The sequence below is a fragment of the Podarcis melisellensis genome (assembly GCF_964234715.1).
Source record: "Podarcis melisellensis genome assembly, chromosome: 16".
Classification (NCBI taxonomy): domain Eukaryota; kingdom Metazoa; phylum Chordata; class Lepidosauria; order Squamata; family Lacertidae; genus Podarcis; species Podarcis melisellensis.
The window spans coordinates 7,386,826-7,458,730 of record NC_138533.1 but is presented as its reverse complement, the minus strand read 5'-3'; the positions used below and the strand labels follow the sequence as shown (position 1 = coordinate 7,458,730).

The 71,905-nt window shown below is 46.9% G+C and overlaps 4 long non-coding RNA genes across 4 annotated transcripts; 2 read left to right on the top strand and 2 right to left on the bottom strand.

Moving 5' to 3' along the window:
- Positions 1 to 31,070: 31,070 nt before the first annotated feature.
- Positions 31,071 to 32,610, bottom strand: LOC309358350. The gene is made up of 2 exons (XR_014163465.1): positions 32,560 to 32,610; positions 31,071 to 31,961 (listed from the first exon to the last, which is right to left on the bottom strand). It is a non-coding gene; the product is annotated as an uncharacterized lncRNA (long non-coding RNA).
- A 5,964-nt stretch (positions 32,611 to 38,574) lies between these two features.
- Positions 38,575 to 41,111, top strand: LOC309358750. Its single transcript, XR_014163554.1, has 2 exons — positions 38,575 to 38,695; positions 40,249 to 41,111. It is a non-coding gene; the product is annotated as an uncharacterized lncRNA (long non-coding RNA).
- A 5,007-nt stretch (positions 41,112 to 46,118) lies between these two features.
- LOC309359321 lies at positions 46,119 to 48,583 on the bottom strand. Its single transcript, XR_014163813.1, has 2 exons — positions 48,395 to 48,583; positions 46,119 to 46,943 (listed from the first exon to the last, which is right to left on the bottom strand). It is a non-coding gene; the product is annotated as an uncharacterized lncRNA (long non-coding RNA).
- A 9,022-nt stretch (positions 48,584 to 57,605) lies between these two features.
- LOC309359226 lies at positions 57,606 to 60,055 on the top strand. Its single transcript, XR_014163786.1, has 2 exons — positions 57,606 to 57,824; positions 59,219 to 60,055. It is a non-coding gene; the product is annotated as an uncharacterized lncRNA (long non-coding RNA).
- Positions 60,056 to 71,905: the final 11,850 nt, after the last annotated feature.

The following is a 71,905-nucleotide window of genomic DNA, read 5'->3' as shown; positions in this document are numbered from 1 at the left end:
TCCTAAAATGGTCAAAATGGAGGTGCTTGCTTCGTGGTCTTCCTTTCACAACATTTTTGACCTTGCTGTTTTCCAAAGTAACCAGAGGTTGTCACTAGAGAGCCAGAGAAAGAAACTCCAGTCACATAATCTGCAAGTGTCCCGATTTTCAAGGGACAGTCCCAGAATTACAGAAGCCATCCTGGTTTCTGATTTGATCCTGGAATGTCCCGGTTAGAGAATTGCTAAGGTGGGTTTCATCTCAGCAGCGTGTCCATCACTTCTGCATCTTCACTGAGCCCTCAGGCTGAAACTGCAGGAAGCCACTGACAGTCAGCATAGATAAAACTGAGTTAGATGGACCAGTATAAAGCAGCTTTGTGTGCTCCTACTTTGGAAGGACCATAGCTCAGTGGTCTGCTTTACATGTGAAAGGTCCCAGGTTTGATCCCTGGCATCTCCACGTAAGGCTGGTATTCCTTCTGCCTGAAACCCTGGGGAGTCATTATCAGCCTGTATAATACAGATAATACTGAGCTTGAAGGACCAATGGTCTGACTCAGGACAGTGGGGTAGTGTGGGTTTCTGACACCCAGGGCAGGACAAGTGTTGCGCCCCCTGGTGGACTGGGCAGTGGCCAGTCCCTTTGCCGGCCAGCATCCAATCAAGGGAATCCCTGCTTCCAAAGTAGCCCCAACCTGGTGTTAGAATTCCTGCTCCATGATTGCAGTCATGGGGTTTTTGTCTTTCACATGACGGTATATGTTCCACAGAGTAAGAAGTGACGGAAACAGGATGTTTGTGTTACTGTGTTCCGTGAAGTGGGACTATTGTCCTTTGTTCTTTCTCTCTTTGCTGTCTGATGCTAGAGAGAGAAGGAGTCATGTTGCAGAGCTCCATGTGTGTTTATATGTAAATAAAGTAGATTAGCCAAAATGCTGAGTGGCTGGGGTCTGTCACAAAAAGACTCTGTGAATCCCTAAGTGTGCCGGTGTTGGTTGGCATCAGCTGCTGTGATGTTCGGGCAGAAAAAACCTTTTGAAGCTCCTGAATAAACGAACAGGAGGGATGGAACATGCCAGTAAGGCATGCGCCTCTGCCAGGGTCCTACTCAAGTATAGGCTGAACTCCTAACATCTGGGAGCAGAGATAAGACAGAGAAACATAAAGTCAGGGGTGCCGCTGTGTTGCTTTGCCCTGTCACCCTTGCAGGAAGGCACTCTGGGCAACTCACCTGGCTCTGGCAGTGCTTTTCCACGTTCCTCTTCCTCCCTCCTTCTTTGTTGGGCGGCGGCAATGGCAGTGGCACCCTCTCCCCCTCCCTCTCAGCTGGCCTCGGGGCATCCCTTTGCTGGCCACAAGTAGAAAGTGCCACTGCCACCCGAGTCCCAAAGGCTTGGCCTGAGCACAACTTACTTCCCCGCAGCTCCAGCCCCAATGAAGGACCTGTGGTGGGGGTGCCTGGTTGAGCCTGTCAGTTAAATTCATCTCCGATCCTCTGAGCTGATAATGCTCATTTTGGCTTGAGCCCAGCAAAGTATTCCCAGAGTCTGCAACGAAAGGATGAGGCAGGTATGGTGCTACATTGCTATGATTTATTCCTAAGCTATGCAGAGAGCATACAAATATACACCTTGTCTCTGTGAGAAGCAGAGAGCAACTCCAACAAAGAACGACAGAACAAAAGAAACAGGAAACCAGTGTACGTCACATCCCGTCTCCCTTTCCCGTGGGAATCCAACAGTATCTCGACTGTGGAATGAAAACATAGTCTTGTGACTACCAGCAGCTGCTCAGTGAGGGAAACAGAAACCAACATCCTCCCCCTTGAGAGGAGAGTGAGGGCAAACCCCTCACTCAAACCCCTCACTCCCCCTTGAGAGGAGAGTGAGGGATTCACAGAGTCTTTTTGTAACAGACCCCAGCCACTCAGCATTTTGGCTAATCTACTTTATTTACATATAAACACACATGGAGCTCTGCAACATGACTCCTTCTCTCTCTAGCATCAGACAGCAAAGAGAGAAAGAACAAAGGACAATAGTCCCACTTAACGGAACACAGTAACACAAACATCCTGTTTCCGTCACTTCCCACTCTGTGGAACATATACCGTCATGTGAAAGACAAAAATCCCATGACTGCAATCATGGAGCAGGAATTCTAACACCAGGTTGGGGCTAGTTTGGAAGGAGGGATTCCCTTGATTGGATGCTGGCCAGCAAAGGGACTGGCCACTGCCCAGTCCACTAGGGGGCGCAACACTTGTCCTGCCCTGGGTGTCAGAAACCCACCCAACCCCACTGTCCTGAGTCAGACCGTTGGTCCTTCATGCTCAGTATTATCTGTATTATACAGACTGAGTGTCTCCGCCTGGGGCCTCCCCTCTGCCTGTCGCTGCCACTCCTGCTAGGCTGTACTGCGGCTGCATTGCCGAAGGACCCGGATGAGGTGGGCAGCCTGCTGTGGCCTATGAATTGCTGAGGAGCCTTGAGAGGAGAGTGAGGGCAAACATAGAGAAAGCAGTTCAGAGAGAGGAGGCAGAGTCGGAGGCGCAGGCAGGTGTTCCAAGGGCTAACCATAGAGGGGGAAAGCGGAGGAAGGACCGCAAGCACTTCTCCCATAGATTTGTAGTGGTAGACTAACAGAGATGGTCTGATCTGCTGGTTTACTTCGGGAGCTATTCCCCCACTTCCTCCCGCCCCGCCTGATAGAACTGAGAGCTGCAGATGGAGCACGAGAGAAAAGATACAGAACTGCAGCAGCATCTTCATAGCTTGGACTTCATTTTGCGCAAAAAGTGGCTGCTGCTTGTAGTTATTTAATTGCAGTGTTTCTTCAGCTGGTGTCTTGAGCAGCAACCTCTGGAAACGAAGGGCTAAAAACCGGCGCTGCTCTCCCAAATCATCTGGTCCCTTTTAACTTCTCATTTCAGCTGGCTGACTAAAATCCCTTATTTTGGCAGCTGGTCCCTTATTTTCAAATCTGTAAGTTGACAGCTATGCACTAGAAGAAGGGTCTTCTCTGCAATGGCCCCAGTGCTATAGAGAAAGAGTGGGGAACCTCAGGCCAGAGGCTCCGTTTGAACCTCCAGGCTTCTCTGGCTTGCCCTACTCTACACTCCTCACAGGCCCTACTCACCACCCCAAGTGTTCTGGCTCGGCTGGGATGTTTCCTTGAACTCTGACATTGCTTGACTGGGGGGAGGATGAGAGAGGGGTTTGTGAGTGCAGGCAGAAACCAGCCTGCTATACAAAGGTAAAATCTGCATTTATTGCTCCACATGCATTTGCAGCTCTCCTGGACCTCAGGAGGTTGCCAAGAAGGAAGTGTTGCCCCTGAGCTGAAAAGGCTTCCCTGCCCAAGTCACAGAGGATGAAAATATGAGAGGATTAAAAAATGAGAAACAAAATGGTTCTGTGATATGCTGAGCAACTTTAATGAGGAACAATGGAAGGAGACAATGGAAAAAGACTGTTACAGATGCAGATCAATGCAGAACGGAGCACTGAAACCATGAGATATCTTCTCTCCTGACAAAGCTGGTACATCATTGTGGACTGAAGCAAAGGCAGTATGGCTGAATTCAAATTTCCCCTTTGACCTTGTGAGCAAAGTATACTTCAAACAAGTACACCAGCAGTGCCTGTGGTGGAGGGTCCTGGTCTGTCCTTAATAGCCCTAACAGGAGGCGACAGGTTTGATAGGGAAACGGGAGGCTGTTGTAAAAGATAAGCATGCAAAGACGGGGAGCCCAAAGGAATTAAGCCAAAACACCTTGTAAAGCATCAACAAAAGTGCTGAGACCTCATAAAACCCACTAGCTGCACTGTTGGGTCTCTGGGGTGCTCAGCCTTTCCAAACAATGGGTCCATCCATTCATCTGAGGGTCAGAAGATTGCGTCTTCTTTCCTGGATATTCCGTCAAGGTGGGCATCTGGACTTAACATGGATAGCAGTAGCCTCCTGGGGGATAGCAGTAACCTCCTGGGGGATAGCAGTAGCCTCCTGGGGGATAGCAGTAGCCTCCTGGGGGATAGCAGTGGCCTCCTGGCGGATAGCAGTGGCCTGCTGGAGGATAGCAGTGACCTGCTTGGTGGTAGCAGTGGCCTCCTGGAGGATAGCAGTGCACTGCATGAGGATAGCCATAACCTCCATAGGGATAGCAGGGCTCGCAACCTGGGCCATATCCACAATCAGGACCCCAGCCTGACCCACATCCATAGCCCCAGCCTGGACCGTAAGGATAAGAACAAGGATGGTGATGCCAAAGGTGCCCGTGAGATGGGCAACAGTGGAGGGAGTCCACTCCGGGGGCTTTACTGCTCTCTCCAGTTGTATTGTTGGGGCTGTTGAGGAAGGTACTGTAACGGTGATGATTGCCTGGAGTCATCTTGGAGCAGGGAGAGTAGACCTGGAATGAAAGTTGACATTGGGTAGGGCGATTATAAAAGACAAATACTGCAAGCAAACAAGTGTGGGGAACCTGAGACCAGGAGCCACGCAAGGCCCCAGACCTTTCTACCAGGCCTACAGGACTCTCCTGAGGACCTACTGATCTTCCTCGGCCATAGCCCTCAATGAACCTGGCCTTCATATCCTCCAAGAGCATTTTCTGCCTGGCCTTTGAACACCTATAGAGCCCTTTTCAGACTGAACAGAAATCAGTGTGTAAGTTTGTGCTAGAAACTGGTCATTGAACCATGCATCCGAGAATCTTGGAATATATTTAAAAGCCATGTTCATGATTCTATCCCCAAAGTTGAAGATTGGGTTGAAAGAGATATGAGGGATGTTGTGGGCTGGTAAACCAAATCAGCATATTAGTGCAGATTCCATTTCTTTAAGCTAGATGTTGGGATTCTTCAACTACCATTGACCTTCTACATGGTAAGTCAATACAGGAGGGAAGAAATCAATATGAAAAATGTAAACTTATATGAAAAAATAAAAAATAAATAAGATATTTTTGTTACAGGATGCAGGAATTCTGGGAAGATCTATGAGTGCTCTCCTAAATGCTGAGTAAGATCATTGATCCATATAGCTCTGTGTTGTCCACACTGACTCTTCAGGCAGGGAATATTCCCATTCCTATCTGGACCTCTTCAATCTCTTTTTGACATTCCACCAGTATTTCCTCCTGGTTAGTTACCCTTGACATTGCACATAAGGGAAAATTCAGCAAAAAATCTAGTTACTCTTACATTGAAGAACAGACAGACCAGAGGTATCTGAGCCAGCAGAAAGACCATGAATAGAGCAAATATTACCTGAATTGCAGTGGTTTTGTTGAGATGCTTTCAGAGTCTGGGATCCCTTTGGAGTAGTCCATCGAGGGACAACCCTTTTTATACTGTTCTCTGACGCACCTCGAGGAATTGAGTCTTGTTTAGCTCCAGGAAATTGTCATTAATTGTCAAGATCATCTTTCCCAGACTCGTAAAGTTTTAATTGAAACTCTCCAATAATTTCATTTCTGTCTTTGGTATGTTTTATTTTTCGTAAAAACTTAACAGTGATGTGCAAGTTATCACCTTGCAAGGGAATAACATTGGTTTATTCTATATTCTATTTTGTGGGGGCAAAATCCTTTCTTTGCATGATGATGACCATCTTTTGACCAGAATCTCATCCCTGCAACTGGCTCCATTTATGCTACAAACAAAGTATCTTTTGGTTAATTAGAAAACCATTAAAGGTACAATTCATTGAGTTAATTAAAGGGCATACCCAGTGTTTAAGAATCACCCCGTTTCATAGACTCATCATGCCCCGTGTGGCCTATGCCCTACAGCAGAGCAACTTGGGAAGTTGCCTTCTACTGACTCAGACCATTGGACCCTCAAGCTCAGTATTGTTTACATGGATTGCAATGGCTCTACAGTGTTTCAGACAGGGGGCTTTCTCTGAGTCCTGCTTGGAGACACCAGGGATTCAACTCGAGGTCTTCTCCATGCCGTACCACTGAGGTTGGGCTCTTCCAATGGCTCATCACTCAGTTTGGAGAGATCTGTTTGGAGCTGTTTGCAATCCCATTTTCCTTCTGTGACCTTGAACAGTTGGGTCTCATCAGCAAAAATGTCCACCTCATGGCTCACCCCTAACTCCAGGTTATTTGCAAACAGGTTCAAAATTATAGGTTGAAGCACAGATCCCTGGGGGAACCCTACAATTTATTCTGGGCATCTCCCTCTCTGAAACACCGGAAAGCTATTAAGCTACAGCCCTTCCCAAATATTAGTATTCTATTTTTAATAATTCTATATTAAATTTTTTTAAATGTTGTGTTTTAATGTTGTACTCCACCCTGGGACCTAATGATTAAGGATACAATACTATACTATACTATACTATACTATACTATACTATACTATACTATACTATACTATATAATATTGTATAATTAATAATATATATAATATAATACATATTATGTAATGTAATGTAATATAATGTAATGTAATTATTATCTGCCCTTAATTATTCAGTCCCAGGGTGGAGTACAGCATTAAAACACAGTATTAAGAATGATTTAAAACAACTTGCAAAAATAACACGAGCACCTTGAATTTGGGCCTGGAAATGTGCAACCAGTGCAGCTGTTTTAAAGGAGGGGTTATAAATGGAACCCCAACCAGTAACCTGGCTGCTGCATTTTGGACCACAGCAGGTTTCGGAGTTATCTCCAAGGTCAGCCCCACCATATAGTGGAGCTGAGCAGTGGTAGCCGGTCCCCATTGGGACCAACAGGGAAGAAGGCAAGGAGGACCATGATATGTGGAGCCAGAGCCAGTGGTAGTCACAGTCAATGTATTATAGTCCCGTCCACATTTCTTTCTTCCCTGCTGTGTTCTTTTTTTTAAAAAAATAGTTTGTATTAAGTTTTACAATTTTATAGTCCAGAAAATCATTGTTAACACCATCAAAAGAAAATATAAAGCCCAATTCCCACCCTCCTACCCCCCCCCCGAGTTCACTAAACTTACTCTTCTGGTTCTTTGATCATTTGCTTCTCCTGCCTTTCTTGTTCCACCTGAGTTTTATATTATTTTAATGAAGTATTGATATATTCTTGACATTTTGGTACCATATTTTCCAATTACCTCTTTAAAAGTAAAGGTACCCCTGACGGTTAGTTCCAGTCGTGGATGACTCTGGGGTTGCATGCTCATCTCGCTCTATAGGCCGATGGAGCCAGCATTTGTCCGCAGACAGTTTTTCTGGGTCATGTGACCAGCATGACTAAGCCGCTTCTGGCGAACCAGAGCAGCGCACTGAAACACCGTTTACCTTCCTGCCAGAGGTATTTATCTACTTGCACTTTTATGTGCTTTCGAACTGCTAGGTGGGCAGGAGCTGGGACTGAACAAATGGAGCTCACATTGTCGCGGGGTTTCGAACCGCCGACCTTCAGATCAGCAAGCCCTAGGCTCAGTGGTTAGGCGACAGCACCACCCGAGTCCCCAATTACCTCTTACCCTTCGTTATTTTCCCATTATTACATCTTAACTTCCATGTTTGTTTTCTCAATTGTAAGTGTTTTCTCAAACCCTGCTAGTGAGTCCACTTCTTTGCAATATTTCTGTAAGTATAACACAAACGGTTCCCAGTCTTTTTTGAAATCTCTGTTGTCCTTGTCTATTAGTCTTCCAGTTAGTTTTGCCATTTCAGCATATTCCATCAGTTTTTCTTGTCATTCTTCTTTCGCTGGTATCTTTTCATCTTTCCATTGTTGGGCTAGTAACATCCTAGCCGCTGTTGTAGCATACATAAATAGTTTTTTCAGCTCTTTTGGCAAGTCTTGACCTATAATACCTATTCCCTGCTCAGTTCTACAAGGGGCAACACTAAGACTCAGCAGGAGAAGGAAGCTGGCAGCCCAGGTCACCACATTGGTGAAGGCTAGCTGAGGATGGACCAAAGTTGCTGGGTTAGTGCCCCACTCATTCTAGTAGACTGAAGTGGAGTATTGTCCACGCTGCTGGAAATGACTCTCCAGGATTTCACAGAAGGAAACTTTTTCAACCCTATCTAGAAATTCTGGGGATTGAACCTAGGAGGTGCTCTACCATTGAGCTAAGACCAGACATAGGCAAACTCGACCCTCCAGATGTTTTGGGACTACAATTCCCATCATCCCTGACCACTGGTCCTGTTAGCTAGGGGTGATGGGAGTTGTAGTCCCATAACAACTAGACGGCCGAGTTTGCCTATGCCTGGCTAAGACCTTTCCCATGAGACTCCTACTTAGGTTACACCCACACCATTCATTCCAAACATTCCTACACCATCTTCATTCTTCATTCATTCATTCATTCAAAAGAGAATCTTTTCGGTGTGGCTGGATGAGCAACAAAATGCATCTACAAGTGGTTCTTGATGTCTGGGCCATGATGACCAGCCATTCACAAATCTCTCCTTCATCCTTTCCCTAATTCCTTTTTAAAAGCCATCTTAGTTGTTGTCTATCATCACATTTTGGGGCAAAAGATCACCTGAAGAAACAGCTCCTTTTCTGGGTCCTGAATCTGTCAAGTTGGATACGATATTACCCCCCAGAAATGGTTGGCTCCACACGGTCTTCTGCTTCCCAGGGTCAAATGCCTCTTAGAGACCATCTGAAGTCTTCTTGACGACCTTCTTAGCCATCCCACTTAGCTCAGTGTTATAGCATCTGCTTTGCATGCAGAAGGTCACAATTTTGATCCCCAGCATCTCCAGGTATGGCTGGAAAAAGACTCCCTGTCTGCAATCCTAGAGACATCAAAAGCCAAAGGAGGGGCTCCCTATATAAGCAACAAGGAGAAAAGGTTGCAGGAACCAATGTGTGGGTATCCTGGGTGATCAAAGAATAGAAACAAAGCAGACCCAAGCAACTTTATGATAACAAGGAAGGCACAGTCTGGAATTATCCAGACCAGCAGTTCCCAAACATTTCCCCCTATGGACTGCTTGAAAATTGCTGAGAGTCTTGGTCCTAATGTTGTCTGACTCAATGGCCGAGTGGGGATTTCAACCCTGGTCTCCCAGGTCCTAGTCTGACACTATAGTCAGTACACCACACTGGGTCCCACTGACATAAGCATCACAAGGCAACTTATGTAAGATTATAGACACATAAAAAAACTAATAATGGTTTTGCGCAATACTGAAAAACTAGGATGATGATTCTGTCCAATGGGGTGATCCTCAAACACTGACTATGTCCTGCAATTAACACAATGGCTATTATATATTACAATTTTCTAATTGAGCAAATAAATAAATAAAAGTATTTTGCTAGCGGTAGGGTTGGAATAGGGGATCCAGGCCCTAAAACGGTCATATTTGTCTTTCTGTATTTTCTAAGCTCAACACCATGTTATTCCCTTCCCTTCCAAGGTGTTAGTTTGCCCACATTATAGAATGAAGCCTAAAATAAAATGACCCAGGGAGAGAAACAAAATAATTGGAGACTTTCAAGTCTGACAAAGATGCGACAGACAGTCAATGACGAGTTCTTGGAACTAAGCAAGACTCATTTCCTCAAGGTGTGTCACCAACCCGTATAAAAAGGGTTGTCAGGCTCCTGTACTCCACAAACACTTCAACAGTGGAATCCATTTGCAGTATTTGCTTAATTCATGGTCTTCATGTTGACTGAGATATTTCTTTTCTCTGTAGGTATTAAAATGTAAAATTAACTGGATTCTCTGTCTCTTGCTGATTTTTGCCATTTCAGTGAACATTCCAAAGTCCTCCTTAGGCAGAAGGGACACCGAAAAGAGATTCAATGAGAAAAGAGGAGACTGAGAGGAGATATGACAGCCATCTTCAAATATCTAAAGATGTGCTGGTCCCGGGGGTAAGGTACCGTGGGTGTAAGCAGAGTCCACACGAAGAGGGGCGAGGTCCGAGGCAGAGAGCCGGGCGGGGAACAGGAACGCTGGAACAGGAGGCTGAGCAGGGAACAGGAACACCGGATGATCAGGAACAGGAGGCCGAGCAGGGATCAGGAACACAGGAAGGTCCGAAGCCAACAACAACGTTGCTCCCGCAACCTGGGGCCGGGCTGACTGGGCTTTTATCCTCTTCTAAGGCCGGGGGCGGTCCTGGCCCCCAGGAGCCCCGCCTCCTCTGGCCTTAAGGCGAGCACTCCTCCTGGGGGCAACCAGTTCCCTTCGCCTCTCTGCCCTAAGCCTCTGCAGATCAGGAGAGGCCGAAGGGTTACTGGGCCCTGGAGGAGGCTCACCTGTGGCCACTGAGTCGTCAAGCCCCTCTGGGGCCAGAAGGGCTTCACCTGGGGCCAGCTCCTGATGCTCTGCCACAGGTGCAGGCTCTTCAGCATCTAGGCCTTGCCCCAGTTCAGCCGGCCCTGGAGGCGGGGACTCCTGTGCAGGCTGGGATTCCTCTGGTTCATCCTCTGAATCGGAATCCCAGGCCATCACACCATCCCCCCTCCCAGGCCCCCCCCTCAACCGAGGGTCCGGACCCGGCTTGCCGGGGTACGTCGCATGGAACTCTCGGAGGCAGGCAGGTGCGTGGACGTTGGCCGCTGGTTCCCAGGAACGGTCCTCCGGTCCGTACCCCTTCCAGTCAATGAGATACTGCAGCTTTCCCCTGCGGTATCGGGAGTCCAGGATGCGTTCCACCTCGTACTCAGGCTCTCCCTGAACCAACACTGGCTGCGGGCGGGGACGGTTCGGGTGGAACTCGTCGGGTGGGGCCACCGGACTCAAAAGGGACCTGTGGAAGACCGGGTGAACCTTCAGGGTTGCGGGTAACCGGAGACGGAATGCCACAGGAGAGACTTGGTCCACGATAGGGAACGGGCCGGTGAAGCGGGCGTCCAACTTCCGCGAAGGTCGAGAGGGGTGGAGGTGGCACGTGGAGAGCCAAACCAGGTCACCGACGTGAAGTTCCGGCCCCACCTGGCGGTGGCGGTCGGCCTGGGCTTTGTACGCTTCCTTGGCCTGGTGCAGTTGCTCCACCAAAAGCTGTTGCTGGGACTGGAGCTCTTGAAGCCACTCCGTCACCGCCGGGACCGCGGATGCCGGCAGCACATCTGGAAACAGCCGTGGATGATAACCATAACTGGCCTGGAACGGGGTCTGCTGGGTGGACGCATTCACCGCGTTGTTGTAGGCGAACTCCGCCAATGCCAGGTGGTCGACCCAGTCATCCTGTTGGTAGCTGCAGTAACACCGGAGGTACTGCTCCAGCACCGCGTTCGCCCGTTCCGTCTGGCCATCGGTCTGTGGGTGGTAGGCTGACGAGAGGCAGACCTCTGTCCCGAGGGTCTGGTGTAATGCTCGCCAGAACCGGGATGTGAACTGAACGCCCCGGTCGGACACCACGCGCTCAGGTAGGCCATGCAGGCGGAAGACATGCTGAAGGTACAGCTGAGCGGTTTCCTTGGCTGTGGGTACAGATGGACAGGGAGCGCAGTGCACCATCTTGGTGAAATGGTCGGAGAAAACCAGAAGGCAGGTACAGCCACGAGACGGGGGTAAGTCCACTACAAAGTCCAATGAAACCGTGTGCCAAGGGCGCGGTGGAACTGGCAATGGCTGAAGTAGGCCGGGGGGTCGCCCGGTAGGGCCCTTGGCGCGCCGGCAGACATCACAACCAGCAACGTAGCGAGCCACGTCAGCCTTCAGGCGGGGCCACCAAAACTCACGACTGACCAGATGGGTGGTCCGATACCGTCCAAAGTGCCCCGCTGCTGGGGCATCATGGGCCATCCGGAGAACCTCCAGCCGTAGTGGCCCTGGCGGGATGTACAGACGACCATGGTGCAGCAGAAGGCCCTGATGCAGGACCAGCCCCGGATACTGTGGGCTGGACCCTTCAGCCAGCTCCCGGAGTCATTCCTGGGCCCAAGCGTCGACCCGCTGCTGTTCCCGCACCCGAGCCTGCAGTGGCTCCGCCTCCTGGGTGGCCAGAAATGCAGCCGGAGGTAGGATCGTGGTGGGTTCTGCTTGCTGTACCGTGTCTGCGTTGTCTTCAGGTTTCCGGGACAGGGCATCCGCCTTCTGGTTCTGAGAGCTAGGGATGTAGCGGATCCGGAACTGGAACCGGGAAAAGAACAACGCCCACCGGATCTGTCTTTGGTTCAGCTTGCGGGTGGTCTGGAGGTACTCCAGGTTCCGGTGGTCGGTTCTCACCTCCACCGGATGTCGTGCCCCCTCAAGATGGTGGCGCCAGACCTCAAAGGCTACCTTGATGGCCAGTAGTTCCCGCTCCCACACAGTATAGTTACGCTCCGCTGGTAGGAGCTGGCGGGAATAGAAGGCACAGGGTAAGAGTGGCGCTTCAGGACCATTCTGTTGGGACAAGACAGCACCGAGAGCCGTACTGGAGGCGTCGGTCTCCACCACAAAGGGTCGAGAGGGGTCAGGATGTTGTAAGATTGGCGCCCTCTGGAAACAGGCCTTCAACCCCTGAAACGCCTCCTCTGCCTCCTTGTCCCAGGAAAACGGCATCTTTGGGCGCAGTAGCCGGGTCAACGGGGTGGTGCGATGAGCATAATCTGCGATGAAGGTCCGGTAGTAGTTGGCGAACCCCAGGAAACGCTGTAGGTCCTTGCGGTTCCGGGGTGCCGCCCATTCTCGAACCGCTGTCACCTTCCCAGGGTCCATTTGCACCCCATCTGGAGAGAGCCGGTGACCAAGGAAGTCCACAGTCCGCTGATGGAACTCGCACTTGCTGAGCTTTGCGTACAAACGGTGCTCACGCAAGCGCTGCAGCACGGTCCGGACATGTCCCTCATGGCGAGCCGGGTCACGGGAGTAAACCAGTATGTCATCCAAATACACCACCACGTACTTGTCTAACAAGTCCTGAAACACGTGGTTGATGTAGCGTTGGAACACAGCAGGCGCGTTGCACAAACCGAAAGGCATAACCAAGTATTCGAACTGCCCGTACCGGGTCCCAAACGCTGTCTTCCACTCATCCCCGGCTCGGATCCGAATCAAGTTGTAGGCCCCCCGGAGGTCCAGCTTGGTGAACACCTGTGCCCCTTGCACCTGCTCCAGCAACTCCGAGATAAGGGGCAAGGGGTACCGGTCTGGGATGGTAATTTTGTTCAGGGCTCGGTAATCATGGCAAGGGCGGAGTTCCCCACATTTCTTCTTAACAAAAAGCACTGGTGCCGCGGTAGGCGAGGTGGAAGGCCTAATGAACCCACGCTCCAGGTTCTTGCGCAAGAGGTCCTGCAAAGCCTCGCGCTCTGGCTCTGTTAGAGAATATAAGCGACTTACTGGTAAAGGCGCTCCGGGTTGGAGGTCTATGCCGATGCGGCGGCAGCTGGTCTGCCCCCCATTCCTCGAACACGTCCTGGTAGTCCTGGTACACGGCTGGGAGCGTGGGTGCTGCCTCCTCTGAGGGTGCGGCCGCCAGCGTCTCGGATTGAGCATGGGAACATGGGTCTGGGAAGTGCACGGTCCGTTTGACCCAGTCAATCTGAACGTTGTGGGCTTCCAGCCAGTCCATCCCGAGCACCAGGGGGAAGCGGGGCATAGAGGCAATGTCCAAAGTTCGCAACTCCCGGTGCTGCTGGAGACACAGGACCGGGGGCTGAGTCTCCTGAGTAACGGCACCTGAACGCAGAAGTCGTCCGTCAATTGCTTCCACCTGGACCGGTACTGGCTTGTTCCGAAGTGGCACCTGATGATGGGCAGCAAAAGCAGCGTCCATATAGGAGCGGGTTGCCCCTGAATCTACCAAAGCATGGGTGAGGATCCAGGGCCCACCTGGAGGGTATAAACGTACCGAAACCATAAGATATTGCAAGTCCATTGGTGCGGGCCCATTCTGCGCGGTTCGGGACCCCCGGTAGCTAGGGCCATCAGCTACTGGGGTTGGCGGTTTCCCTGCGGCTGGCGTTTCTCAGGGCAGGACCGAGCGAAGTGTCCACTTCCGCCACAGTAGAGAAAGATTTCCCTCCCGACGCCGCGCCTTCTCTGCGGGGGAAAGGCGTGGCCGCACTGCCCCGAGCTGCATAGGCTCCTCCGTTAAATCAGTTGTGACCGTGGGGCTGCCAGAAGAAGCTGGTGCCGCGAACTGGAAGTGTCGGCGACCCCGGGCCTGACGACGATCCTCTAGCCGGTCGTCTATTTGTAGACTCCGTTGAATGAGAGTGTCTAGCGTGGTGGGGCGTTCCATTGTGGCCAGCTGGTCCAGTATCTCGTCCGAAAGCCCTTCGAGATACTGGTCCCGCAGCGCCGAGTCATTCCAGGTCAAGTCCTGTGCCAACAGCCAAAACTCCGTGGTATATGCGGCCACCGTGGACTTGCCCTGTTTCAACCGCCGAATCGCCCGGTTGGCTTGACTCCCTTTCTGGGGGTTGCCGAACGCGGCCTCCAAAAGATTGCAAAACCCCGTATAGTCTGCCAGCAAGGGGGAGTCTTGTCTGAGTAGCGGCAACGCCCACTTGGCCGCCTGGTCCTTTAACAAACTAATCAAGAAGTGCACCTTGGTGCGGTCGTCAGGGAAGTTCCGGGCTCGCCCCTCAATATACAGCTTGGCCTGGGCCAGGAACATGGGAAAGCTGGCCGGGGCCCCATCAAATTTCTCAGGCAAAGCCACTGGGTACTTGCCAGGAGCCGGGGCGTCAGCCCCAGGAGCCGGTAGGGCTTCCAAGCGTTGCTGAAGTGCCGTAACCACGTCACTGAGCTGCTGCACGGTGTGAGTCAAGGCCTGGTTCTCCTGGGCCAAAGCCACCAGTGCAGCTGCCTGGTCAGCCATGGCCTCTGGCTCTTCCCGAACGCACCCCAACGAAGGGGGAGTGCGGGTGTGGCGGGAGCAAACTGTGCTGGTCCCGGGGGTAAGGTACCGTGGGTGTAAGCAGAGTCCACACGAAGAGGGGCGAGGTCCGAGGCAGAGAGCCGGGCGGGGAACAGGAATGCTGGAACAGGAGGCTGAGCAGGGAACAGGAACACCGGATGATCAGGAACAGGAGGCCGAGCAGGGATCAGGAACACAGGAAGGTCCGAAGCCAACAACAACATTGCTCCCGCAACCTGGGGCCGGGCTGACTGGGCTTTTATCCTCTTCTAAGGCCGGGGGCGGTCCTGGCCCCCAGGAGCCCCGCCTCCTCTGGCCTTAAGGCGAGCACTCCTCCTGGGGGCAACCAGTTCCCTTCGCCTCTCTGCCCTAAGCCTCTGCAGATCAGGAGAGGCCGAAGGGTTACTGGGCCCTGGAGGAGGCTCACCTGTGGCCACTGAGTCGTCAAGCCCCTCTGGGGCCAGAAGGGCTTCACCTGGGGCCAGCTCCTGATGCTCTGCCACAGGTGCAGGCTCTTCAGCATCTAGGCCTTGCCCCAGTTCAGCCGGCCCTGGAGGCGGGGACTCCTGTGCAGGCTGGGATTCCTCTGGTTCATCCTCTGAATCGGAATCCCAGGCCATCACAAAAGAGCTGTTACATGAAAAATGGAGCAAGCTTGTTTTCTCCGGATCTGGAGGGTAGGACCTGAACCAATGGCTTCAAGTTACAAGTAAGCAGGTTCCAACTAAACATCTGGAAGAACTTTCTGACAGTAAAATCTATTTGATGGTGGAACACGCACCCTTGCCAGGTGATTGACTCTCCTTCCTTGGAGGTTTTTAAGCAGAGGTTAGATGGTCATCTGTCATGGATGCTTTAGATGCAATTGTTGCATTGCCGGGGGTTAGACTAGATTACTCTTGGGGTCCCTTCCAACTCTACAATTCTATGGTTCTATGATATCTAACGTGGGACGTGGGTGGTGCTGTGGTCTAAACCACAGAGCCTAGGGCTTGCCGATCAGAAGTTCAGCGGTTCGAATCCCTGCGACGGGGTGAGCTCCTGTTGCTCAGTCCCAGCTTCTGCCCACCTAGCAGTTCGAAAGCACGTCAAAGTGCAAGTAGATAAATAGGTACCGCTTTGGCGGGAAGGTAAATGGCATTTCCGTGCGCTGCTCTGGTTCGCCAAAAGCGGCTTAGTCATGCTGGTCACATGACCCGGAAGCTGTCTGCGGACAAACGCCGGCTCCCTCGGCCAGTAAAGTGAGATGAGCGCCGCAATTCCAGAGTCGTCCATGATTGGACCTAACGCTCAGGGGTCCCTTTACCTTTACCTATGATATCTAACAAGCACTTTCAACCTTTTCTTCACTTTAGGGGACAGACTGAAGGCAGTTGCTTCTAAATATATTATAACATTCTCAAGATGCATAATGGAATGAATGGTTTCTAACACCCACACACCTCCCCCCTCTATCTTCTATCCAATCAAGCGAGAGGCTCTATCAGAGTTGAAAGACATATTCCAGCCAGCTAGTGGAGTTTCTGAGGTTTTGGCATTTCTGTTAATCCTTTTAATGGTGTTTGGGCTTGTTCATTTGGCTTCCTGGTCCCTGATTTCCAGTCGCACTTGTCACTTTGTGTTCGGGCTTTTAAGGATGCACCAGTACCATCCACCAGAGTCACTTTGACTGTAGTTGGTTGAAGAATACTAAGCCCACAAGGTCAAAGGGGAGATTGGAGATCAAGCATGCTGTTTCTGCTTCAACCCCAATGATATCTCTTCCCTTTCCCCTACAGTTCTTCAGCATATCATAGAAACAGCAAAAAGAATCTTGGAGGGCTCAGGACGAGTGAGGCTTGTGGTCTGGGAAGATTTCTGAGGTCCATATAGGAGGACATGGGCTCCTGCATTCATGACCTGAGGTTCCCCATCTCCACTCTACAAGATTGGGGCCAGAACAGAGAAGACTTCTTATGCTGCTAGACCTACACTTCTCATAAGTTGCCATTCAGAGCAGAGCTGAACAGAGTTTCTGCCCTTGGGGAATTTGACTTCTTAAATCTACACCTTCCCCTTCCTTGTGTCCCTCGTGAGAAAAGCCAATCATGGCTTTCTTCTTCTGATAATTTAATCAGGCGATGAAACTCTTTGAATGGTATAATGTTGTTGTTGTTGTTTAGTCATTTAGTCGTGTCCAACTCTTCGTGACCCCATGGACCAGAGCACGCCAGGCACTTCTGTCTTCCACTGCCTCCCACAGTTTGGTCAGACTCATGTTTGTAGCTTCGAAGACACTATCCAACCATCTCGTCCTCTGTCATCCCCTTCTCCTTGTGCCCTCCATCTTTCCCAACATCAGGGTCTTTTCCAGGGAGTCTTCTCTTCTCATGAGGTGGCCAAAGTATTGGAGCCTCAGCTTCATGATCTGTCCTTCCAGTGAGCACTCAGGGCTGATTTCCTTAAGAATGGATCGGTTTGTTCTTCTTGCAGTCCATGAGACTCTCAAGAGTCTCCTCCAGCACCAGAATTCAAAAGCATCAATTCTTCGGCGATCTGCCTTCTTTATGGTCCAGCTCTCACTTCCATACATCACTACTGGGAAAACCATAGCTTTTACTATACGGACCTTTGTTGGCAAGGTGATGTCTCAAGATGAATGGTATAATAGATTTGCTGAATCATGAACTCTGTACCTGCATAGAGGCTATGCCCCTTGAACGCAAGACCAAAGCCAAAGTAAAATCCCAAAGATGGACAAGATGGGGCATTTCTCTCCATGGAGGGTCGCCACCTAGCTCCATGGGATATTGCTTATGGTCAATGAAAGCCCAAGCAGGGATTCGTACTGGGGAAATGCTGCTGTGGTATACTGGAGGAGCAGGGCCAGAAGGCTAACTTTGACACCTTGAGAACACAAAAAGGAGAAGCAAAACAACTACATATTTCATTTTAAATGGATCTTCCTGCTGAGTAAACAGGAAAAGCAGGTGATTCCAACAGGAAGCAATCCCAGCCCTATTACAGGAACTATTTCATCAACTGCCAGGGACCAACCATATTCCTATTCATGTATCTCTAACAGACCCATTGAAAACAATGCAACTAAATGAGTCATTTCTGTACATTTCCATAGCCATCTTACTGGGTTGCCGTAGCCACCATGGGTGGCTTCTAACAAATACAAAAAAATAATAAAACATTACATATTAAGAAACTTCCTTATACAGGGCTGCCTTCAGATGTTTTCTAAAGGTTGTATATTTACTTATCTCCTTGGCTCGGAGGTGACATAACTCCACACCCTCCAACATTTCTCTGATGAAAAGAGGGGTGTCCTAAGGAAGACAGGAGTGCCTGGCGTGCTCTGGTCCATGGGGTCAAGAAGAGTTGGACACGACTGAATGACTAAACAAAAGGAAAAGCAGGATATTCCAGGATCAAATCAGAAACTGGGACAGCTTCTGTAAATCTGGGACTGTCCCTGGAAAACAGGGACACTTTGAGGGTCTGGACTCCAGATGGGGTCTGACCATGGGGTCTGTCCAGTCCAAGACCGCATAGGGTGGCACAATCACTTCTGGACACTATACATCTGTTACATGCAGCCCACCAGATGTTGTTGGAGTACAGTTCCCATCATCCCTGTCCATTGGCTATGCTGGCTGGGGCTGATGGGAGCTGGAGTCCAACAACCACTGAGGGGCCCCACAGGCCCCCCATCCCTGAGAGAGAGGCCTTTGGATGAACAACTAGCCTGTCCCACCTTCTTACCACAAACAAGTTTTGAAACGGGTCCTAAACCTTTTCCTTAGTGGCATTCTTGGTGGAATGGCAAGGTGGCTCTGAATTGCTATAATCATCCCCAAATAGATCTGATGCCAAATTTCACCCAGAGCAAAATGTGAGCTGTGTTTGGGCAGAGACTGGGTGTGTGGGGTGTGTGGATGCTCCTCTCAGTCCACACCTCCAAATGGATTTTGAAGGCAATTGGAGGCATTGTGGACTTCTCAGTGATCATATCTATCCCGAGACATCATAAGGTTCTCCCATGAGTCTCCATGAAGGACCCTGAACATGTGTCCTTCATGGGTGAGCACCCGCATCATCTCATCTGAGAAGTTTTGAGAAGCCCAGCCAGCTCCACAAGTATTTTTATCTGCTGTAATTATGGTCATTAAAAATCCTTGTTCTTAGATGTGGTTCCAAACTCTTCCAGTAAAAGGTGTCTGAGGAAGCAGCTGCTTGAACCCGTGACTGCCATAAGACATGTCTCTGGGTAAGGATAATAAACCAAGGGTACCCTTTAGCTGATTTCTCCTTAGGGTTCCTGGAAACTAATAATATCATGTTACTTCCTCAAACAACTGATGAGATGGGTTTTTTTGCTTCCAAGGAACCTGCGGACCGCCTGATGTTGTGGGACTCAATATGGAGCTTATGTTGTGGTTGGTCCAGAAACTGCAGTTGATGCAGAAAGCTGCAGCATGATTTCTGTTAGAAGTGAGATCCCGTCAGCATATTATTCCTGCCCTGCAAGATTGGTGCTGGTTGCAGATTCATTACTCGATCAAGTCCCACATTTTACTGTTGGTATATCTAGAACAGCTTGGGAGCAGGTTACTGAAGGAATCACTTCATCCCCATAACTTGGCCATATGACCACTTTGATCTGCAGAGTTTGCACCCTTTAATGTTCATTGCACATCTGTTAGGAGTCAATCTTTTAGAGAGCAATCCTGACGATAGAAGACCAATGTAATATATATCAGCATGAGCTATGCCTGCATTGAGTTTATATTCCATCTCTGTTTAGGAGGAAGTTGACTATCACCAGCTTTTTTGCAAGCCAAATTCCTCCAGATTTTTAGGTCACATAACTAAACAGAAGTGTTTTTGAATAGGTGTGAGTCTCTCCATCCTTAATCTCACCAACAGAACCCAGGACACTCCGTTTTGGAGGGACACACACCAGTATCAGTGACACTGATTTGCATTCTGTGGACTGAGCAGCGGTGAAGGACTTGCGCCAAATCCAAACTCTCTGATCCCAGCAGAACTTGAGTGTGGCTGCACCAGTCTTTTGGAACTCCTTACCTATTGATTTTAGGGAGGCAACCTCTCTATATTGCATCAACCTTCCGATATGGGTGACTCCCTTACAGATTAATCAGTACCCTTGTTTTTTGAGGTTGGACATTTTTATGGCTCATCTCGAGTCCGTGTTCCAGGACCCACAGCAGACTTCCACTTATACACAGAAACTTATGAAGCTGAAGCAGGGGTCTAACTCAGCAATGGCATTTTTTACTGAGTTCAGTTTGCTGTTGCAGGAGTTAGCGCGGAATAAGGAGGCCTTAATGGATATTTACTGTGCATGGCTGAGTGAAACCCTGCTGGATGAGTTGGCAAGAATGGACCCCCCCCCCCCAGTTCCCTGGAGGCGTTGATGCAGGGGTCAGCAAACTTTTTCAGCAGGGGACCGGTCCCTCAGACCTTGTGGGGTGCCTGACTATATTTTTTGGGGGGAAATGAATGAATTCTTATGCCCCACAAATAACCCAGAGATGCATTTTAAATAAAAGCATACATTCTACTCATGTAAAAACATGCTGATTCCCGGACCATCTGCAGGCTGGATTTAGAAGGCAACTGGGCTGGATCCAGCCCCCAGGCCTTAGGTTGCCTACTCATGTGTTGATGCAAGCAGCCTTGAGAATTGACCAGTGATTGCAGGAAAGAAAGGAGGAGACCTTTTATCAGGCCGCAGACGAGGCCGTTTGAAATCCCATTCATTCCAGAGGGAAGGCCTGGGAGCACAATGAGCACAATGGGAGTACATTTCCGAGCACAATTCAAAGTGTTGGTGCTGACCTTTAAAGCCCTAAACGGCCTCGGTCCAGTATACGTGAAGGAGTGTCTCCACCTCCATCATTCTGCCCGGACACTGAGGTCCAGCGCTGAGGGACTTCTGGCAGTTCCCTCGCTGCGAGAAGCCAAGTTACAGGGAACCAGGCAGAGGGCCTTCTCAGTAGTGGCACCCACCATGTGGAACACCCTCCCACCAGATGTCAAAGAGAAAAATAACTACCAAACTTTTAGAAGACATCTAAAGGCAGCCCTGTTTAGGGAAGCTTTTAATGTTTAATAGGTTATTGTATTTTAGTGTTTTGCTGGAAGCCGCCCAGAGTGGCTGGGGAAACCCAGCCAGATGGGCAGGGTATAAATAATAAATTATTATTTTTATTAATGAGAAATGAGTGGGCGGAAGAGGCTATGCAGATAGGCAATGCAAATGGGCACCATTGTGCACCTCAAGAGGAGAACGATAGGAGAAGCAGATAAAGACTTTGCTTCTATTGTGGGAAGCCGAATCACTTTGCCAGGCATTGTCCAACCAACCCCCCCCCCCCGTTAATTCTCTTTCTGCAGCAAGTGTTGGGGGGGCAGGCCCAGCGAGGCAGCAGGCGGGAAACGCCCACCCCCAGTTCCTGTGAGGGCCCTAGGACTGGGAGAGGGGCAAGTTGCATGGCCTCCACCACCAGCAGCTATTCCCGGTTTCAAAGTGCTTGCGATGCTACAGTTCCCAGATTAGAGCAGGACGCATTTGCGAGCTCTCATCAACTCAGGTTCCTCAGCAGATCTTATTGATGTAGAATTTGGTAAGGGACATGGCGTGCCCATGCAGAAACTGTCGAATCATTTGGAAGTACAGCCCATTGATGGAAGACCCCTGGTGTCTGGGGTGGTTTCTCATACTATTGTGCTGTTGGCCCTGGAACGACCAGCTCATCAAGAGCAAACTACCTTGCACTTGGCAAAGTTGGCCACGTGTCGCCTGAGCTCTGTGAGTGCGGCTTTCTCCCGATTGAAGTGCAGAGTGTTCACAGGGAAACCAAAATGCTTGTTTACAAAGCTATTGTACTACTAACTTTACTGTATGCTTGTGAAACATGAACCACTTATAAATGCCATCTCCAACACATCGAAAGATTCCATCAATGGTGTCTCCAAAATTTTTTACACATGACTTGGGAAGACAGGCAAAATAATGCTAGTGTACTGGAAGAAGCAAAGATCACCAGTGTCAAAGCAATGATTCTTCAACATCAACTTCTTTGGACTGGTCATGTTGTGCGGATGCCTGATTATCGTCTTCCAAAGCAACTACTCTATAATGAACATAAAAATGGAAAGCGTAATGCTGGTGGTCAACAAAAGATGTTTAAAGACTGTCTCAAGGCAATTTTTAAAAAAGATGTAGTATAAACACCAACAATTGGGAAACACGTGCCTGCAAGCGCTCCAATTGGAGAACAGCCTTTACCAAAGGTGTCATGGGCTTTGAAGACACTCGAACTCAGGACGCAAGGGAGAAATGTGCTAAGTGGAAGGCACGGTTGGCAAATCTACACTGTGATCAACTCCCACCCGGAAACCAATGTCCCCACTGTGGAAGGACGTGTAGATCCTGAATTGGCCTCCACAGTCACTTTCGGATTCATTGTTAAAACCGTGTTTGTGGAAGACAATCTTACTCAGCTATGAGTGATCGCCAAAGAAGAAGTCTTGATCTGATTATCCCGGCATGACCCTGTCATTGCTTGGGGGAAGAGATCCCTAGTGATTGCTTCAGCATATTGTAATCTCTACTGTCTGGGCAACAGGCCATCGGTAGTAGCAGCGGTGTTGAGAGCAGGAGTGCTGGTTCCTCTTATCAGCAAGGAGAGCCAGCTGCCCTTGAAATGCCATCCCTTCAGAGACGTCTTCTGTGAGAAGGAAGCAGACAAGTTGTTGCCCCGTAGGCCTCCTGACTAAAATATACCTCCTGCCAGGCACCGAACCTCTGTTCGGTGTCAGAAGTAGAGCTGGCGGCTTTTAGGGAGTTTCTGGAGAAGAACCTGGCAAGAGGTTTCATCAGAACTTCAAAGGGACCCTTGTATTGTTTGTGAAGAAGTGATATATGGCAGAGTTGAGGCTGTGTGTGGACTATAGAAAGTCAATCGCATATTGGTGCCCAACCGCTATCACCTACCGTGGACTGGGGATTTATTGGAAAGAGTGAGGTCAGTGAAGGTCTTCACGAAGTTGGATTTGGGGTGTGTGTGTATAACTTAATCCACATCAGAGAGGGAGATGAGTAGAAAACTACATTTTGCACCAGAAATGTCAGCTTTGAGCATCTGGTCATGTGCTTTGGATTCCAGTAAGGATGGTAACGTTCCAAGCCTTCATCAACTATGTACTCAGAGGCCCGGTGGACTGTTTCGTGATGGTTTACTTCAATGATGCATTGATTTATTCAGAGAACCAAGAACAGCACGTATGTCATGTGACAGATGCTGCAGAGGTTGCGAGAACACCAGATGTATGCCAAGTTGAAGAAATGTTAGTGCCACATCTCAACGGTACCAATGTTTCCTGGGGTACCACATCACGCCTGAGGGGGTACATACGGATCCCGCTAAGGTGCAGAGTGTAGTTGCATGGCAGGTGCCCAAGATGAAGAAAGATCTGCAGAGCTTCTTAGGGTTCGCCAACTGTTACCGCAAGTTTGTGCCGGCGTATTTGAGACTCACTACACCCCTCATGGATTGCTTGAGGGACAAGAAGCCATTCCAATGGACTGCAGAGGCACAACAGGCATTTCAGCATCTCAAAACCTTGTTTTCTTAAGAGGTCTACCTGGCTCATGAGGACCTCTTGTTGGAAACAGACGCTGGCAAAGGCAGCTTGTGCATTAGGGCAATTGTGACACTGCCCCACCAACCTCGGTTTCCTCGTCAGTGAATCCTCACCTACATGCTTGCGTTCTTATGAGGAACATAAGAAAAGTTTCAGGGTGTTTTCTAGAAGCTCCAGACCTTGCCCAGATTGCTACTCATGCCATATCCTGAAAGTTTAGAGTGTGTAGATCAACTGGAATGCAGGAGCATTTGTGAATGCAAGGATGGTCTTGAGAGGAGGAGGAGGAGGAGGAGGAGGAGGAGGAGGAGGAGGAGGAGGAGGAGGAGAAGAAGAAGAAGAAGAAGAGTTTGTATTTGATATCCCGCTTTACCCTACCTGAAGGAGTCTCAAAGCGGCTAACATTCTCCTTTCCCTTCCTCCCCCACAACAAACACTCTGTGAGGTGAGTGGGGCTGAGAGACTTCAAAGAAGTGTGACTGGCCCAAGGTCACCCAGCAGCTGCATGTGGAAGAGCGGGGAATCAAACCTGGTTCACCAGATTACGAGACTGCCACTCTTAACCACTATACCGCACTGGAAACAATCCTGAATGTGTAATGAAAAAGAGGTCTGTAAGGGTTCTAGATCAGAAAATGACACTCCCTCGCCTCTGTTTGCGGTCTTTTGGGGAAGTAACATCCTTTGTTTAGTTGCAAGAAACAAAAGCAGAGATCTATAACAGGTGGTTTTGTTTGATTATGCTGTTACACTGAAACGTTCTGCAGCCGTCTCATTAGGTGAATCAGCTTCTTCACACACCTTTTACTGGAAAGGAAAAAGAAAATAATAATTGTGGAGACGATTGAGCTTATTAAAGGTGTTTCTTTGATGAAATGAGGCTAGTGATGTACTGTACTACAGGGCATCCCTTTATGGGTCCTAAATGAAGACTCAGTTGTGTCATGGAAACACCTCCACCTGAAAAGTCTGCAAATAATTATTGAGAAATTTCACTCATTATCAGGGTTGTGCAGAGTCCCCTTGACTGTATCTAATTGGAGTGGAACACATTCCAGATCTGGGTCCCAAACTGAATTTGTCTAGGGGCATGCACATTTTAAGTAGCATGTAAAACAGCCTCTCCATCCTGGGCTAGTGCCACACTTTTAACATTTTTTTTTGGGGGGGGGGAAGGTTGTGGTAGTGAGTACTCTTGAATACCACCAGAACAAAAAGCACTGAATATCTTAATTGCATGCTGCCTGGCAAATCACCAAGTGATCTGTTCTGAAAACCTTAGCATGTTACTGCTAGTTAGCAGAAAGTTGGCTTTTTATAATTCGTCATGTCACCCAGCCAGCAGTTTTGGAGATAGTGAAGATGAGCCCATAGAGATTGTTTTTTCCACCTCATATGCTACCCTTCCATTGTAAAAGCAACTTCTGCGGGGAAGTTGGAGGTCCTGCGATTTTGTGCCTCAGGCGATTGTTGTAGCTGCTCTTCCAGAAGCCTGCCAGGAATTACCCTTCAGCTGCAAAAAAAGTAACTTTTCCTGCTGCTCTAAAATTAGATAAGCTTAGTCTTCCAACCAACCTCAAATCAGCAATCAGGGAACAGTGTGCCTTTCAGTTTTGTGAAAAGACTTTATATATAAATATTATGATACAGTGGTACCTTGGGTTAAGAACTTAATTTGTTATGGAGGTCTGTTTTTCATAGAATCATAGAGTTGGAAGAGTTGGAAGAGACCACAAGCGCCATCGAGTCCAACCCCCTGCCAAGCAGGAAACACCATCAGAGCACTCCTGACATATGGTTGTCAAGCCTCTGCTTAAAGACCTTCAAAGAAGGAGACTCCACCACACTCCTTGGCAGCAATTTCCACCGTCGAACAGCTCTTACTGTCAGGAAGTTCTTCCTAATGTTTAGGTGGAATCTTCTTTCTTGTAGTTTGGATCCATTGCTCCGTGTCCGCTTCTCTGGAGCAGCAGAAAACAGCATTTCTCCCTCCTCTATGTGACATCCTTTAATATATTTGAACATGGCTATCATATCACCCCTTAACCTCCTCTTCTCCAGGCTAAACATGCCCAGCTCCCTTAGCCGTTCTTCATAAGGCATCGTTTCCAGGCCTTTGACCATTTTGGTTGCCCTCCTCTGGACACATTCCAGTTTGTCAGTGTCCTTCTTGAACTGTGGTGCCCAGAAGTGGACACAGTACTCCAGGTGAGGTCTGACCAGAGCAGAATACAGTGGCACTATTACTTCCCTTGATCTAGATGCTATACTCCTATTGATGCAGCCCAGAATTGCATTGGCTTTTTTAGCTGCCGCGTCACACTGTTGGCTCATGTCAAGTTTGTGGTCAACCAAGACTCCTAGATCCTTTTCACATGTACTGCTCTCAAGCCAGGTGTCACCCATCTTGTATTTGTGCCTCTCATTTTTTTTGCCCAAGTGCAATACTTTACATTTCTCCCTGTTAAAATTCATCTTGTTTGTTTTGGCCCAGTTCTCTAATCTGTCAAGGTCGTTTTGAAGTGTGATCCTGTCCTCTGGGGTGTTAGCCACCCCTCCCAGTTTGGTGTCATCTGCAAATTTGATCAGGATGCCCTTGAGTCCATCATCCAAGTCGTTGATAAAGATCTTGAATAAGACCGGGCCCAAGACAGAACCCTGTGGCACCCCACTAGTCACTCTTCTCCAGGATGAAGAGGAACCATTGATGAGCACCCTTTGGGTTTGGTCAGTCAGCCAGTTACAAATCCACTGAGTGGTAGCATAGTCAAGACCGCATTTTACCAGCTTTACAAGAATATCATGGGGCGCCTTGTCAAATGCCTTGCTGAAATCAAGGTAGGCCACATCCACTGCGTTCCCTTCATCTACCAGGCTTGTAATTCTGTCAAAAAACGAGATCAGGTTAGTCTGACATGACTTATTTTTCAGAAATCCATGCTGACTATTGGTGATCGAAGCATTCCTTTCTAGGTGCTCACAGACTGTTTGCTTAATGATCTGCTCCAGAATCTTCCCTGGTATTGATGTCAGACTGACTGGGCGGTAATTATTTGGGTCCTCTCTTTTCCCCTTTTTGAAAATAGGGACAACATTTGCCCTCCTCCAGTCTGCCGGGACTTCGCCTGTTCTCCAGGAATTCTCAAAGATGACTGCCAGTGGTTCTGAGATCACATCTGCCAGTTCTTTTAATACTCTTGGATGCAGTTCATCTGGTCCTGGAGACTTGAATACATCTAGACTAGCCAAGTATTCTTGTACTATCTCCTTAGTTATTCTGGGCTGTGTTTCCTCTGCTGAATCATTTGCTCCAAATTCTTCAGGTCGGGCATTGTTTTCTTTATCGGAGAAGACTGAGGCAAAGAAGGCATTGAGGAGTTCAGCCCTTTCTGTGTCCCCTGTTTGCATTTCACCATCTTCTCCTCTGAGTGACCCCACTGTTTCTTTGTTCTTCCTTTTGCTACGAACATACCCATAAAAGCCTTTTTTGTTGCTTTTAACCTCTCTAGCAAGCCTGAGTTCATTCTGTGCTTTAGCTTTTCTGACTTTGTGTCTACACCTGCTGGCTATTTGTTTGAATTCCTCTTTGGTGGTTTCCCCCCTTTTCCATTTTTTGTACACATCCTTTTTTAATCTTAACTCAGTTAAAAGTTCTTTAGATAGCCACCCTGGCTTCTTTAGGCACCTTCCATGTTTCCGTCTCATTGGTATTGCCTGAAGTTGTGCTTTTACTATCTCCCTCTTAACAAACTCCCAGCCATCATGAACTCCCTTTCCTTTTAGTATTACTGTCCATGGGATCTCACCCAGCACTTCCCTAAGTTTTATGAAGTCGGCTTTCTTAAAGTCAAGAAATTGAGTCTAGTATGCTTGGCTGCTCCTTTCCGCTGTATAGTAAACTTCAGAAGAGCATGATCACTCGCGCCTAATGATCCTTCCACTTCTACCCCACTACCAGGTCATCAACATTGGTTAGGACCAGATCTAAAATGGCTGTTCCTCTTGTTGCTTCTCCCACTTTCTGGACAATGAAGTTGTCTGCAAGGCCAGTGAGGAATCTGTTTGACCTTATGCTCTTGGCTGAGTTAGACATCCAACAAATATCTGGGTAATTGAAGTCCCCCATTACTACTATCTCCCTTCCTTTTGCATGCTTGGCCATCTGTTCCAGGAAGGCATCATCTATGTCCTCCGTTTGGCTTGGAGATCTATAGTAAACTCCTACAATGAGGTCACTGTTATTCTTCTCTCCCTTAATTTTGACCCAAATGCTCTCACTTTGGCTTTGAGGTTCTAAATCTTGGATCTCTTCACAGGTATACACATCCCTGACATATAACGCCACTCCTCCTCCTTTCTTGTCTGGTCTATTTCTCTGAAATAGATTGTATCCCTCCATTATTACATTCCAATCGTAGGACTTATCCCACCAGGTTTCAGTGATGCCTATTATGTCATATTTAGTTTGCTGTCTGGTCTGTTAGTTTAGTTTCTTGTCTGGTCTGTTTCTCTGAAATAGATTGTATCCCTCCATTATTACATTCCAATCGTGGGACTTATCCCACCAGGTTTCAGTGATGCCTATTATGTCATATTTAGTTTGCTGTACCAAGAGCTCAAGCTCATCTTGTTTATTTCCCATGCTTTGCGCATTAGTGTACAGACATTGAAGTCCATTAATCATTCCCCCGTGTCTCTTATTTAAGGATTTTTTTCCTCCCACCACTAGGTCTGCATGCTGTTTGCTCCATTTGATCTATGACATTTGGATGATCATCTTCATCAATTGATAGACTCCTACCTTCAGGAGCACTGTCTCCCTCCCCCACATTAGTCAGTTTAAAGCCCTCCTGATGAGGTTTCTGAGATTTTTTTGCAAAAACATTCCTCCCAACCGTTGTGAGGTGCAGCCCATCGCTTGCCAGAAGTCCATCTTCAAGAAACTGCAGTCCGTGATCTAAGAATCCAAACCATTCCTGTTTACACCATTTGCGAAGCCAGTTGTTCACTTCCACTATTTTTCCCTCTCTCCCTGGTCCACGTTGTTCAACTGGGAGGACAGATGAGATGACAATTTGTGCATTTAATTGCTTCAATTTCCTGCCCAGAGCCTCATAATCTCTTTTGATCTTCTGGAAGCTATTGCTTGCAGTGTCATTGGTTCCCACATGAACCAAGAGGAAGGGGTATTTGTCAGTGGGTTTTATGATTCCTTGCAGTCATTCAGTTACATCTTGGATCTTAGCCCCGGGGAGACAGCACACTTCCCGAGACATCTTGTCAGGCCCACAGATCACTGCTTCTGTTCCCCTCAGTAGGGAATCCCCTATCACCACTACACGCCTCCTCTTAGGTCTGGTCGGGGTTCTTCCGTGTATTCTTTTGTTGTCAGTATCAGAACCAAGTAGGTTGGCAAAAGAGCCCTTAACCCAAAACTGCATCATCCTATTCCCCCACAACGCCTCCTGTGAACCCAACCATCAAATATTTGTCTTTCTGTATTTTCTAAACTCAACACTATGTTTTTCCATTCCCTTAAAAGGGCTTAGCTTGCACCCATTATGGAATGACGCCTGGATGAAAATAAAATAGCCCAGGGAGAGAAGCAAGATTCGTAATAGGAGACTCTCCTTAACAGAGGAGACTCTCTCATTCAGAGCAGGTACTTTGGTTTGCAACATCACTGGGCCTTTTTACCCGCATGTTGTGCTGGGATGGAGTTAATCTATGTAACCCCGCTGGAAAACTACAGGCCAGTGTGCAGATCCATCCTATCATGGAGGAAGAAATTTACCTGCCCATGTTCCACATACCCAGTAGGTTCCTGCTGACAAGTCACAAGTACCTGAGGTTCTTATTTGGACTATCTGGAATATATTATAGTCCATTAAAAGCATGAGTAGGATTTGAAATAGGTGCAGAGAATGTAAACTTATCATTTTACAGGATTAATGATAAAAAATTCTTCTAAATTGTTATTATTATTATACACAGCCTTATTTGTTTATGTAACCCGTTACATAATTTTCCACATTTCTACATTAACCAATGCAAAAATGCATTAATCATCAACTTCCCTTTCCCCCTTCCATGGTTCCTTTTAGTTGTCCATTGCTGCTGCATATTCTAATTACTCCATATTCCCCCCACTCTTATTTTACCTCTGTTTCATTTATACTGCTGGATTTACTCTAATCCTGCTAATGTTTTAAACTGTTTACAATAATTCTTCCTATATTCTACAAACATTTTCCAGTCCTCCTTGTATACTCCATCTTCTTGTTCTCTTATTGTGCTGGTCCGATATGCTCACTCAGCATATTCCATCATCTTTAGCCCCTGTTCCTCCTTCGTTGAGATCTCTTCTACTCTTCGTTTTAGAGCAAACAAAATTCGAGTGGCGGTAGTTGCCTAAAGAAGTAAATTCTTTTGGCCCTTGGGGACTTTCCTCGGAGAAATGGAGTTGGTACACAGACTTCTGCAGGGCCGCTACAGGTCAGGTAGCACCTGGATACCCCGAGATTGTCAAAAGGGACAGATTTGCATTTTGTCCTTCTATACTATTTCCCAACATAATGCCACTATGACTCCAGTATACCCAGGGGTCACTAAAATTAAGGAAGCTTGACACATTAACTAGTGGTATAACAAATGTGCACTTCTGGGTACAGGCTATCAGGCTTTGGGGAACTGGCTTCCTCTCCCGTGGCCGTAAATGAGCCATAGCTGTCAACCTTCCCTTTTTTTTGTGGGAAATTCCCTTATTCCAGCACTGTTTCCCACTGTTTCCCGCTGCTATCCCGGATTGTTAGATATCCTGCAGACTGTCCCCGGGACAGGTGAGGCTGCTGATCCCTTACTTTCAAGGCTGCTAATCCCTTATTTTCAAATCTGAAAGTTGACAGCTATGAAATGAGCAGATCAAATGAAAGGGAATTCTTACCAGTTAGTTTCCTTAACAAACACAGTGGAGGACAAAAGAAAGCATCTATCCAGAATAGCAGTGCTCCCAATTAAGGGTTACACCCCTCCATCCCTATTAATCTACGTCCCTCCTATGTTTTATAATGTGAGCTTGTACCCTCTGCACTTTCTGTTCCAAGACTTTCTGAGCTCTTCTTGACCTTGGGCTGAGCGAAGGAATGCTGTCCAGAGACTGTGAATCTGTTAACCCTCTCTCTCCCAGTGTTTCTTCCCCTAGCTGTTTCCCATCAAGTATTTCCCAGCTTCTGCCTTCTGAACTATGTCCCTCTGCAAACCACTGTTCCAAATCTATACTGTCCTCCTGCTCCTGGGAAGGTTCAGAGCAGGAGCAGGGTCAGGGGTGGTTCCCACCATTCCTTCTCAGTGCAGCCCTCCCTGACACTGGCCAAGATCCTGATTTTTCCAGGATTGAGTGTGATTATCCAACACAGGTTTGCCTAGTTCAGTGTTGTCCATAATGACGGGAAGCATCTCTCCAGGGATTCCGAGATGAAGCAACCCCAGGCCTGTTTCAGCAACTATTTCATCAACTGCCAAGGACCAACCATATTCCTATTCATTTATCTCTAACAGACCTACTGAAAGCAATGCAACTAAATTAGCCACTTGCATACATTTCAATGGGTCTACTCTGAGTATGAGGACAGCGGGAGGAAGAAAACAACACAAAATTGTTCTATGATCTTCAAAAGACTTTAATGCGGAAATAAATAAAGGAGCCAGTGGAAATGGCCCATTTGCAAAAGAAGATCAATGCAATATGGACCACAGAAAGAGCAATAATCAGACATCCTGTTTTCTGAGCTGGAAATTGCAAAGACAATTAAGGCAAAGACAGCAGGGGGGACCTCCAGTCTTCCCTTCAGTCTTGTGGAGAGAGCAACCTTCAGCCAAACACAGCTGAAATACTTCCAGGGGATGGAATACAAGGTGACAGGTGGGGCCAGGAAACAAGGGCCTGTTGAAATTAACCACTCAGAGATAGGGAAAAGCCAAAGGAGTGAAGTCAAAGCATGATAGGAATTGATAACAGAAGTGCTCAGCTCTCACAAATCCCATTGGTGGAACAATGGGCACTCAAGCGCCAAGAATTTCTGAATATTGTGTCTATTAATTCAGCCAAGGGTCGGAATCTTGCATCTTCTTTCCTGGGTGTTCCATCAATGTTGTGTCTGGGCTTAGCATGGATAGCATGGACCAGGGAACTGGTTGCGGACACATGCCCGGATGGGTTGGAACCCTGGAGGACACGGCGCACCTGGATGGATAGGGAGACAGCCCCGAATGCGCCGGTACGGAATTGGACATGGCCCAACACTAGCACAGATGGGTACATGCACTTCAACTGGGGCATAGCCTTGAGGACAACGCTGGCCAAAGCGAGGGATAAACACTATTCTGAGGCTGCACCCTGGAGAACATGGAAAATTCTGTGGGTAGTAGCACGGAGAATCACAACAGAAGGAGTCGAGGCTGGAGAGGCTGTCAGCTTCTGGCTTGGAGAAGTCCTCCAACTGGATACCATTATTCAACAGAGACATCTTGGAGCAGGAAGGATGGAACTGAAATGAGATTTTGGTAGAGTTGCTATAATTGACAAATACTGGATTAAAAGTGTGATGGGAAACATCCGATTCAGAGAGCAAATGCAGCCTTCTAAGCCCCACAACCTGGCACTCAGAACCACAGGTGCCACATTGCCTGCAAGATTGAGGGGCCCCAGAGGCAGTGGTTGTGTTGGGAGCGGGCACCACTTTCTGGTTTGCCTGAAGTGGCAATATGTCTAGGGCTAGCCCCGTCTCTCAACATTTCATTTTAGGCAATATTGAGCACGAAAAATGAAGTTAGCCTGATATCAACAACCATGCATAGGAAAGAGATATTTCAGTCCTTGTAAAACCCCATGAACAGGAAAGAAGTTATCTGTTTTCCTACTGGATCGGATCGGAGTTGTTAGAAGTCTCAGGTGCTTCTAGACGCAGCCATCACAAGACAGCTCAACCTGGCACTCAGAACCAGAGGCAAATTGTCTTGGGCTAGCCCTATCCCTCAACATTTCATTTTAGGCAATATTCAGCAAGTTAGCCTGATAATTACCAAAGTGCAGAAGAAAGAGATATTTCAGTCCTTGTAAAACCCCATGAACAGCAAAGAAGTTACCTGGTTTCCTACTGGATCTGATCAGATGTGTTAGAAGTCTCAGGTGTTTCTGGAGTAAGCTATCACATATATATAGTCCATCAGCTCTCTATATATAGTCCATCAGTGTGCCCAGAGGAAATGAGTCTCCCTCAGTTCCCGGAACAAAAAAACCTAGTCTTCAGATCTTTAATGGCCAGATGTTTAACTGAAATGTTCTAATTAGTCTTCCTTCCTTGTCCAAAATGGTGTTTTTCATCTCACCATCACTTCATGAGCAAGGCACCCAAGGGTGCTGATGGAAATTAAATTTCATATCCACATACCTGTAACTGCTGCTAAATGCAAATTTGCATTTCTGAGTAGCCTTGTGCTGCAAATTCATTTTAGAATATATGCAAGAAGTAATGTCTTTGTGGACTCAGCTACATTAGTGTCAGGGACTAGACTGAAGAGGAGGAGGGTTGGGGGAGGTCGCCCCCCCTTCTCCTGTAGTTTCCAAAGAAGAGAAAAGCCATCTCGAATTACAGCAGGGCTTTGGGGAAGAGAACAGCTCAGAGACAGGCGAACAGAAGAGTTAGGAGGTGTTAGGAGAAGGAGGAGGGGAGGGGAGGCAGAGCAGCGAGGTGACATGTCACTGGACAGCATAACCAACCCCCCTTCTCCCAAAACACAACGTTTTCTATGGGCGCAAGGAAAAGGGTACTGGGGCAGTTGACCACGGATGGCTGCTGTAGAAGCACGCACTGCTGTTAGAAAGGAAGGGGAGGAGCTCAGTGCGAGCAACTCCATCAGGGAGCACTGACTGGATTTTGTTGTCTTTCACTGTGATGACTGAAATAAATCACAAGTAAGAAATTTCTTGTTTCCTCCCTGCTCCTTGGTGCCATCAGAGAAGGGATTTCTAAAGCCTGACAATTAATAATACAGTCATAGGTAAAGGTAAAGGTACCCCTGCCCGTACGGGCCAGTTGTGTCCGACTCTGGGGTTGCACGCCAATCTCGTTTAAGAGGCCGGGGGCCAGCGCTGTCTGAAGTCCGGGTCATGTGGCCAGCGTGACAAGCTGCATCTGGCGAGACAGCGCAGCACACGGAAACACCGTTTACCTCCCCGCTAGTAAGTGGTCTCTATTTATCTACTTGCACCTGGGCTGCTTTCGAACTGCTAGGTTGGCAGGCACTGGGACCGAGCAACGGGAGCGCACCCTGCCGCTGGGATTCGAACCGCCGACCTGACGATCGGCAAGTCCTAGGCACTGAGGTTTTACCCACAGCGCCACCCGCATCCCAATACAGTCATACCTTGGATTAAATATGCTTCAGGTTGAGCGTTTTTAGGTTACGCTCCGTGACGACCTGGAAGTAACGGAATGCATTACTTCCGGGTTTCGCCACTGGAGCATGCACAGATGCTCAAAATGACATCATGCACATGCGCAAAAGCGGCGAAACACGACCTGTGCATGTGCAGATGCGCAGTCGCGTGTTGCGTTCTACTCAGGATACGAACGGGGCTCCGGAAAGGATCCCGTTTGCATCCAGAGGTACCACTGTATATACAGTCCAGTCTATTATAAGTCTGTTTTGGACTAAGTCCAATTGCAACCCAGAAATGAGTGCTCCGGGTTGAGTCATTTTTTTGATATAAGTCGGGCCTGGCTGCTGTTTTAGGGGTCTCGTTTCATCATTTGGTTCCTATTGAGTGTGTTTCATTTGTTAATTGAGTCCCTCGCTGCTAATCAGAGGCTTCCTGTTGAGTCTGCCAGCTGTTGAGTCCCGAGAACCCACGCAACACAGAGGTGATATTTGGAGGTTTATTTTTGCTATTTTTTTGCATTTTGGTATGTGAGGTTTTTTTGGTTTTTTGACTGTGACTTTGTTTTATGGGACTGACCTGTGACTGTGGGTTGTGACTTTGTTTTTGTGACTTGTTTTTCTGACTGTGTGGAACCCAGCTACTGGTTGATTGTGTGACTGCAGAAATGGATAAAAGCCCCCCCCCCAACAATGACTATCATCAGTGCAGATAAGAATTCTATTTTTTATCATCTACAATACTGTCTTACTTATTTTATAGTACAGTACATTGATTTTTGCCTTCATGTTATGGATCAATGGTCTCATTAGACAGTAAAATTTGTGTTAAATTGCTGTTTTAGGAGGTGTTTTTCATTGTCTAGAATGGATCAATCCATTTTCAATTACTTTCTATGGGAAAGCATGCCTTGTTTTAAGTACGCTCTGTTTTAAGACTGGATTATGGTCTTAAATCAAGGTACCACTGTATATGCATTATAACACTATAACACTAGATGGAGCTATGAATTTTTCCATTGTGAGCTTTAAAATGCCCCCCCCCCCGAGCATTTCCAGAGCGATTTTTAGATAGGTGTGTAGATGCAGCCTAAGTAACTCCATACCCTTCAACATTTCTCTGATGAAATCGGGATGTCCTAAGGAAAAGTCTAGGGTTTGCTGATCAGAAGGTCAGTGGTTCGAATCCCTGCAACGGGATGAGCTCCTGTTGCTCAGTCCCAGCTCCTGCCAACCTAGCTGTTTGAAAGCATGTCAAGTGCAAGTAGATAAATAGGTACCACTCTGGTGGGAAGGTAAACGGTGTTTCAGTGCGCTGCTCTGGTTTTGCCAGAAGCGGCTTAGTCATGCTGGCCACATGACCCGGAAGCTGTACGCCAGCTGCCTCGGCCAGTAAAGCGAGATGAGCACCGCAACCCCAGAGTCAGCCACGACTGGACCTAATGGTCAGGGGTCCCTTTACCTTTAAGGAAAAGTGGGATATTCCGGGATCAAATCAGAAACCAGGACAGGTTCTGTAAATCTGGGACTGTCCCTGGAAAATAGAGACACTTTGAGGGTCTGGACTCCACTTGGGGTCTGACCATGGGATCTGTCCAGTCCAAGGCTGCATAGGGTGGCACAATCACTTCTGGACACTATACATCTGTTACATGTGGCCCACCAGATGTTTGTTGGACTACATTTCCCATCATCCCTGTCCATTGGCTATGCTGGCAGAGGCTGATGGGAGCTGGAGTCCAACAACTTCTTAGGGCTCCCACAGGTCCTCCATCCCTGAGAGAGAGGCCTTTGGATGAACAACTAGCCTGTCCCACCTTCTTACCACAAACAAGTTTTGAAACGGGTCCTAAACCTTTTCCTTAGTGGCATTCTTGGTGGAATGGCAAGGGGGCTCTGAATTGCTATAATCTTCCCCAAATTGATCTGATGCCAAATTTCACCCAGAGCAAAATGTGAGTTGTGTTTGGGCAGAGACTGGGTGTGTGGGGTGTGTGGATGCTCCTCTCAGTCCACACCTCCAAATGGATTTTGAAGGCAATTGGAGGCATTGTGGACTTCTCAGTGATCATATCTATCCTGAGACATCATAAGACATAGGCTTTCCCATGAGTCTGCATGAAAGACCATGAACATGTGTCCTTCATGAGTGAGACCTGCATCATCTCATCTGAAAAGGTTTGGGAAGCCCAGCCAGCTCCACAATTATTTCTAACTGCTGTAATTATGTTTATAAAGAATCCTTGTTCTTAGATGTGGTTCCGTACTCTTCCAGTAAAAGGTGTATGAGGAAGCAACTGCTTGAACCCATGACTGCCCTAGTACATGTCTCTGTGTAAGCATAATAAACCAATGGTACGTGTTTGCAGATTTCTGCTTAGGAATGACATTATTTCCTCAAACAACTGGAAAGAGAACTGATGAGATGGACTTTTCTGCCACAAATGGAGAACCTCTGGACCTCCTGATGTTGTGGGACTCCATATGGAGTCACCAGCTCTCCAGCTCTGGTTCTAGAGTATAGGTTCTGTGCCTTCTTAAACACACAGGTTTTGCTATAGGAAAGCTAGTTATACCAAAATTCACTTATCCAAACATGAAGAATTAGCCTCACTAGTACACACACTAGGGTGGTGCTGTGGGTTAAACCACAGAGCCTAGGACTTGCCGATCAGAAGGTTGGTGGTTCGAATCCCTGGGACGGGGTGAGCTCCCGTTGCTCGGTCCCTGCTCCTGCCCACCTAGCAGTTCACAAGCACGTCAAAGTGCAAGTAGATAAATAGGTACCACTCCAGCGGGAAGGTAAACGGCGTTTCCATGTGGTGCTCTGGTTCGCCAGAAGTGGCTTAGTCATGCTGGCCACATGACCCAGAAGCTGTACACCGGCTCCCTCGGCCAATAAAGCAAGATGAGTGCTGCAACCCCAGAGTTGGCCACGACTGGACCTAATGGTCAGGGGTCCCTTTACCTTTACCTTTAGTACACACACTGCAGATTCAGATATCCGGACAGCCAGACCTAGTACTGTAACCAAATTAGCAGCCTTAAGCAAGTCAGATTTTTTGTGTTTTGCTGGTCAGAGGCAGTTGTTTAAACAGAAACCGTGGTGGAAGGAAGGGGGGAGGAGGGAGGGGGAGATCAGACAAATAAGAGAGCATTTTTCCTGTCTTTTGCAAGGTTTCAAAGGGTTTCCCCAGCTTTTTCATCACTTTGGGCTCAAAATTCTGTGGTTGGACACGGATTAAAAAACTTCCCATAAGAATCAGTGGAAATCGTTAACTGCTTATGCTCACCTAACAAACAATTTCCTGGAAACACATTGGGTTTGGACAGCAGGTCTTAACAGCCTTTGGGATGCCATTATAAGGGCCAAATGATAACAGGACAGTGCTGGGAGGAGCAGAGAGAGAAGAAACCCCATGGTGCACCTGTAGCAGAAAAACTGCACACCTTCACCAGCCCCACCTGCTCTAAAATATGTCTCTGCTGTATTGGTCTCTACAATGGTAGCAGGCTCTGTAACTCTCCAACAGTTTTACCCCTGATGGAACACTTTCCATTGTCTCTCTAGACAGACGGATGTCAATAGTGCTATACAGTCGTACCTCGGGTTAAGAACATAATTTGTTCTGGAGGTCCATTCTTAACCTGAAACTGTTCTTAACCTGAAGCACCACTTTACCTAATGGGGCCTCCTGCTGCCGCCACACAGTTTCTGTTCTCATCCTGAAGCAAAGTTCTTAACCCGAGGTACTATTTCTGGGTTAGTGGAGTTTGTAACCTGAAGCGTCTGTAACCTGAAGCATCTGTAACCCGAGGTACCACTGTATAGGGTGATTGTAACACAAATTAAATTGGTGATTCTAATGAGTATGGTGATGCAAACAGCTAAACCTTGCTGTTATTTTTGGGTCACTGTGCAATATGGAAGAACTAGGAGTATTTCCAATTGTGTAAAACATGAGTTGTGTGCTGCAATTAAATGTTTGAATACAACTTCTCATGGTTTTCGGACTGAGCAAAAATATGTTGCATAGAGGTGGGAGATCCTCCTCCCAAAAAGGATAGGGTTAGACGAAAGACATTCCTTCTTCCTTCTTCTGTATACAGTGGTACCTCAGGTTAAGTCCTTAATTCGTTCCTGAGGTCCGTTCTTAACCTGAAACTGTTCTTAACCTGAAGCACCACTTTAGCTAATGGGGCCTCCTGCTGCCGCTGCACCGCTGGAGCCCAATTTCTGTTCTTATCCTGAAGCAAAGTTCTTAACTTGAAGCACTATTTCCGTTCTTAACCTGAAACTGTTCTTAACCTGAGGTACCACTTTAGTTAATGGGGCCTCCCACTGCTGCCACACGATTTCTGTTCTCATCCTGAAGCAAAGTTCTTAACCCGAGGTACTTTTTCTGGGTTAGCTGAGTCTGTAACCTGAAGCGTATATAACCTGAAGCGTATGTAACCTGAGGTACCACTGTATTCTAAACTAAGTTTGCAAAAGGGTGCTACAATGTCTTCTCAGAAGGAGGCCTCACTGAGATCAGTTGCATTTGCAGGAATGTGGAGAAGGCATTTCAACCTAAATAGGGCATTTCCCCAAACAAGCTCAGGGGTTAACATGATGATGCAGCATGTTGAACAAGGAAGGAGAAATTAATTAGATTATTTCAATTGAACATGTGACAATTAAAGGTCTGAAGATTACTTCTTACTGTAATTCTTGGAAGTGAGAGGAGTGTTTTCCTCTAGGCACAATGACGGACCATATAAAAGGAGCTGCCGCACAATGGGTTACTTCAGAAACATCTGAAACTCCGAAAGCATCCCATCGGATCCAGTAGGAAACCAGGTAATTCCTTGCATGCTCACAGGCTTGACGGGGACTGAAATATCTCTTTTCTCTGAGGGCTTCTAAATATCAGGCCAGCTTCATTTATCTTGCTGCATATTACAAGGAATGAAATGTTGAAGGGAAATGGCAAGTTCCTCCACGGAGAAAAATCTAGATGAGTGTTTCAGCTGAGCTCTGGTGTCCAAATGCACCTGATGGCTTCTGAGTGTCCTGTTGGGGTTCTAAACTTGTTGAAGAAAGTGTCTGTAGAGTGCACACAGCTTGAAATTTTTAGATAATGGAGTTCCCATCAAATGTTGCCTAAAGAATTTTGGAGGGTCACAGGAACCAGGGGGCAAAAGCAGGCAGAGCAATAAATGCACATTTTCCCTTTGTACTGTAGCTCCACTTTGGGCAAAAGATTCTTGCGTTGCAGGGAGTTAGACTAGACTTGGGTCTCCAGCTGTTTTTGGACTAGACGTGGGTCTCCAGCTGTTTTGGGAACTGTACTGGGAACAGATGGAGGCCCAAGTTTGGGGAACACTGGACTAGATCATGGGTAGGCAAACTAAGGCCCGGGGGCCAGATCCGGCCCAATCACCTTTTCAATCTGGCCCGCGGATGGTCTGGGAATCAGCATGTTTTTACATGAGTAGAATGTGTCCTTTTATTTAAAATGCATCTCTGGGTTATTTGTGGGGCATAGGAATTCATTCATTTTCCCCCTGCCCCAAAATAATCTGGCCCACCACCAGGTCTGAGGGACAGTGGATCGCCCTCCTGCTGACCTTCTGGACTAGATGATCCTCATGGTCCCTTCCAACTTTACAATTCTATGATTCTAGTATCTACACAAACTCACAGGTCCCTCTCTAATCTTCCATCCAGACAATTGTGTGATGTTAAAATGAGTGGATAGGACTGGAAATGCAAATTTTAGCTTGGTGCAGGAGGAAAGTTTCTACAACCATTCAACCACTCATCTCTATCCTCTATCCAGGGAGTCAAGAGGCATTATCAGAGCTCAAATTAACCCTCTAGTCAAGCCAAAACATAGGAAAGCATGCAAAGCATGGTCTGTTAGGGGCATAGTCTGGGGAGAATAGGTATGGTTGGTGGGAGAGAGACCTGGAGACTTCGCTGTCCTCCATCTAGGCAAATAAGAGGCAGCATGAGATTTCAAGGACACATTTCAGAGGTGAGCCAGTAGAGAATAGCAGTGGTTTGTCTTGGGAAGAGTTTTGAGTGCCAGGAAGAAAGAAGAAGAAGAAGGAGGAGGAGGAGGAGTTTGGACTTGATATCCCGCTTTATCACTTCCCTTAAGAAGTCTCAAAGCAGCTCACAATCTCCTTTCCCTTCTTCCCCCACAACAAACACTCTGTGAGGTGAGTGAGGCTGAGAGACTTCAGAGAGAAGTGTGGTTAGCCCAAGGTCACCCAGCAGCTGCATGTGGAGGATCGGGGAATCGAACCCGGTTCACCAGATTACCAGTCCTTGTGCCTCAGGTTTCCCATCTCTCTTTTAACCCAGTTTTTTCAACCTATAACCTCTCTGCCACAATGTTATTTCAGATCTACCCCAACTGTTCCAAGATGTCTCTGCTGAATAATGGAATCCTGTTGGAGGACTTCTCTAACCCAGAAGATGACTCCTTCTGTCAGTACCCTGGCTGCTATCCACCCTATCAGCGTCCTGGTTGCTACTATCCTTGTGGTTCCAAGTTGGGCCCTGGCTTCGGTTTCCCATGCCCCCCAGGGTACCGCCCCATCAAGGCCTGTGTCCCCTTCTATCCCCGACCTTCTTGGCCATGTCCTCCAGGAACCTACCCCAGGAAGGTGTGCGTCCCCTACCGACGATATTACCCTGGCCAGGGCTGGCCATGTTAAGCTCAGACGCAACACTGATGGAACATCCAGGAAAGAAGACGTGAGATTCTAACCCTTGGCTGAATGGATGGATACAGTATTCAGAAATGCTTAGTGCTCCAGAGATCCCACTGTTTGACCAGTGGGGTTTGTGAGGGCTCCAAACCTCTGCTAACAATCAATATGGCATTTTGACTGTGTTCCTTTGCTGGCCCAACTCTGCATGCTTATTTTCAACAATAGGCTCCTGTTTCCCGATTACATCTGCTGCCTTACATTCCGACCACTAATGATGCACCAGGACCTCCTAAATAAGGTATTACAGCTGTGATTTGCTAAAGGATGCTCATCCTACAAGGCCAAAGGGAAGATTGGAGGTCAGCTCTGTTGTCGTTGCCTTAGTCCACAATGATGTGTCAACTTTGTTTTTGCAATTTCCAGCTCCAAAGAGATGATATCTGATAATTGCCTTTTCAGTGGTCCATGTTGCATTGATATTTGATGGGCTATTTCCACCATCTCCTTTCCTGCTTTTTCCTCATTAAAACCTTCTATGAATCATAGAACAATGTTGTATTGTTTTCTTCAACCTCCTTTCCCATACACATTGAAAAAAATTGAAATGGCTAACATAGTTGTACAGTCGTACCTTGGTTTTTGAACAGCTTAGTTCTCAAACTTTTTGGCTCCCGAACGCTGCAAGCCTGGAAGTGACTCTTCCAGTTTATGAACTATTTTTGGAAGCTGAAAGTCCAAGAGGACTTCCACGGCTTCCAATTGGCTGCAGCCAATCAGAAGCTGCTCTTTGGTTCCCAAATGTTTTGGAAGTCGAACGGACTTCCAGAATGGATTCCATTTGACTTCCAAGGTACGACTGTATTCTTTTCAATAGATCTCCTCTGAGCACAACTTGGTTTGGTACAACATCTTGCATTTCAGGAGATAATGAAGGCACAGATACGTCTATAATGGATTTGTGGATTCCTATAATGTCTATAATGGATTCCTAAGCACTAGTCTTGCTAGCTAAGGATGGTGGGAGTTGTATTTCAAAAACAGCTGCAGTCCCAAAGTTGGGAAACACTGTTGTAAAGGTTGTATAGTTACTTATCTCATTGACGTGGGGGTTGCATTACTCCATACCCTCCCAACATTTGTCTGATGCAAATAGGGATGTCCTAAGAAAAAGCAGGACATTTTGGGATCAAATCAGAAACTGGGATGGCTTCTGTAAATCCAGGACTGTCCCTGGAAAATAGGGACACTTGGAGGATCTGAAATTGAAGGGTCCGAAATCCGCCACTGGTTGAAGATAGTTGCAGATGGACTAGATAGGGAAAGCTTTGTAGCTGGACTGAAGCAGAGTGAAGGAGGTATCCAGTTGAGCGATGGATAAGTCCTTGCTCCTGGTGAAGGAAGCTGACCTCACTTCCATTTAAGATGGAGCAAGCTCTTAGCAGAAGATCTCATATGCTAGGAGAGGGGGGGGAGATGCTGATACGAGATCATATGTCCTCTTTTCCCAGGACACCTCCTCTTTTTCATGGGTATGTAAAATGAGAGTCATCATAGCGATCCATAGTTAAAAGTAAGGTAAAAGGACCCCTGACCATTAGGTCCAGTCGTGACCAACTCTGGAGTTGCAGCGCTCATCTTGCTTTATTGGCCGAGGAAGCCGGCGTACAACATTCCGGGTCATGTGGCCAGCATGACTAAGCCGCTTCTGGTGAACCAGAGCAGTGCACGGAAATGCCGTTTATCTTCCTGCCAGAGTGGTACCTATTTATCTACTTGCACTTTGACGTGCTTTCGAACTGCTAGGTTGGCAGGAGCAGGAACCGAGCAATGGGAGCTCACCCCGTCGCGGGGATTCGAACAGCCGACCTTCTGATCGGCAAGCCCTAGGCTCTGTGGTTTAACCCATAGCGCCACCCGCATCCATAGTTAAAAGTAGAAGTTGGTAAACGTGTCCTCTTTTTTGCTCTTCAAAATATGGCAACTATAGCAGTAATCAGGACTCCGGGGCTTTAAATTTGGGGTGGGGAACATGAGGCTTGAGGGGTGAATGTGGCCCCTCACTCTTTCTCTCAAGAATCCTCAGACTACCCCCCTCACTAGCCCTGCTTTGCACCCATCTTGGATGATTTTCTCAAACTATAATGAATGCTTGGACTCTGATGTTTCCTCTTGCTAGTCTGGATGGAGGACAGAGAAGGATGTGTGAGCATGGGTAAATATTAGGCTTTGGCACAAAAAGAAAATTCACATGCTCCATCTTTTCACTACAAAAAAAATTCCTTCCAGTAGCACCTTAAAGACCAACTAAGTTAGTTCTTGGTATGAGCTTTCGTGTGCATGCACACTTCTTCAGATACACATCTTTTCACTGGCACTGCCCACCGCTGACATATGCCCCCACCTCCACCCTGGAAGGTTGCCTAGGAATAGACATAGCCCTTGAAAAAATAACCAACATTTCAAATCAGGTCCAGTGCAGTTGCTCAAAAACAGGTGAGCTGTGTACTTATCTGCCCACACCTGCCAAAAACTGAACAGCAGGAGCGGTAGTTTTCAAAGTTGCCTCTAGATGCAGCTCCGTTCAGAGTATATGATAGCTATCAAACCCGGAGGCTACTGAAGCATGGATGACAGCAGGCAAGTCTTTCAACAGAGGAGTAATGATGATGATAACATATAGTTGTGATTCTTTGTTAATGCTTCATGCATTCTCCCTTGCTGCTGACTCTGCCTGCCACACCCTCCCTCTGTCAGAGATAGAGAACTTTTGCCCCTCCAGATATTGCTGGACCGTAACTCATATCATCTCCCACTGTTGACCATGCTTGCCACCTGGGTTGTATGAGTTCAAGAACTTCTGGAGAGTGACAGGTTCATTTGTTTGAGTCTTTATGGACAGAATACTAGAGGGGAAAGGGTTGGGAAATGGAGTGAGTGGGGACAGAGCCCCTAGTACCATGTTTCCCAATTTTGCATCTCCAGCTCTTTTTGGACTACAACTCCCACCATTCCATCATCATCATCATCATCATCATCATCATCATCATCATCATCATCATTTATTATTTATACCCCGCCCATCTGGCTGGGCTTCCCCAGCCACTCTGGGTGGCTTTCAACAAAATATTAAAATATAGTAATGCATCAAACATTAAAAGCTTCCCTAAACAGGGCTGCCTTCAGATGTCTTCTGAAAGTCTGGTAGTTGTTGTTCTCTTTGACCCTCCTGGTGGGAGGGTGTTCCACAGGGAGGGCGCCACTACCGAGAAGGCCCTCTGCCTCGTTCCCTGTAACTTGGCTTCTCACAGTGAGGGAATAGTCAATAGGCCCTCGGAGCTGGACCTCAGTGTCTGGGTGGAGATGCTCCTTCAGATATACTGGACCGAGGGTGTTTAGGGCTTTAAAGATCAGCACCAAAACTTTGAATTGTGCTCGGAAACGTACTGGGAGCCAATGTAGGTCTTTCAAGACCGGTGTTATGTGGTCTCGGCGGCTGCTGCCAGTCACCAGTCTAGCTGCCGCATTCTGGATTAGTTGTAGTTTCTGGGTCACCTTCAAAGGTAGCCCCATGTAGAGCGCATTGCAGTAGTCCAAGCGAGAGATAACTAGAGCATGCACCACTCTGGCGAGACAGTCCATGGCAGGTAGGGTCTCAGCCTGCGTACCAGATGGAGCTGGTTAACAACTGCCCTGGACACAGAATTGACCTGCGCCTCCATGGACATCTGTGAGTCTAAAATGACCATCCCTAGCTAGCAGGACCAGTGGTCAGGGGTGATGAGAACAGTAGTCCCAACTGGAGTCAAAATAGTGACCTGGTAAGATGCATTAGGCGCTGCCTTCAAAGCCCCACCTACCCATGTCACAAAACCTCAACCCTCTGCCCCTTATTTGCCTTTTAGTCTCACTACTGTTCCTTTTGGAGGAGGAGGAGGAGGAGGAGGAGGAGGAGGAGGAGGAGGAGGAAGAAGAAGAAGAAGAAGAGTTTGGATTTGATATCCCTCTTTATCACTACCCGAAGGAGTCACAAAGCGGCTAACATTCTCCTTTCCCTTCCTCCCCCACAACAAACACTCTGTGAGGTGAGTGGGGCTGAGAGACTTCAGAGAAGTGTGACTGGCCCAAGGTCACCCAGCAGCTGCATGTGGAGGAGAGGAGATGCGAACCCGGTTCACCAGATTACTAGTCCACCGCTCTTAACCACTACACCACTGGCTCCCTAGATGCCTGCTACCCAGCCAATCCCCACCTACATGCTTGCCTTCTTACCAGGAACCATTCCAGGTGGTGGTAGTGCCTGCCAACCTTCCTTCTCCTTAGTCTCAGTCAGGAGGGTGGGGACTAAACTAGAGTTAGCTGGTTCTGCTTGTTCTTATTTAAGGCTTCCACTCCTGTAATGCCAGTTTCAGTGGATACCAGTCACCACTGATAAGCCACCACCTTATCAGAAAAATCCATTTTTTTCCAAGTCTGATGTGGGCAGGAGTGCCAACTTGATGTCGCGACCGTGGGTGCCCAGGGCTGTGGGTGTCATGCAGTGTGCATGGCCCTGTTGCTGAAATTTGTGGGGCTCATCTACTTCATGAGGAAATTTGGGGGTGCTTGGGCACCCAGGGCCCCAGGGAGTTGACACCTATGGTTGTGGGAGAGCACCAAACCAACCTTAATTGAACTGCTCACATCAACTGTGATGTGATTGAATCCTGTCTAACTAGGGACCCTCTGTTTGTTCAACCTGACTTGGCCAAAGATAGAGATATAGTAGGCATGAGCTAGGGACGCGGGTGGCGCCTTGGTCTAAACCACTGAGCCTCTTGGGCTTGCTGATCAGAAGGTCGGCTGTTCGAATCCCCATGACAGGGTGAGCTCCCATTGCTCAGTCCCAGCTCCTGCTGACCTAGCAGTTTGAAAGCACGCCAAAAAAAGTGCAAGTAGATAAATAGGTACCGCTCTGGCAGGAAGGTAAAGGGCGTTTCTGTGCACTGCTCTGGTTTCGGTGTTCTGTTGCACCAGAAGTGGCTTAGTCATGCTGGCCACATGACCCAGAAAAACTGTCTGTGGACCAACGCTGGCTTCCTTGGCCTGTAAAGTGAGATGAGCGCCGCAACCCCAGAGTTATCTGCAACTGGACTTAACTGTCAGGGGTTCTTTACCTTTTTACCTTTTTAGGCATGTGCTAGAACTTATTCCCTCTCTCAAAGGAAGGGATTGGCATTGAGGCTATCAGAAGTGAGTGAGCAGAAGGGTTAGTTCTGTGGTCTGGTATCTTGCCCATCTTAGCAGATTTAGGAACCACAAAAGGAGCTAGTTCTTCAATGAATAAACTTGGGAATCTGCTGCCAGAATATGTGATGACAATGGCTGCCAGCATAAGGGGGTTAGTTGTGCTTGTCATAGAGCAGGGGTAGGCAATGTGTTGCCCCCCCTCCCAGATGATGTGGGGCTCCAAACCCCTTCATCCCTGACCTTTGGACCAGCAACCTTTGGAAGATGCCGCACTGGTTACCTTGTGACAGAAGATGAAGTGAAAGGAAGGAAAAGAAAACTCCGACAGAAACTTTCTATGATATGCTGAAAACTTTAATGTGAAAATGAAGGAAGGAGTCAGTGGAAATGACTCAGGGCAGATGGAGATAAATGCAACAGGGAACACTGAAAAAACAATAATCAGACATGTTGACATGTAGACATCACAAAGACAAAGCTGATAAATGATTGTAGGCTAAGCCAACAGGGTTGACCACCAGTCTTCACTTTGGTCATGTTGACTTTCATAGTTGACGTAGTTGTGGTAGAGGGTCCTGGTTCATCAGTAATGGGTGGAATAGAAGGTGATAGGTGTGGCTGGGAAACAGGAGCCCACTCTTAAGATAAGCATGCCAAGATAGGGAAAACTCAAAGGAATAAAGTAAAAGCAACATCTGGATTGGTAAGAGAAGTGCTGAGGCCTCACAAATCCCACAGGTTCCACAGTGGGGTTTCTGGAGCACTCAGCATTTCTGAATACCACGTTCATTCATTCAGTCGAGGATCAGAATCTTGAGTCTTCTTCCTTGGATGTTCCGTCAATGTTGTGTCTCAGATTTACATGGCCAGCCTTTTCCTTGGTAGGAAGCTCGGCCATACGGGACACAAACCCTTATGACACGGTACCCTGGAGGACACGGCAGACCAGGATAGCAGGGGATGCACCCTGTGATGGGGCGATACCCCCGTGGACATGGCCAAACCCGGCCAGGAAACTGTGGACGTTGTGGGTAGCAGCCTGGATACTGATAAGAGAAGGAGTCAAGGCTGGAGAAAGCATCCACTTCTGGCTCATAGAAGTCTTCCAACAGCATACTGTCATTCAGGAAAGACATGTTGGAGCAGAGAGGGTAGATCTGAAATGACATTTGGATGCAGCAATTATGATCCACAAATACTGCATTAAAACAGAGATGCAGAACCTCAGACCCAGGTGCCAACTCCAGGCCCCTCTACCTAGCTCCCAGAACTCCTCCCAAGTCACACATCCTTCTTGACAGCCACACCCCTTCTTCTCCACAGTTCACAACCTGACCCTGCTTCAAGTCCCATTTATTTTTTGCCTGCCTGGAAGGTGCTCTTGAAATCTGTCAATTCCTCTCGCTTGTCTGAAAGGAAGAGACAGAGGAGTGTGCAATTGCATGTAGAGATTTGCCCACTGCAGAAAAGGTGTCATTTACATTAATAACTCCTCCCTCTTTTGTCTCTGGCATCTCCCACCATTGGCTATATGTCCATGAGAGAGAGGGGTGGGAAGAGAGAAAATTGGCCCAAGTTCCTGATCTTAGTTGTACATCTGACCAAAGGCTCATCCAGTCTAGCATCCTGTTCTCACCGTGGCCAGTGAGAGGACCCAATGGGAAGCTAATAAGGAGTCCTTTTTGAAACAGCACTCTATACATTGCTGTTTCCCAGCACTGGCATTCAGAGGCTCCCCTGCTTCTGAAACTGGAGGTCTATCATAGGCAACCTGATATAGCAAGGACACTGTTGCCTAAATCTGCAACTGATCTCCCTTGTGGTGGGATTCCATAGCAAGAATGAATGCCTCTGCAATACATTGCATTCATCTTCTCAAAGTTTGTTGCTTTCCTTCTATTGCATCTCTTCCATTCTATAACGAGAATGTGCCCACTTGAGGAAGGGGCCATAGCTCAGTGGCTGAGCATCTGCTTTGCATGTCGAAACTCCTAGTTTCAATCCCCAGGATCTCCAGGTAGGGCAGGAAGAATTATTGAATTCCCATAACTCAAGTGGCTCATCATATTATTTTTTTCCATGCAGAAGATTTCACGTTCAACCACCAGCATGTGATGAAAGGACTGGGAAGGGCCCGGTTTGAAATCCTGGAGAACACTTATTGGTGAATGTAGACAGTACTGAGCTAGGTTGACCAGCAATCTGACTCTGTAGGGGAGAGCTCCCTCTGTTTCATTTGAACCCCCCAAATTCCCCAAAATTTTCTCTGTAGGAAATATTTTTGGGGACATTGTGTCTCCAAACAATTTCAGCTATGCCAAATTCAGAGACTCTTTTCTTATGTGTCTCCAAACAATTTCAGCTATGCCAAAGAGACCTTGTGTCTCCAAACAATTTCAGCTATGCCAAATTCAGAGACTCTTTTCTTAAGAAGACTAGAACACCTATGAAATGGTGACCATTCATGAGAGGCATTTATCTCAACATTTCAGTCTGGGTAAGATTCAGTGGTGAGAAAAAAAATATCAAGTTAGTCTGATATTTAACAACCTACAGAGAAGAGAAGTATATCTATTAGCAAGAAACCCATGAACAGGGAACAATTTACCTGGCTTCCTGCTGGATCCGAAGAGATACTTTCAGAGTATCAGACGCTTCTGGAGCAATCTGTTGGGAGACAGCCCTTTTTATATGGTTTGTTGGCGTACATAGAGGAAATAACTCTTTCTCAATTCCAGGAAATAAAAATTAATCATTAGATCTTTAATTGTCAGCTGTTTCACTGAAGCTCCCTAATTATTTTGACTTCCCTGTTTAACGTTGTGTTTTTCACCCATCCTTCCCTTCGCAAAGGCAGCAGGTAAACAGTGTGGGCTGGTGGTGTGGGAAGGGCGTCTGAGATTACTCAATAAAGCTGGAATCCCATATCAGCTGAACACAACAGAGCTTACTTCCAAGTAGATACATGATGATTGTGCTGAAAGTTTGTTTTGGAATACAGCGGTACCTCGGGTTAAGTACCTAATTCGTTCTGGAGGTCCGTTCTTAACCTGAAACTATTATTAAACTGAAGCACCACTTTAGCTAATGGGGCCTCCTGCTGCCGCCACGCCGCCACCGCACAATTTCTGTTCTCATCCAGAAGCAAAGTTCTTAATCTGAAGCACTGTTTCTGGGTTAGCAGAATCTGTAACCTGAAGCATCTGTATCCCGAGGTACCACTGTACATTGAAGATTTTCAGGGATGGGGAACTAGAGGTTGCTAGATTCTAAACCCTCTCACCCTTGACCTTTGGTCCTGCTGGCTGGTGGTGATGTGACATTTATTTAGCAAAATTGATAAATTGTTTAATCAAAAAGTCCTGTAAGTAGCATAGAAATAAAACAGTAAATCAAAACTCTGCTGAAATCCATAAACTACTGAGAAAAGAAATGCAAACAATGTTATTATCATTAACATGCAAATGCAATAAGTAAAAAATTCAAAAAAGAAGAAATATAGATAACTTACACGACTTGGTAGGCTTGCTGAAATTAAAATGTATTCTTCTTGTAAACTACTGAGTTTTTTTTAAATAAAACAAACAACGAATGCTTCTTTAAAACACATGTTTTTACAGTGTCGTATATATACCAATTGTGGGGAGAAATATGGCCGTGTAAAAAAGTTCCAATTTTCAGAGGATAATATTCTATTGAACTATATACCTACAATAGGGAATTTGACAACTGGAGAACATAAATGGTTGTTGCTATGGCCAAAAGACTGGAAAGATTTTAGTGTGGCAGCACAGTGCTATGGAACTCTTGCCTATTACTATCAGGAAGGCACCTTGCTGTTGCTTTAGACACCTGCTGAAAACATTTTATTCATCGATCATCTATCTATCTATCTATCTAATCCATCCTCCCCTTTTCATTTAATCTGTGGGGTTTGCACGTGCCTGTTCGCTCAGTTGGCCAACCCCCTCCCATTCTCTCTACAAATCTTCCAATGCAGGCTGCATGATGACAACCTTACATTTCTATGTATATCAGAAGATAAGTAATTTGCACTGTGACATCATACTGTTACTTTTACAGTTTGACTGTTCAGGCATTGACTGCTGTGCTTAACCTGCCCTGGTCCGGAAGAAGAAGCTTCAACTTGAAACATTGGCAGGGCTCCATGGAATCATAGAGCATCAGGGACAGTTTTTTTAATGGAACATTTGTGGTAGGAAAAGTTTCGGGGTGTTTTCTAGAAGCTCCAGACCTTGCCCAGATGGCTACTCATGCCATATGATCATCCTGAAAGTTTAGAGTGTGCAGATCAACTGGAATGCAGGAGAATGTGTGATTTCAAGGGTGCTCTTGAGAGTGGAAACCACCCTGAATGTGCAAGGAAAAAGACATGTGTAAGGGCCCCAGATCAGAAAATGACACTCCATCGCCTCTGTTTGAGGTCTTTGGGGAAAGTAGCAACCTTTGTTTAGCTGCAAGAAACAAAAGCAGAGATCTACAACAGGTGGTTTTGTTTGATTATGCTGCTACACTGACACGTTCTGCAGCCGTCTCATTAGGTGAATCAGCTTCTTCACACACCTTTTACGGGAAAGGGGAAAGAAAACAATAATTGTGGAGATGATTGAGCTTATTAAAGGTGTTTCTTAGATGAAACGCGGCTAGTAAAACATCACTAGCCTCATTTCATCTAAGAAACAGTGCATACCTATATGGGTCTTAAATGAAGACTCAGTGTGTCGTGGAAACAACTCCACTTAATAAGTCTGCAAGTCTGAAACCACAGGCAATTGTTGAGAAATTTCACTCATTATCAGGGTTGTGCAGAGTCCCCTTGATTGTATCTAATTGGAGTGGAACACATCCTTTGATCTGGGTCCCAAACTGAATTTGTCTAGGGGCATGCACATTTTAAGTAGCATGTAAAACAATCTCTCCATCCTGGACTAGTGCCACACTTTTAACATTTGGGAGGAAAACGGTTTCAGTACTGCGTACCCTTGAATGCCACCAGAACAAAAAGCACTGGATATGTTAATTGCATGCTACCTGGCAAATCACCAAGTGATCTGTTCTGAAAACCTTATCATGTTACTGCTAGTTAGCAGAAAGTTGGCTTTTCATAAATTAACCCCAGTTTTGGAGATAGTGCAGATGAGCCCAAAGGTGGTGTTTTTCCACCTCATATGCTACGCTTCCAATGTAAAAGCAACTTCTGCGGGGAATCTGGAGGTCCTGCAATTTCATGCTTCAGGCTATTGTTGTAGCTTGCTGTTCCAAAAGGCTGCCAGGAATTACCTTCAGCTGCAAAAAAACTAACTTTTCCTGCTGCTCTAAAATTAGATAAGCTTAGTCTTCCAACCAACCCCAAATCGGCATTCAGGGAATAGTGTCTCTATTAGTTTTGTGAGAAGGCTGTATATATAAATATTTTTATACTGTGTGTGTGTGTTTGTTTGTTTTATGTAAATTCACATTATTCTGAGTTATAGTACGTGTTGCATTGAGATATTTAGTGTGCAATATACTCATATTTTGTATACAGAGTTGAACTTGATTAGGTTCTACTCTCTGTATTCTTTCGTTGCCAGTATCAGAACCAAGTAGGTTGGCAAGGAGAGCCCTTAACGCAAGACTGCATCATCTGATTACACCACAACTCCTCACCTGAACTCAACCACCTGAGTCTCTTTAAGAGGGCAGTTGGGTGTGGCAAATCGACAAAACAAGGCCCATCAATCCTGGTCCATTCCCAATCAAATGCACGGTGAATCAAAAAATTCCCTTGTCCCTCAGGAAATCCAGGAAGTTACCTAGTGTAAACGAGCTTCTTTCTCAAAATGCCTTGCTTGTTAAGCCTCTGAATGAAGTATCTAGAGATCACTATTGGGAATGTCCCATTGCACTCGTGATGTTGCGTTTCCAGATTTTTCAGATGAGAGTCAGTGTGGTGCAGTGGTTAAGAGCGGTGGACTCGTAATCTGGTGAACCAGGTTTGTATCCCCGCTCCTCCACCTGCAGCTGTTGGGTGACCTTGGGCCAGTCACACTTCTCTGAAGTCTCTCAGCCCCACTCACCTCACAGAGTGCTTGTTGTGGGGGAGGAAGGGAAAGGAGAATGTTAGCTGCTCTGAGACTCCTTCGGGTAGTGATAAAGCGGGATATCAAATCCAAACTCTTCTTCTTCTTCAGATTTCCCAGACTGCATCTCATTGGCCACTGTGAGAACACAATGCTGGACTACACAGGCCAGGAAGAGAGGAAACTGTGTTTCTGGACTCCAGCTCCCATCATCCCTGCCTTTGGCCATGATGCCTGTGGCTGATAGGCCATGGAGTTCAATGACATATGGTGTGGCCTTGGTTCTCCATGATCCCCCTGAGATAGATTTTTTCTGCATGAATAGTGTGACCTATATATAAACCACATAAAAGCTTTGGAAGAAGTTGCAAACCTGGGTGGTGCCACTGATTCAAGGTTGTAGTGGTTCACAATTCCAGTAAGGATCACTGATTAGATCTCATGCCGCTCTTAATCCCTTGCAAAATATGAGATGTGCTTGGGTAACGATGGGTTTTTTTCTTTGAGTGGGTGGGTGGTTCTAGTCTGGCAACACCTCTAAAAGGAGTCCAGGGGGATTCTGGAAAATGAATACGGCTGTGCATTGAATTCAGCCGATGCCCAGATCCCTGAATTATGTCCACCTACAGGTGTACCACTTTGCCTTCATGATTGAGGGGCCACGCAATGTCACTACGTCATGTGTGCATGCCTTGCACCATGTGTGCATGACGTCAGCACATTGTGTGTGTGCACCACAGTAGAACTTTATGGGGGACCGGCCCCTTCATTGAATTTTTTTTGGGTGGGGCTCAGCCCCCATGGTTCCACATAGATGTCACCCCTATCCACCTGGATAGTGTTGAGGTTGAGCCTTATTACTCCATATCAGAATGGATCCACCATGAGCAAGCAGCCTTGGTCCAGTATACCTGAAGGAGCGTCTCCACCCCCATCGTTCTGCCCGGACACTGAGGTCCATTGCCAAGGGACTTCTGGTGGTTCCCTCACTGCGAGAAGCCGAATTACAGGGAACCAGTCAGAGGGCCTTCTTGGTAGTGGCACCTGCTCTGTGGAACGCCCTCCCACCAGATGTCAAAGAGAAAAACAACTACCAGACTTTTAGAAGACATCTGTAGGCAGCCCTGTTTAGGGAAGCTTTTAAAGTTTAATAGACTATTGTATTTTAATATTCTGTTGGGAGCCACCCAGAGTGGCTGGGGTATAAATAAATTATTATTATTATCATCATCATCATCATCATCATCATCATCTGATGCTATCAAAGAGTAGTGGTGGTGGGGATCTTGCAGTGAGAATGGAAGGGAGAAGGAGATGTCTGCATTTCCTTCTCTCCAGCAGTGGCCAATATGGTGGCATTGCTCCCCTTCATTCCAACCCATCAGGTTCCCTGCTACCTCGCCACTTCTCCTGTTGGTTAGGTGCAGTGATGTGTGGCATTGGGAAGTCAAGTAAGCCATCCTACCACACCCTTCCAGCCACCACTGCCTCTCTCTCCCCCCAAAATGGGTGTCTAATTCTGGTTCAACATGTGGTGGTGGGGAGAGAAGGTTGGTTAGCATCTGCATGTCTCAGGAGTTTGCTTTTGGGGGTGGTGTGAAACTGCTGGAAGGTTATAGCTACTGCTGTGGCCACAGAGACCCATGTGAGTAAAACAAGTTTTGCTCCAGCTGGGGCAGATGAAGGTATCGGGTTGTCCTGCTGAAGATGCACCATGGCATTTCTTCTTTCTGTGCAACTCCTAGTGGTCATTCCTCTTCTGGTCACTGCTGTGGATACATGACCTGTTGATCTCCAGGCACTGCAATCATCTTCAAGGGATTCCCACACAGCGGGCTGTGGTTGCCAGCCTTCATGTCACACTTGCAGACATCTTTGTAAAGAAGAGTTGGTCAGCCAACTGGTGCCTGGTGCCAGAATCCAGCTCCCGAAAGAGCATGTCCTTGGGGAACCTGCCATCTTCCATTCTGTGGACATGACTGAACTAGAGTAGACGTCAGTGCAAACATGCTGGAAATGTGGGCTTGGGAGAACACATCTTTGTTTGGGACTCAGTCCTGCTACGTGATGCCCAAAACCATTGCCTGCATGTGGACGGCATTGAGGCATTGCTTTGGGGCAGCTGTAAGTTGCCCAAGACTCACTTCCATAAAACAGCATGCTCAACATGCAAGCCTAGTAGACCTTCATCTTGCTAGTGGATGTTAGCATCACATTCCCCCATACCCTGGCTTGCCAATATGATTGGCCTTGCCAATATGCTTGTCCAGCTCATTGTCGGTGGAAAGGTTGCTGGCTATGATGGAACCCAGGTAGACAAAATCATCTACTACCTCAAGCATGTGGTCACCAATGTGGATGCGTGGAGTGCTGACAATGTCCTATCCCCATTATGGAGAAACTGTTTTAAACACTAATTAAAATGTGCATGCTCCCTGTCAAATTCAGCTGAGGCCCCAGATCTGGGATGTGTCAGCACAGCATCATCCTGAGTCAGATGAGATGCTCTCTGATTAGGACTCAGATACTGTTTAGTGTGCACTGTTTAGAGTGAATTTTCTCAACCATTTCATGTGCCTTCAGGCTTGCAGACATTTTGGATGGAGGTGTTTTTATGACTCAGCTGAGTCTTCGTTTTAGGACCTATAGACGGTGTGCTCTGTAGATGATCGCTGTCCTCATCTCATCTAAGAAATGCCTTTCATAAGCTCAGCCATACACCCAATTATTTCTGGTTTCTTCATTCCTTTCCAGTAAAAGGTGTGTGAAGAAGAAACGGCTTCGCCCACTGACGCTATAGCAGAGCATGTCTGTGTGCCAAACTAATAAAACTAAAACACCTGTTGAGGATGCCAGTTTTCATTGCTTGCCAAATAATCAAATGATGAGACTCCTCAAAAGACTGGAAAGAGTAGTGATAGGGTGTCATTTTCTGATCTAGGCCAGTGTTTCCCAACCTTTTTTGGGCAAAGGCACACTTGTTTCATGAAAAAAATCTTGAGGCACACCACCATTAGAAAATGTTTAAAAAATTAACTGTGTGCCTATATTGACTATATATAAAGTAACTCTCTTTAATAGGCATCAAATAAACACAAAGAAAGTATTTTATAATTACTTTATTATGAAATAGGACGCACCTACTATTTTTTTGGGGGGAAATAAAGGAAAATTTTTTTTCCTTTATTTCCCCCCCCCCCAAACCAGGTCGGGGAACAGTGGGATGTGCTGCGCCTCCCCGCTGTCCCCCGAGCTTGTGGGGCTGGCCCATGTCTGCCTGGCGCGAGGGGCGCTCTGCTTCAGGGCGCCCCGCGCGTCGGGCGGCAGGCTACAGTCCGCAGCATGGGGAACCCTCTGTTTCAGGGTGCCCCACGCGCCCCCCGGGTGCGCAAGGCTTGCCAACACGAGTGCGGAGCACGGGGCGTCCTCCGAAGGGCGCCCCGTGCTCCGCGCTGCCGGCTGCCGCCCGCAAGCCTTGCGCTCTCGGGGGGAGATCCCCCGGGTGCGCAAGGCTGGCCAACACCAGCGCGGAGCACGGGGCGTCCTCCGAAGGGCGCCCCGTGCTCCGCGCTGCCGGCTGCCGCCCGCAAGCCTTGCGCTCTCGGGGGGAGATCCCCCGGGTGCGCAAGGCTGGCCAACACCAGCGCGGAGCACGGGGCGTCCTCCGAAGGGCGCCCCGTGCTCCGCGCTGCCAGCTGCCGCCCGCAAGCCTTGCGCTCTCGGGGGGAGATCCCCTGGGTGCGCAAGGCTTGCCGACACCAGCGCGGAGCACGGGGCGTCCTCCGAAGGGCACGCCGTGCTCCGCGCTGCCGGCTGCCGTCCGCAAGCCTTGCTCCCACCGCCCGACTCGCCCGCCTCCCTCCCACGGCACACCAGGCAACGTCTCGCGGCACACTAGTGTGCCGCGGAACACCGGTTGGGAAACACTGATCTAGGCCCACTACAGTCCTCTTTTTTCATTGCACATTCAGGATGGTTTGCACTCTCAAGTGTATTCTGCATTCCAGTTGATCTGCACAGTCAAAGCTTTCAGGCACGAGTAGCAATCTGTGCAAGGTCTGAAGCTTCCAGAAAACACTTCAAAACTTTTCCTACCACAAACGTTCCATTAAAAAAAAACAACCACTACTGTCTGTGATGTGCTGTGATGTCATGGCACCATGCCAATGTTTCAAACAGAAGCCATATATTTGGGAGCAGAGCAGGTTTAGCACAGCAGTCAATGCCTGAACAGTCAAACTGTAAAAGCAACAGTATGATGTCACAGTGCAAATAACTTATCTTCTGATATACATAGAAATGTAAGGCTGTCATCATGCAGCCTGCATTGGCAGATCTGTAGTTGCATGGAGTGGGAAGGGGGAGCTTTAGGTGTTAGGGAAGGATGATGAGGAATGGTGGGAGACTCTGTTCGTAGAACCCATAAGGAAGCTTCAGAAGAGGAAGGCTCAGAGCCAGGGGAGTGGTGGTGGGATAATGAAGACAAGTCAGAGGATGAAAGGGTGGAGTGGGGCAAAATCCTTGTATGCTGAAAAAGCAACAGGCTTGAGTGAGAGAGACGAAGAACAGGCAGAAAGCTCTGCCGATGTAGGACAGGCAGCTGAGGAGGTGAGAGCTGAGGCTGCTACAGATTCTCAGGAGCCTGCCATTCCTACTGTAATCAACTCCCCTCCTCTCTTGTCTCCAAGGGCATGGAGGGCTTTGCATTTTGCAGAACAAGGAACCCAGAGGTCGCAGGGCAACCCCTCGCTGATGGAGTTTAAGATTGCAGAGTAAACAACTGGAGAGAGGAAGACTTAGGGGGAACTGGGAGGCTTAGCTCAACAGTTATGGCAACTGTTTTATTAGGGGTCAGTCTTGCCAGTGGTTCCTTTCTTTGTATTCTGTTTCCTCGAATAAAGAATGAACATTATTGCTCTGAGTCTCCATTCTGACCTGCAGCTGAACCAGCCCTGACACTAGGGGGTTAATGAAGAGAGAGCAGGAGGGGGGTTGGCCAGCAGAGCCAGCAGGGGTGCAACCCCACTTGTGAATGCAAGCATACTCCTGAGATCACAAACCATCCAGGCAAAGTTGAGCGTTGTTAAAATAAATAAATAAGATCTGTGCTACACATTCTTCCTTCTGCAACTGCAATGATTTGGTCTTTCAGTGTGGTAGCGCAGTGCTGTGGAACTCCTTGCCTATTCCTATCAGGAAGGCTGAAAACATTTTATTTGTTTATTTCGTGACATTTATATGCCACTTCATATATATATAGCAATGTTTACTTATTGTATTTGCATGTTAAGGATAATGCATTTCTCTTCTCCCTAGTTTTATAGCTTTTAGCAGTGTTTTTAATCTACTCTTTTATTTCTTACAGAAGGTTTTGATTAAATGATTCAGCAATTTGGCTAAATAAATAAATAAATAAAAGTCACACCCGTGCCTGCCAGCAGGGCTGATTGTCAAGGATGATGGGATCTGGAGTCTAGCAACATCTAGAGGGCCACAGGTTCCCCACCCCCTGATAATATTCTTATAGAACAGGGAGGGGGAATATGCAGCTGAAAATCTTCAATGTATTCTAAAAAAAAACTTTCAGCACAATCCTCATGTGTCTACTTGGAAGTAAGCTCCATTGCGTACACCTGATATGGAATTCTAGCTTTATCGATTAATCTCAAAAACCCTTCCCACACCACCAGCCCACACTGTTTACCTGCTTCCTTTGCGAAGGGAAGGATGGGTGAAAAACACAACATTAAACAGGGAAGTCAAAATAATTAGGGTGCTTCAGTGAAACAGCTGACAATTAAAGATCTAACGATTAATTTTTATTTCCTGGAATTGAGCAAGAGTTATTTCCTCTATGCATGGCACAAACCGTATAAAAAGGGCTGTCTCCCAACAGATTGCTCCAGAAGCATCTGATATTCTGAAAGTATCTCTTCGGATCCAGCAGGAAGCCAGGTAAGTTGTTCCCTGTTTGTGGGTTTCTTGCTGATAGAAATACTTCTCTTTGTAGGTTGTTAAATATCAGACTAACTTGATTTATTCCCCACCACTGAATTTTACCCAGAGCAAAATGTTGAGATAAATGTTCAACTTTTCCCCTGCCCAAAATGCAGGAGGAATATTCAAAACGAGTGTTTCAGTCGAACTGTGGTTTGTGTTCAGATGCCTCTCATGAATGGTCACCATTTCATAGGTGTTCTAGTCTTCATAAGAAAAGAGTCTCTGAATTTGGCGTAGCTGAAATTGTTTGGAGACACAAGGTCTCTTTGGCATAGCTGAAATTGTTTGGAGACACATAAGAAAAGAGTCTCTGAATTTGGCATAGCTGAAATTGTTTGGAGACACAACGTCCCCAAAAATATTTCCTAGAGAGAAAATTTTGGGGAATTTGGAGGGCTCATATGGAACAGAGGGAGCTCTCCCCTACAGAGTCAGATCGCTGCTCAAACTAGCTCAGTACTGTCTACACTCACCGACAAGTGTTCTCCAGGATTTCAATCCAGGCCCTTCCCAGTCCTATCATCACATGCTGGTGGCTGAGCCTGGAACCTTCTGCATGGAAAAAAAATATATGATCAGCCACTTGAGTTATGGGAATTCGATAACTCTTCTTGCCCTACTTGGAGATCCTGGGGATTGAAACTAGGAGTTTCTGCATGGAAGACAGATGCTCAGCCACTGAGCTATGGCCCCTTCCTCAAGTGGGCAAATTCTCCTTATGCAATGGAAGAGATGCAGTAGAAGGAAAGCAACAAGCTTTGAGAAGATGGATGCAATGTATTGCAGAGGCATCCATTCTTGCCATGGAATCCCACCACAAGGGAGATCAGTTGCAATTTTAAGCAACAGTGTCCTTGCTCCCAGCCGGGGTGCCTATGATAGACCTCCAGTGTCAGAGCAGGGGAGCCTCTGAATGCCAGGGCTGGGAAACAGCAATGTAGAGAGTGCTGTTTCAACAAGGTCCTCTTTATGGGCTTCCCATTGGGTCCTCTCGCTGGCCACTGTGAGAACAGGATGCTAGACTGGATGAGCCTTTGGTCAGATGTACAACTAAGATCAGGAGCTTGGGCCAATTTTCTCTCTTCCCACTCTTCTCTCTGATAGACTTAAAGCCAATAGTGGGAGACACCAGAGACAAAGCGGGAGGATTTGAAGCGGGGTCAGTGTCAGTGTCAGTTGTGAACTGTGGAGAAAAGGGGGTGTGGCTGTCATGAAGGATGTGTGACTTGGGAAGAGTTTTGGGAGCTAGGTAGAGGGGCCTGTAGTTGGCACCTGAATCTGAGGTTCTGCACCGCTCTTTTAATCCAATAATAGTAGATCATAATTGCTGCATCCAAATGTCATTTCAGATCTACCCTCCCTGCTCCACCATGTCTTTCCTGAATGACAGTATGCTGTTGGAAGACTTCTATGAGCCAGAAGTGGATGCTTTCTCCAGCCTTGACTCCTTGTCTTATCAGTATCCAGGCTGCTACCCACAACGTCCACAGTTTCCTGGCCGGGTTTGGCCATGTCCACGGGGGTATCGCCCCATCACAGGGTGCATCCCCTGCTATCCTGGTCTGCCGTGTCCTCCAGGGTACCGTGTCATAAGGGTTTGCGTCCCATATGGCCGAGCTTCCTACCAAGGAAAAGGCTGGCCATGTTAATCTCAGAAACAACACTGACGGAACATCCAAAGAAGAAGATTCTGATCTCAAGATTCTGATCCTCGGCTTAATGAATGAACATGGTAATCAGAAATTCTGAGTGCTCCAGAATCCCCACTGTGGAACGTGTAGGATTTGTGAGGCCTCAGCACTTCTCTTACCAATCCAGATGCTGCTTTTACTTTATTCCTTTGAGTTTTTCCTATCTTGGCATGCTTATCTTAAGAGTGGGCTCCTGTTTCCCAGCCACACCTATCACCTTCTATTCCACCCATTACTGATGAACCAGGACCTTCTACCACAGCTACTTCAACTATGAAAGATACTAAGTCAACATGGCCAAAGTGAAGACTTTTGGTCAACCCTGTTGGCTCAGCCTACAATGATTTATCAGCTTTGTCTTTGTGATGTCTAGCTCAGTAGGCAACATGTCTGATCATTGTATTTTCAGTGTTGCATTTATCTCCATCTACCCTGAGTCATTTCCACTGACTCCTTCCTTCATTTTCACATTAAAATGTTCAGCATATCATAGAATGTTTCTGTTGAGTTTTCTTCTCCTTCCTTTCACTTCACCCTCTGTCACAAGGTAACCAGTGTGGCATCTTCCAGAATTTGTTGGTCTCCGCGTCAAATTCGTCTCACCTATGGCTAGGGATAATGGGACTTGCAGCTCCAGAACATATGGAGGGGACTTCATTGACTACTCCTGCTCTATGACACACGTGCGGGAGCCTTTGGCCAACAAAGATATTTTTGGACAACAAACCCCATCTTCCCTGAGCATTGGCCAAGTTGGGGAATTGGCTGGGGAATTATTGGCGCTGTAGTCCAACAATGTTTAGAGGGCCAGAGGTTTTTGAAATCTAATTTTCATTTAAAAATATTCCCCATCACAAGGAGAAAGAGAGAGACAAATGTATGCTCTGTGGAAAGCTTTTCATCAAGCCCAAGGGCTATCTAGTTCAGCATCTTATATCGCATACAGTAGTACCTCTGGTTAAGAACTTAATTCGTTCTGGAGGTCCATTCTTAACTCGAAACTGTTCTTAACCTGAGGTACCACTTTAGCTAATGGGGCATCCTGCTGCCGGCACGCGATTTCTGTTCTAATCCTGAAGCAAAGTTCTTAACCCGAGGTACTATTTCTTGGTTAGCGGAGTCTGTAACCTGAAGCGTATGTAACCCGAGGTACCACTGTAGTGGCAGAGCAGATTCATCTGGGGAGCCCATAAGCAGCATATAATATATTTCTTTCTTTCTTGCATCTGTGCACCATCTTTCATTTGAGGAGTTCAAGGTGATACATGTGATGTGCCCTCTCTCAAAACAAACTTGTGAGATCGCTTAGGATGAGAAATGGTGACTGGCTTAAGGTCATCCAGTGAAAGTCATGGCTGAGTGGGGATTTGAGCCCCTGTTTTTCCATTGAAGCTGAAACTGTAGGTTGCATCAGAGCCAATGACAGGGAGAGCCAGCTAAAGCTTGTTTTCTCCCCATCCCCCTTTCTGCTGAGTTATACAAGGGCAACACTGAGGTTAAGGAGGCGGAGGGTGACAGGCAGTTCCCCAGATCTGGAATGTCTGCCAGTAAGAAGGGCAGACTATGGTTAGGGGGATAGTTCCACATTTGTCCTAATGGACAAGCCTCAAGCAAGAACATAAGACTGATTGATCAGGTTGTCCATGAGCTAGTATCCACTTTCTGCCCTACATAATTTTATAAGAACCTCCTTGATCATTCTGACTGCTCTTTTCTGCCCTGTTTCTAACACCTGACCTACCAGATGCCTCCATGAAGATCACAGGCAGGACATGATAATGACACTCCTCAATCATGTGTGTTTGGGTTGGTAGAGCATGAGATTCTTAACCTCAGGGTCATGGGTTTGAGTCCCACATTGGACAAAAGGTTTCTGGATTGCAGGAGGTTGGACTGTATGACCCTCATGGTCCCTCCCAACTCTACAATTTTATGATTCTACAGTGGTACCTTGGCTGTTGAATGGCTTGACTCCCAAAAAAATCAGCTGCCGAACACCGCAAACCCAGAAGTGTGTGTTCTGATTTGCGAATGTTTTTTGGAAGCTAAACGGACTCGATGGCCCTTGTGGTCTCTTCCAACTCTATGATTCTATGATTCTACATCCTACACGGCTTCCGATTGAGGGCAGGAAGCTCCTGCAGCCAATCGGAAGCCAGGCCTTGGTTTTCAAACAGTTCTGGGAGTCGAACGGACTCCTGGAATGGATTAAGTTCAACCACCAAGGTGCCACTGTAATTGGGCCAGCTATTTGTTATATGTGTAGCCAGCATTACTACTCAGGTGTAGAATGCTCTAGTGGATGAGCAGAAAAACCATTAATGTAGAATTGCTTTGCCAGACCACAACCCAGTTCATCCAGTATCCTCCTTCCAACTGTGACCAGTCAGATCCTCCTATGAGAGGTCCACAGGCACCCTGTTGTTTGGCCTTAGCACCTGTGCTTTAGAGGTAGACTGCTGTCATCCACAGAGGCTCCACTTTGAATGCAGCCGATAAAACTCTCTCTCTCCCTCCCTCGTGCTACTCTCTAATCTTAAGAGGAACATCTCCCTCTGCTGTCAAGCTAGAAGCCATGCAATTTTGTGGCTTACTATTTTGACTCCACTCCATTCCTTCGAGATTTTTATGCCAGATTGCTGCAGGGTATTGTTGTAGCCTGTTCTTCCAGACAGTTGTTAGGAATTACACCTGAGGTGCAAAAGGAGTAATTACCATACTTCAATGACACATTGACAGTGCTCTCCTAGTCACTCCCTGCTGTAAAATTAGGTGAGCTCAGTTTTTCAGCCTGGCTGAAATCCACCATCAGGAATCAGTGTTTCACTCAGTTCTGTGAGAAGAAAGGAGGAAAGCACAGAAGGTGGAACTTGTAATGAATCGGAGCTTCCTAAGGATGGGTAGTGATTGACAGACACACATTGCTCCACTCCCCCCCCCCCCCCGCGAGTATTTCAGACCCTCCAAGTGTCCGTGTTTTCCAGGGACATACCTGATTTAGAGAAGCCATCCCGGTTTCTGATTTGATCCTGGAATATTCCCACTTTTCTTTAGGATGTTCCTAGTTTCACTGGAGAAATGTTGGAGGGTATGGAGTGCCAAGGAGGGAGTCACTTTCCTGAATCTTCCCTCCAAGCTACTAATCATTCACATGCAGGCAACAAATGGGTTACCAGACTTTATTGCCTTCTTCTCCAGCACCAGCTACAGAACATCAAACAGCAATATTTATACATACATACATACATACATACGGACGCGGGTGGTGCTGTGGGTTAAACCAGAGAGCCTAGGACTTGCCGATCAGAAGGTTGGCAGTTCAAATCCCCACAACAGGGTGAGCTCCCGTTGCTCGGTCCCTGCTCCTGCCAACCTAGCAGTTCGAAAGCACGTCAAAGTGCAAGTAGATAATTAGGTGCCGCTCCGGTGGGAAGGTAAACGGTGTTTCCGTGCGCTTCTCTGGTTCTCCAGAAGCGGCTTAGTCATGCTGGCCACATGACCCAGAAGCTGTACGCTGGCTCCCTTGGCCAATAAAGCGAGATGAGCGCCGCAACCCCAGAGTCAGCCACGACTGGACCTAATGGTCAGGGGTCCCTTTACCTTTTAGCTTTACATACATACATACATACATACATACATACATACATACATACCCCACTCTGGGTGGCTCCCAACAGAATATTAAAACATTATATTAAAAATTAAAAACATAATAAAACATCAAACATTAAAAACTTCCCTAAAAAGGGCTGCCTTCAGATGTCTTCTAAAAGTCAGGTCATTGTTTATTTCCTTGACATCTGATGGGAAGGTGTTCCACAGGGCAGGTGCCACTACCAAGAAGGCCCTCAGTAATACATGGCATGTTCTCTGCCTCCTCATGCAGGTTAACTTGAAGATTTATAGGGGCTGGTTAATGCTGGCAATCAATCAGCCCCATCACATGCTCCCGCTGTTGGAACTAATTGTTCCCACATGCCTGAGGGGCCCCACCCAGCGATACTTGCTCACAGGTTCACTACTTCATGGCATCGTGTTATCTGACCCATGAGCAGGTTGAAGGCAACATCCCCACATGCTCCTATGTATCCATAGCAGCAAACTTAGAGCCATGTGCAAATTTATGTGCCCTCCAGACCTTCCATGGCAATAAAGCATAATAAGCTTCTACAAAGAATTATCACATTTTATGCCCCAGAGGTGTGGGAAGTTGTGGTGCCAATTTTCATCTCAAATACAAATTTCCTTGGATTTCTGTAATAAAGATTTACTGTTATTGAAGTGGGCCAAAGAGAATAATACCTCAGGAGCTGAGCAAACTCATTTTCAAAATGGTCATTCTGCAAAATGCCTGCATTTTTAGGGATGGGGGAGATGTTCAATTCAGGAAGAAGGAGGATGGGGACAAAAGTAGAATGAGCTGCCTCTGTATTCCATTGATTCTGGTCTCACCCATTTTGTGGCTTCATGAATATGTCAGCAGACTTATTTTGTTCCTAGAGTATGAGTGGAGGATTTTCCCCCCTTTTAAATACAATTTCAAAGTGAACGGAGGCAGACTTCCTTGCGCGTGAAGCTTCCACAAGTTTTCAAGGTAATCCCGCTTCCTCCCATTTCCTTTTCTCTGCCTCTGTCTCTGAGATTTGGGAGTGAGAATACTATATATACCCAGATATAAGAGGCTTGGTCACAAGTGATGTATTCTGCCTGCAGATGAGCAAAGGCGATTAATTCACATTTTCATGAGCTAGCTATGTTGATCAAGGAGATGAATAAATCCACTTTGTCTCAATTTTGGAATACCTGTTTCTTTTCCCCCAGCTAGAGCTAAAAATATTTTCCGATTATGAAGTTCTTCTTCTTTAAAAAGCCATGGGTTGTTGTCTACTTTCCAAAGAAGAGACATGCTTATGGTATATAGTATGGAGTTTATTCCCCCACAGTCTCTGCATTGGTGCTGTCCAATTCCCAGTTCCATTATGCGGCTTTAAATCTACTTTATGTAGGTTTATGAATGTCCTCATGGACTGGGACATGGAAGAAGAAAACATTTATATATATGAGGAAAACACACATGCTTGTTCTCTGCTGTCATTTGTGTGACAGGTCTAAATTTCCATTTTCATAGAGCCTGCAGTAAACAGGGTGGCAGCTCATGGGATCTCCTGAGAAGGGGTTGAGACATTTGAAGAATTATCCCTTATGGGGATAGGGCTGTTTCCCCCTACAAATTTCCCACCCAACTCTGAGGTATTTTTTTTCCTCCAAACTCAATTAGCTCTTGGTTGTTGCTTGTGTGTCAAGACCCCGAGGCCTCCATCTTTTTCTTCAATCTTTTTCTTCAACCTCAATCTTTTTCTTTCCCAACCTCCCACATTTTGTGGTGCAATTTAGCTTTCAGAGTAAAATACCCCACCCCACCACCCACCCACAAAAAGTATCATGTTTCTCAGGGATAGGATCAAAGCTGGGTGTTAGCTCAGGAGTGAGGGGCAAGTATTAATGAAACCCACAGAGAACAGATGCTATGCTGAAGCTAAGTTTAATGCATAAGAGGAAGAGGAACATTTTCATTCCAGAAACCAAGGAAGAATTGCTTTCCAGATATTTTGCAGAAAGGTAAATCAAACATTGATCTTGATGAGAGAGATGGTACATAAACATTCAGAGTTGTATTATGTTTCTATCGCATTCAAGCACAATACAAGTTGGAGGCATTAAAAAAATTGCCCCTTAGCTGGAGATAAATTCCATACATAGCAAAAGCCCAGAAGAAGAAGAAGAGGTTGGGATCAACACATCCTAGGAAGCAGTTGCATGTTTGTAAGACAAACATGGATGAGCCAAGCATCTGGGAATCCTGCAGACTTGGTGGGCACCAAGGCCCATGAGATAATCAGTCGTGAAGCCATGCTGATTTCGTCAATTGCTGGTGAGGGCATTCTGCTGCTCTGTGTGCTCCCTTTAATAGCATGAATAGCGTCCAGAGCAGCCGTATCCCAGGCCAGTTCCACAGGAGGATGTGCCCACACAGGCGGTGTGTCCTCCCACACAAGCTGGCTCACCCGAGGCACAGAGCATTGCTCCTGGGATAGTCACACAACATGGAGGTGGCTGGATGCATACTTGCGATGGTGGTAACTGTGTCATGCAACCAACACTGGCAGAAGGATGTATAGCGAGGCTACTTGATGACACTCCACCACCACTTGAACCACAAAAGCCCCCACTTCCCCCCAAACCCCCAAAGCCACAACTTGATTTCAGCGAGCCCAGACAGCCAAATGGGTAACAGCAGGAGGAATTGTAGCCATAGGTCATTTTGGAGTGATGGGTACTGGATCTGAAATGATGATGAGCAAACATTCATCCAATTTATTCATGATTCACACATCCAATTTATAACAAAACAACAACCATAACAACAAGCCCTACCACCAGCAGTGAAGAAGGAGGAGAGGAAGAAGGGGAGATTATAACACAATCTGCAAGTACGTTAAAAACATCCCCTATCATAAAAAATCCCAAGCCAGCTATAGTGCAGCAGTCCAGCAATGTAGGCCTCTTGGTGGTGTCCAATTTCCTGTAATATTAACTTTTTGCTTCAGCTCCCAGGCCCTTGGCCAAATTGGCTGAGCTTGATGCTGCCTGGAATGCAACAAGTTCATGGCAGCCACAGGTTCACCACCCTTTCTCCAGCAACAGAAAGCAGATATGTTCCATCATCCATGCCACATTCCCTATGATATTTGGCAATGGAAGGTATATGGCTTCATAATCACCTCTTCCTTCCTCACCCCCTTTCCTTTTTATGCTGTGCTTTTTCAGTTGCAAAGCTAAACTTGCACCAAGAAGCTACGCTCTTCATGTTTCATTTTGTTTTCATTTCTGATTTTTTGCAACATGTTCTAGGAGTCCTGCCAAATACACTTTGGAGAAAGAAATGCCTGGCATCTCAAGGTAAGGCAGGAAAGGGGCCCTGCGGAAAATTAGGAGAGCCCCCAGCACCAGTCCGTGTGGACCAGGAATAGGGTGGCGGTATCTGTGAGCCTCCAGGTGTTGCTGGACTCCAACACCTATCAGCCCAGCTGGCATAGCCAATTGCCAGGAATGATGGGAGTTGTAGTCCAGCAACTCTGGGTGGACCATCGATATTCCCCGTCCCTCCTGTAGACAGGACTGAACTAGATGGAGGATAGCTCTGACTCCAAACGAAAGGAGTCTTCCTTCATAGCCAAAGCGCCCGTAGGAAATGAGAAAGAAGATGAGCAAGGAGAGGCAGGTCTGGGTTCAAAGAAGGAGACAGAGAGAGTGAAGTTTGGAAAGGAATAGGCAGCAAAAGGCATGGAGTTCTCTCACTTACCAAGGTCTCAGGAGAAGTACTCAGGTGAAGGTGAGAGGAGCTGTTGTTAGAATCGTGGACAGCAAGTCCTTTTATACGATTCCAAGACTGCAAGTCCCTCCCTTGTAGACGAAAACTGCCTTCAGGTGTCCTACCCTCAAAGGCCCTGACTAATTATTGGAAGCGGACTTCATCCTGAACCACCTTGTATTCATTAGCATGTGTTTTATCCTATTCCATTCCCCTTTCATTATCCTCCTATTCACTCCTTTTGATGATTAATTATGATACTTTTTACAATTGGTGTTGCCCCCTGCTTCATAAAGTATGTGTGCCTGTCAAGGTTACAAGCCCCCAGTCCACTCAATTCTAGAGACTGGTGTAAAGCCCATCTTCCCAGGCATGGGTGGTTCCATCTGGTTCATAGAAGACCTTTTAAAGTTCCCTTTAAAAAGTCTTGCCATGCCAGAGGCCTTCCTCCTGGGCATTGTCGACCAGAAGGTGTTAAAGAAGGATAGAACATTTTTCATGTATGCGACAACAGCAGCAAGGATACTACTTGCCAAGAATTGGAAAACTCAAGATCTACCCACACTGGAAGAATGGCAGATGCAACTGATGGACTATATGCAACTGGCGGAGATGACTGGCAGAATCCGATACCTGGGAGAAGAAAGGATGGAAGAGGACTGGAAGAAATTTAAGACTTATTTACAAAAATATTGTGATTTAATGGAATGTTAAAAAAGATGCTTGGTTATAAATAATTGGCCATCACTAAAATAGACCAGGAAATGATGATAAGAGAGATTAAGAGAAACAAATTTGAAGGAGAATTATTTTATTGTATTTTATTGTTACACAAGCTGGAAATAAGATGATAATTTGCTTGACAAAAATTTATTAATGATGTAAATGGGAGCGGGAGGCGTGAGGAAGTTCAAAGATGACATGAAATTTTGTTAAAACAAAACAATACTGTTTATTATTAATGTACTTTTTTTCCTTTAAAAATCTTAATAAATATTTATAAAAAAAAAAAAGTCTTGCCATGGGTCCATCTGGCTAATAGTATCCTCCACTTTCCAGCTGAGGAGTGGAGAGTTCAATCCTGCTTGGGGGTCCGCTTGCAGAGTGCCTCCCCTGTGTCTTCCTGCCTGATGGCTTCCCAAGGGTGCTCCAGGGCTATGTCCTCCTGATGGAAGGCACTCTGTGCTACTGAGGTCACCTGAGCCTCAAGATACAGAAATGGATCCAGAAGTGCCCCCAAACTACATACCCACTCCTTCAGAGGGAGTATAAGACTATCAAGTACAGGAATCCATCCATCCAGTCTATGAAGCCACCCATTAAATGTTCCTCAGTATTATCTGCATTGACCTCCATTTGCATTCAAACCATCTCCCAGCTTGTTTCATTGTCCTATGTTCTGGTCAGTGGGCAGCAAACTTTTTCAGCAGGGGGCCAGTCCATTGTCCCTCAGACCTTGTGGGGGGGCAGACTATATTTTTTGGGGGAAATGAACAAATTCCTATGCCCCACAAATAACCCAGAGATGTGTATTAAATAAAACACGGATTCTACTCATGTAAAAACACACTGATTCCCAGACTGTTCATGGGCCGCATTTAGAAGGCGATTGGGCTGGATCTGTCCCCTGTGCCTTAGTTTGCCTACCCATGCTCTGGAGTATAACAGAGACCCAAGCAGGCTTCACCAAGCAGGAGAGGGTGCTCAGGAGTGAATGTGTCAATGGCCTGGACCATTCAAATGTTCCACAAGTTGGCCAGGACTTGAGAGGAGCACCAGTCAAGGCTTGACCAATGAAAGGACTTCCGGGTTGGCGCCATCGCCGAATGGCGGACTCCCTCCGAGCTCCGGAGGGAGCCTGCTCGGCAGGGGCTGGGTCCTACCGCCCCGGCGATGCGGGGACCCTTAAAAACCATGGGCGCTGAAACCCATGGACATGGTGACTCGGCTGGCACCTTTTAAGCCCCCCCGACCCGCGAAGGAGCCTTTTTAAAGGCTACGGAACGGGTGACGGAGGGGGTGGTGGTGCTTTGAGTCCTCCGCTTCCCCTGCCGAGTGAAGCCGCATGCCATTCGACGGAGAGCGCTGACTTCTTCTATTGGAAATTCGGACTTAAAGTACAACCCGTGAGTAATTGGAACTTGGATTAAAAAAGGCGATAAATTTATAAAAAATTCGGAACGAGTGGGGGAGGCGTAAAAAGGAAGTCAGCCCCCCCCCTGTTGTAGAGGAGCTAAAGTAATGGATTTAATATCTAAGATCGAGCGCAACCCTATTTTGATAAAGTCACTAAATTTCGCGATGGAAAGTTATAAGACTGAGCTGGAGGAGAATAGTGGAATTGGATCAAAAAAGTAACCCCCCCCCCCGGAACCTGGGAGCGTTTTCGTTAGAGCGCCGGGAGAAGACAAGGAGAGGTTTTGACAGCTGTCAAAGAGCTGTCAAAGCAGAAGAACAAAAATGAGAGCTTTGTTACGAGGACTTTGCCGGTTACATTTGTTACAATTTGGTTTTAAAATGTTTAAAACAAGGAATAAGAAGTTACTTTGACTGGTGGACGTGATCTGGAAGGGAACTGAGTTATTGCAATCCACCTAGAGGAACTGAGGGATATTACAAGTTGTTGGCATTGAATTTGAACAGAACTTTTTATCTCCTGGGAAACTGCAGAAATGGAATACTATTTTGGCTACAGAGGCTTACATACTTAAAGCAGACAATAGACTTATCTATTGAAGAATGGAAGGGACTTGGCATTATGTTTTGTTCCTGAATAACAGAGCCATTGCAGAGGAATTCAGAGGCTTTTGGAATTAGAACATTTGTGCAGGAAAACAGGAAGAGAAAAGGGAGAAAAAGAGGAGAGAGATCAACAAGAACAACATGAACAACAAGAATTGGACAAAGTTGGAAGTGGGAACATTTGGGACATCCAGATTTGAAAAAGTAAAAAGAAGTAAAATTGGAGTTTCTACTCCCAAGTATATAAAAATCTGGATGGAAAAAATGGACCTTTTTGAGATAGACTTCTTCCAAGATTGGACATTTAAAATTAAAGATGACTGGTAAAGGACTATGGCTTAAATAAATCTGGGAGCTCCAGGAAGACATCAGATGTTGATAAATATTGGGAACGCAACCGGGAAAAGGGGGAGGGAAATTTGGAATCCAAAGGGCGTAAAATTATATTTTATTTTATTATTTTTTAATCTATTATGTATATTAAAGGGAAGAACGCGTGGAAGGGAACAGGTCGATTTTAGGAGATGGGAAAATATTTTTAAACTGGGTTAATGACAATAAGTTCAAAACTTGGGATAAGAAATTGCTGAATTTATTTGTAAGAATTGGAATACAAGAGGGGGAGAGGAGGGGAAGTCTTGGAAAAATGTTATGGAAAATAAGATTATAAATTGGAATGTTTTGGGTTTTTTTATATTGTTATAATTGGAAACTCTAATAAATATTTTTTTTTTAAAAAAAAGGCTTGACCAATGAAGAAGACTTATACTCCAACCACATCTGGAGGGCACTATGTTGCACACCTTTGGTCTAGAGAAGCAGCTGTCTGCCATGGTTTCCGCTAGGAGCCAATTCTCAGTCCTACTTGGAGGTGTTTGGCAATTGAACCCAAGACCTTCTCTGTGTGATGCACTTCTTTTTTTCTTTTCTTTTTTTGATGGTGTTTTTATCCGGTTTTATTGATGTCACGGTTTGGGGTTTTTTTAGCAGCAGCTTCAAGTTCCAAACCTATTGTAGAGAGAGAACACCGTCCAGCCCCCTCACCTCCCCCACTCCTGCCGGGCGGGTTGGTACCCAAGCAATTGGGGGGGGGGAGTATTTGGCTTCTCCAAAAAAGGGGGGGGTAGAGATTTAGGAAGCAGGGCTGTTTTTTCCTGTTTTGTTCCCCTCCCCACATTCATTCCACACACTTTTTATATTATTAAAATAAACAAATACCCCCCCCCCAAAAAACACACAACCCAACCATAAACAGGACAGTATCTCAATAAGCAGAGGATGTACAGAGACAAAACGACGAATGGATGTATGTTTGGGTGGGTGGGGGCAAAGAAGGAGGGCAAGGGCGGGGGAAACAGAACAGCTTTTGACATTACAAAGAAGAAGTAATTTTTTTGGGGGGGGGGAGAAGCAGGTAGAAAGAGCGACATGAGCAGGATTTTTATAAGACAGAACTAGGATGGTGCACTTTTTAAAACCACTGATCCACAGCCCTTCTCTGTGCCAGAAGCCTTCTAATGTAAGCAGCAGTAGAGGTTTGGGATGCACAGTTGTGGTGCCCATGACAGTCTCTCCAGTTTGCAAAGGTGCTCCTGGTTCACAACTCACCATGGCAAAAGAATATACCTGACAGCAATTCCATCTATGGCTTGTGAAGGAAACGTAGGCCTAGCTGGGAAAGACTACCCAACACCCTCCAGTAGGAAAATTGGGGTGTGTGGCCCACAAAAACATGTGTCTTTGGCAGGAGCCAAACCGGGGCATCCCAGGATCCAGTCAGGGAAGTCCTGCTCAAAGCCCTGGGGGTGGTTGCGAGGTCTGCTCCCCAGTCCTGCTCAAAGCCCCAGACAGACATATTCACTTACAAAGTGGTTGGTTTGTTTTGACACAAATTAGCTGCCAACCTGACTATTATATGGAAGTCTGAGGTGGTACGTGTGACTATCCACGGGTGTCTGAGTAAAAACACCTGCTGTTTTTCATTTATTAACTCCAGACTTAATAATTCCCACAATAGTCAATGAGCAATACATCCGTAAAGATCTGAGCATCTTGTCCCACCTACTTGTTTTGACTGCATATGGCTACCCTGTAATATTGAAGAAATCAAAGCAGCACTGCTGGACCATTTAGCAGCTCAGACTGCTTATGTCTGAGTATTTTTACTTAATTTTATGGCCTCCCCAAAGCAAAGAGACAGGATGCAAAGTGCTAAAGATGGATCATTCATG